At 40.7% G+C, this 72089-nt stretch overlaps 2 long non-coding RNA genes across 2 annotated transcripts; one reads left to right on the top strand and one right to left on the bottom strand.

Annotated features, from left to right (window-relative positions):
• Positions 1-19937: 19937 nt before the first annotated feature.
• On the bottom strand, positions 19938-40322 carry LOC137142035 (uncharacterized). The gene is made up of 3 exons (XR_010916832.1): positions 40291-40322; positions 20993-21062; positions 19938-20193 (listed from the first exon to the last, which is right to left on the bottom strand). It is a non-coding gene; the product is annotated as an uncharacterized lncRNA (long non-coding RNA).
• An 8924-nt stretch (positions 40323-49246) lies between these two features.
• On the top strand, positions 49247-56011 carry LOC137141985 (uncharacterized). The gene is made up of 3 exons (XR_010916808.1): positions 49247-49320; positions 51867-52043; positions 53617-56011. It is a non-coding gene; the product is annotated as an uncharacterized lncRNA (long non-coding RNA).
• The last annotated feature ends 16078 nt before the right edge of the window (positions 56012-72089 follow it).

Below are 72089 nucleotides of genomic sequence, written 5' to 3'. Positions count from 1 at the left end.
ACTACGGACCAAATCCGGACTGCAAGATGCTTTTGAATGGACCCCAAAAATCTTTTAATTTACTTATTATTATTATTATTATTGTTACTTTTTAAAAATGATTTTCTCTGGAGTCTGGGCCTTGACTATACCTTGACCAAGAAATTTGGACCTTGGCTAAAAATGATTGGCTACCCCTATGCTAAGAGCTTTACAAGAGACAAAGGTAGACACTGTTCCTTGAAGAACTTAATAGAGAGAAAATGGGCACAAAAATGCACTGCTATCTGCTCCTTGCTAATGTAAGTTCATATTCTGGCCAGCCCCAAGTGGGTACATAAATGGGCAGTAAGCAAGCTAACTCATTCCTTCTGTGGGGCTTACCACAATCCTGTCATTGAGTACTGTGAAAGTAGGGTCAAGGCCTGGATCTTCTTTGAAGTGGCTAGTGGAGCTGGCTGGGCGCAGAGAAGGAAGAACCATGGATGGTGGACCTGCAGCCCAGCAGCCCCTTGAGGAATCATAGTAGAATATCTTCTGTGGACATAGGTTACATGTACCTTCAGTGTTCAGTATGCACAAGGCAAAATTCTAGCATTGCATCTGTTTTTATCTTAAATAATGGGTTTTTCTTACACTTCCCTGAGTTCTGAGTTGATGTCCTCAAGGATGCCTGATCTTTAAGCTTCACTTTTTTATTGTAATTTTTCCAGGAAAATAGAACCATATGAGAAAATGTACATGGCACATAGAGCAGAAATAAGGCAACGCGGTATTTGCTATGTATCATTTCTCAGAGGACTATTTTAAACTTTCTGAGAAACCTGACCCCTTTATTAATATTAATAGGCTACATTAACAAGCAATCTAAGAAAATTTTCCAGTTACAAACATGAGGCAAGATAACTGTGTTAAAAGACTAGCTCTCCGGTGAAGTTTTTTCATTTCCTATAAGAATCCATTCATTTTTTTCTTGGCAAGGGATCATCTCTGCAGAGTTTGGAATATTAATTTTGCTATCATCAGGTTCAATCTTAACTCAGTTATTAATCCCCTGCAACGTATCCAGTAGATACGAGAATCACCTGGCAACCTCAAAGGCGGAGGTGAAATGTATCCCTTATTAATTAAAGCTTGAAAAGAGTGTTGAAGATGTAAAGATGTATAAATGCTAAGTATCATTGTGAGATAAAGCTAGGGCCAGATCCTCAGCTGTTGGAAATCACGATAGTGCATTGAAGCCAGTGTGCAGGTAGTCTTTCTATTGACTTCAATGGGCTTTGAATCAGGCCCTTTTTGCAGAATTTCCCCAAATGGATATTCCCAATCTCTTCATGATCCTCTACATGCTTCAGGCAATTTCTTATGTGGCCTAGTATCACTGGTATTATAGTTCACAATGAATTAACTAATGAATCAAATCTTGAGCTGCAGCTTATTGTAACAACTATTTTTCCAGAATTGTTCCCTCTCCCTGTTTCCCTCCCTCCCTCTCTTTCTTTCTTTTTTTTTTTTTGTTAGTAATGCTGGCTTTTTCCCTAATATAATAGCTGATTTGGTGTAAACTAATGACACCAAATGGCACTGATCATCATGGTATCGGAATAGAATAAATTGAGTAGTATAAAAATGATTAGTATGAAAGAAAGAAGGCATAGACACTCAAAATCTGGAATGCCTGACATCTTAATCTCCTTGAGAAGTTTTCTAAAAGTATAATTTGTTGACAGGGAAATAAGCATTGCAGAACATATTAGGCAGTGCCTAAGTGATAAATATTGCCTCAAGTAGTCTTCTTAAAGTGCCGCCCTCTCCTGTAAACCTGTAATGCTTTAGAATTGGCACTTGGGACTATACACTGCCCTTGATCTGTTTACAGTGTTCATTAATATCAATAGGAGTTCTACAGATTGATGCTATGGCCCTTAGTAAAACATCTGAAAATGTTAATATACCATCTTGCCTCCTATTTGTCCAATATACCAACTCCCTTCCTAATTTTTACCAGAGAACGCCCAACAAATGTGGTCTCTATGTTTTTGAAACTGTGTTTTAAGTACTTCATCAATGGTGAATAATTAGATTAAAAGATTAAATAGGCAATTATTTGTGCTTGTTGCCTTTGAAAGGTTCAGTGTACCAGTGTTTCTGATGGCACACATTAAAATACAGATCTGTGTGAAGCTAAAAGTTTTAAGTTAGGAGAAATAGTTTCATTTTTCTTGTTGACGCATATAATTAAGGGTCCCCCCCCGTTTTGGTCTCAGCTGTTTATTAAACCAGAGGAATATGGAAATTATCTTCTCCATATTACTGAAGTATAATTCTGGTGTGTCTAGAAGCAACATTTGAGTGACATAATTGAACTGTGGTGCTGAGACTGTTTTAATTACATTAATTTTAATTACACAGTTCATTTTAATTACATAGACGAAGAGGCTCCCATCTATTAAGATCCTTTGCGATGTATTTGCATAATGGGTCCCTATTTCTATGTGTAATGTTACACGTCTTGATGGCTTCATTATTTGTGAAAGGTGGAATTTTTTATTTCATTTTCATTTGTGTTTTTAGCTACTGAATTTGGAGATGAACTCATAAGTCCTTCCTTCCCCTTGCACAGAAAATTAATGTGCACATTAAAACCCAATCTTCAAATCAGAAAGAGACATTTTTCATGCAGTTCCTCTGTCAGGCAGGGGTGCGCAGGACTAATCCAGAAGATCAAAAACCTGAGCGCTAATGGAATACTTACATGTGTTGCAAACACTTGAAGAATTGACTCAACTGAATAGCATGCAAATAACCCTCAGCTCCAATGTACACTGCCAAAATAACTATATTAGACATGACTGTGGCCAAACCATATTATACATGAATATTTTTACCTCTGTGGACAGAAAGAAACACAACAATATTAGACAACTATGTCTGTAGTATGCTGAGGTATCTAGCAGGGTGAAAACATGGTTTTCTAAAATGTTTCTTTTGTCCACACAGATATATATGAACCATATAACAACATTATTTCGCCACAATAACATTACCCATTTATATTATGCTTGATTATTTTTACAATGTGGGTGGGATCTAGGTAGTATATTCATTTCTAAACATGGTAATGGAGGTTGGTGTCTTGTTCTTTTCTGTTCTGCGGTTAACTTTGCTCTATTTAAGCATTCCAGGAACACCACCTCCACTCACGTCAGATTAACTCACTGAGTCTGTCTATCCTCAAAATTCTCTCTCATAAACATGAGTGTTTCTTTTATTTAATTCTCTTTTCCTGTGGCAATTCATTTTTTTGTGCTCTTTTCTAGTAAGACAGTCACTGGTACATCTCAACACATATTAGTAAACAGAGCTGGGACTGAGTTATCTTTTGGGTGGGAACTTGAATCAAGTGTTTTGAGCTGGATTTTTGGTTTGGTCTTGTCTTTAATTATTAATCCAAAATTTTCAAAAGACCCAAATGATTTAGGAACCTAAGTTGCATTTTCAAAAGTGTCAAAGTATTTAGGAGCATAAATCTAATTGACTTTCAAGGAAACAGACTCTTGAGCCACTTTGGTGTTTTTGAGAATGTTACTCAGTTTCCTCCCTCCCCCTTTTTCACAAAAATTACTATCACTGTTCAGGAATCACTGTTTCAGGAAAATGCAGATTCTTCAAAAAATCAAAATGTTCCATGAGAAAATCTCAACTCCACTGAAAAATTTTGTTTCCTCTGTTGGCAAAATCTAAATGAAATATTTTGTTATGGATCAGTTTGACCTGAATCAGAATACATAATTTTTTTAACTGACCCAAAATGTTTAGTTTGGATCAGTTCAATGAAACATTCATTTCCTTATCTGTGCATTGCCTTATGGGATTTGTCATTTGGATCCCCACTATCTCCTATAATTTTGGCTCTCAGGAGGACTACATCTCCCATAATGTAACAAGGATTCCCCTCTGACCAAACTCTATGTGGTGCATCATGGGAGGTACCAGGGAACCTAACCCAGAGTTAGGAATAGGGCCATCAAGATGTTGAGCTACAATTTCCATGAGGCAACAGGCCACAATGGGAAAATACAGATTAAGGTTGAAATGACTCAAAAGAAGAATTTTAGGTCATTTTGATTTGTTGAAACAAAACATTTCAATTTTGATTTCATACAATACCAAAGCTAGGCTGATGAACTATTTTACACACATTGTTTTAAAGGGTGTCATATATAGATTAATTTATAAAGTGAGAGGTATGCCTGTTTCAAACCAGACTTCCATTGTAAAGCCTAAAGGGGTCCTTAAATAATGATTTATTGAATACAGATAAAAACTGAGATCAGATACTGTATTACATAGTAGAAGTTGAGTTTTATCATTATTTTGTTTTCTTAACGTTTTAATTGCTCCTATAAATAAACTTTTAACTGGAATGAAGATAAAAATCATTCATCAAATTTATTATCAACCTCAGGAAAGAAGGGGGCTTTCAAATGACTATTTTTACCAGCTCAAGGGCTAATGAAGTTTGATGCTTTATACTGCTTGCCTGCTGCTGAACAGACAGTTCCATAAAATTATACTAAAATTATACCTACATCATCCAGTGCAACTATCTGAAAATCAATTTTTATTCTTTTTCAGCAAGTCAATCATTAAATATTGCCACAGCATAACCAATCTGCTGTTTTCCTTTAGCTGAGTTAACATACTAGAAAAGAAACTGGGAAGTTTTTATTTTTTATCTTGATTGTTTGACTTTGTTTTCTTTTCCCAGATGGATTTTGCTCTCTCCTGCACTGCAGGTTGTGAATTGGAGTTTAGCTCAGAGAACTGCTCATTTTACAGTGTTATAGATTTTTTAATAGTTATTTTTTGCATTTACTCATAACATTTTCAAGATTGATAGTTCTGATCAGTGAGGTTATCCATCAGTGGTCTGAACCCTAAGTAGCCAATCAAATCTGATACATACTTAGTTTTATTTTACAGGCTCAATTAGAACTCTGTGTTACCAATCAATTAAAGAATAAATAGAGATGTGCTGACTAGTTTGGCAGATTAATGAGTCCTGGCAGTGAAGGACAATGGACAGAACAGGTGTTTGATGTCTGCCCTTGGCTAGCTAAACCACAAAAATTGGGATTAGATATTCACTGCTCATGTTGAGAGCAGGTATCACATTTGAAACAAAAACATTTTCTGGTACACTGGCTCACATCAGTTCTCTCTCACCATTTACTCAGTTTGAAGAAACTGCTCAACAAAATTTTTTCAGATAGGTGATGCCTGACCTGATTTTTTTTGAAAAGCAGATTTCACGTTGCTAGCATACGAACAGGACATATTTTTCCTACATGTATGTATATAGAAATATAATTTATGTTATATGTGGAAGAGATGGTGGCCCGGACAAATAGATATGCATACAAGAGAGGAAAGTTCTCTTCAGCAATCATTCCTTCAAATAAAAAATTTTGACCAGCCCTAGCTGCAAGTCATCACTCTTTGGCAGCACCTTTTACTAGGAATCTGATACTCTACATATCAGTACCAGGTTTGATTCTGAATAAGAGATAAACTTTTAACTTGAGTAGAAACTTCCAAGAAAAGAGAGAGAGTCCCAAGGGCAATGAATGAACAAACAAGCCATATGGGATCAAATTCTGCTCTAAATTACATTGGTGTAAATCCACAGCAACACTACTGCTTTTACATTGATGTAATTGGGAGCAGGATTGGCTCATAGTACTTCATAGTCACAGCTGCTTGCATAAAAGCCTCATTAAATTTGGCATGTTTAAAATGTCTTTTTTGTGTGTGTAAAAAAAAGCCAACATCTTAATGGGTTTCAGAGGGATGCTGAATTTATTGTATTTTTAGAAAAGGCTTTACAGAAATACAAATAAATTACAAGTATGACATCTGTAAGTTATGAGACTTTCCTACTCACAGGTTTATTTTATCTCATTTCCATATGTTTTGTTTTTTAAAACACCGAACATCAGTCTATAATGCCTTGAATCTAGCCTACAAATAGAAGGAAAACATTTCCCTTGATGCATATATTTAATAAACAAAACTGTATGAACAGAATTACTAATTGAGATCACTAGATCTGAAGAAATAACAGCAAGGGTATTGAAAATAAAACTGTTTGAAAATGTCATGTTTTTGGAAAATATATATGAAGAAAAACAACTTTATTCACCACTAGAGAGTAGTTTCAGAAATGTTTTGGAAGATAAACTTTTCTTACAAGCTTCCTTTGCCTTCAAGGTCTTTCAGCCTGCAGCCTACCCCTGCTGCTTTCACCTGCTCAGTTCTTACTGGTTTGTGGAACTCCTGCAATACAGCTTCACTTTATTTCACCAAATGCACTTTAGCCAGGTGTCAATTTTGTTGAAATAAGAAGGAGAGAGACATAGATATTGTGCACACAAAACCCCAGTGTGCACCATGCACTCTTGGGTGTAAGCCATCAATTACCTTTGAAAATTTCAATTGACATTTCTGTGAGACCCCTGCATTGAGGTTACTGGGTCCTGGTTGGCTTAGCTAGCTCTCCAACATCTAACTTTCCCTGCTGAAGACAGTCTTCCCCAGTCAGTTAGCCAGTAATTTGGCCTTTTGACCAATTCAAATGTCCCCGTTTTACACTAGTATCTGCTGCCAGTGGAGTGTAAAGCAGCTGCAGCAGACCCCAGGATCTGACCCATGCTATAAATAAGAACCCTTGTGCACTCAGGGGAATGCAAGTCTTTCTGCATACTACCAGCCAGGCTTATAACTGGACTTTGTGCACGTGTGTGGGGTTATAGAGACAGGAAGCATGTAAGTACCCGTCACAATGCAAGCCCCGTCCTGAAGGGAATCACAGGAACTGCTCCTTCTGTACTCCTGGAGGGACACTCATTGCCACAAAGGAGGTGGGGAGGCAGCAGCAGGTGTGATGCTGTATAAAAAGAACAATGTACACTGCTGTTACAATCACTAATATATCAGTATGGCGGTACAACTGCACTAGGTCTGATACAAAGCACATCATGTAAAGGTATCAATGGAAAAGTTGTAATCTGCTAAATATGATAATCCTGTTTATATGTATATATCCATCAGAAGTTAAGAATATTTGCTATGTATTTGTGTCTCAAACATATATTGTGTTCCTGGGCGACAGCTCCCAGACAAATTGTCATTCAGACTAGCCATCACTGGTGGTTGGGCCATTCATGTGGTGATGGGCTATTGAAGAGAATCAGTTCTTCAGTGAGTCCTTCCTGAAGATGCCTCAGACAGTGCAGAACCAAGGGGACCCCCCTATGTTTCAGCAAAGCATGTAAGAACATGTGATGAGGACGTGATCTAAGATTCCATCTTTTTGCCAGCAACTTTCCATGCACATGAGCTGAGCTATAAATTGCAGGCTGTGACATCACTGCTTTGTCTTCATTCCTGCTTCTCATCTCGGGACTGTGATTTTCTAAGGAAGCTTTGAACAAAGGACTGAATGACTCCCAACCTGCTTGGGAAAAGCAGAGAGACTTATTACAAGTTAGCAGATTTAACATCACTGCTACTATCCTAACCTGCAAACTCTGAAAATCAAGTGTAATGTATATGATTCCTTAACCATTTAATAACTGTCTTCTTTTCTTTTTAGATCATTAAACCTTTACATTTTAGTTACTAAAGGACTGGCTACAAGTGTGGTTTTGGGGTAAGATATGAGTTATATACTGAACTGTTTAGGTGGCCGATCCTTTGGGATTGGAAGAACTTTGTATATGATGAATCTGGTTTTCAGTAACCTCTCATCATAAAGACCAGATGTCGGGGTAGTACTAAGGATGGTGTTTGGGCTTCTTGTTAACCAATGTGATGCTAGCGAAGCTCATTTTGTTACTGGTTTGGTAAATCTAATTATAGAAAACCACCAGTTTTGGGGGGTGTTTCTGCCCTGTTTCTTACAGTCTGTCCTGAATGTGGCATACTCAGTGGTGATCCATCCCAGGCACCGGTCCACAGCAGGGTCATGACCCTTCCATTCCTTTCCTACTGCACAGAAAGCCCAGAACACCAAGGAGAGAATGCTGTAGCCCCTCTGGGTATCACTGTACTGCATTTAAACACCCATGGCTGGCCAAAGTCAGCTGACTTGAGTGTGTGGGACTCAGGCCATTGGGCTCTTTAACTGGGGTGAGGCATCCAGCCCGAGCCTGAAAGTTTACCCCACAATTAAACAGCCCAGTAGCCTGAACCAGGTGACAGGGGCCAGATGTGGGTGTTTAATTGCAATGTACACGTACCATGAAGGGTGTAAGCACTGCCATGCTCCCTTTGAGCACTGGAGAGTTGTATGGAATTCTGCTTTGGGAAGGTCACTGGGTTAGCAAAACTCCACAACATCCCAATGTAAAACTAGACATATAGGGTAAAATCATCTTTGCACACAAGGCCACCACTTAAGCCAAATCTTGAGGTTTTAGGAGTGGATTAAATGATGCATAGTCCTTGTGCTATCTGAATTTTATCCATAATGCACGACTGAGCCCTGTGCCAGTAGGATCTTAAATGCATACAACTAATGAGACAACTATTATTAGACTACTATAATACATTGACAGTGATTCCATCAGACACTAAAGAATGGCAGGCATTCACTGCTAGCACCCATGCTGTGAGCCAGATGCTTTCAAAACTGTAGATTTGTGTGAATAATGCAGAGATGTCCCACAGTAATTCTATAGGCAGAAAGAGATTGATTCAAGGACAATAGTAGGGTTCAAAAGCAATTAAAATTCTAAAGGGATTTGAGGAAGTACACCTCAAAGTCTTAACATGCCTATAATCATTGTGCCATTAACTTGTCTTTATGAATTCTTTTAAACTGGCACCAAATCCCTCTTCCTCAACAGATTCATCTGACTGCGACAGTCTCAGCTCACCAATGCTTCATCATTTTTCTCTAAAAAACCTTGTGGTTTCTGTTGCAGGTCAGTGGAAAAGGGATAGAAGGGCCCTGATCCTGCCTCTTTAACACAAGGTTTAACATAAGGAAACTCTGAAAATACTGATTTTTAAACTGAAAACTTAAAATTGACAAGACAGCGAATTAACCAGAAGCATTATAGATCCCTTTCAAACTTCTTTGGACACATTCGTTAGTTAACTCCTTCTAAATCTTAATAAGCCTGGAGTAGCCTGAGGATTGATGATGGAGACTGTCTTCTCAGAGTGGATGAATGAATTGTTAGCACTCTTGCACAGGTTGCTGTTGTTTTGAAACCACTGCACCATATCTATTTCCATTGATATCTTTTGGTCTGCGAGTCCTGCACCACCTGACTCACTGGGAACTGGACAGCATATGGTTATGAAGTTAGTAGAGTTCAGAGCTCCATAAAGTAACTAAAATAGCTACAAGGTATTCAAATATCTCTAAGCAGATTCCTCACTCTTTGGCTTTGCATTTTATGTGGCTTTGCACTGTATGCATCATTCGCCTTCATAATGTACCTTAAACATATGAGATGGTAGCAGATCTTATATCTGTTTTTCTGTAGAAGAATGTTAAACAAAGAATGAGCTGGTCACTGATCTGCTGCAGGTTTATTCTTTTATTTAAATGAAAGACTATTTAAAGTTGCATTCTTCTTATGATATCTAGCAAAACTACTTTGAAGACTATTCTACTCTTAAAACTAAGCCCTGGATTTAACCAACAATGTCAGTTAAGCAAAGCAACCACTAAAAAAATTCAATTAAGAAAAGTAAACATTTGGTCATCTTCACTTATTCACAAGCATGTATTTTATGGAGTTCACTGGTTGGTTTATTATCTAGTTCTTGTAAGAAGGAAATGTCTCATTCTTGCATTTATTTGAAATATTTCATCCTCAAATCCATTTTTTCCATTCATTTATATTAACCACATGATCAGTCTAGAAGACTAGTGGTTGTGTTGTATACTGGTAAAAACTCTTTCACTGGAACTCTAGGGACAAGGGCTGTAGATGATTTTTCTCACTGACTATGAAGTTTAAAGATCATATGGCATAATACACAGCTATCATGTATATTAAAAGGGTTGCCTATTCTATTGTTTAATTGTGCTGTCATCTGTTATATGCTCGCTAGCCAATTTATCTTTTCCTTCTAACTCTGGGCAATTCTTAAGGAGTTCTAATACCAAAGACACTTTTCAGCAATGTCTGTTGTGTTTGTTACACACTGTTGTATGTGTTATGTGCTCTAGTAGTCTTTTCAATTCAATACCAGGCAGGATACAAATCTGTTTTTATCTTTTCAAACACTGTATAAAGCTGAGCTGAAACTGTGCAGTAATAGCCAGCTTTTCTGTTCTTAAAATTAGAATATGCCACTGTTCCTTTCATTCTTAGACATCTATCATAATTATCCAAATGATAATATGCTCAGAGAAGCTGACATCCTGCTTTACATTAATCACACCCACTCGTCCGAATTCAGAAGAGGGGGAAAAAAATCTCAGCACAAGCTTCATCTAACAATCATGTTAAGGTGAGAAAAAAATGAAGTGGGCCATATTTCATAACTCTCTATGAAAGCGATTATCATACCCTAAAAGTAACTCACATGAGAGAAAGTCTGGCACTGGGATGATTAGGTACAATGGAGCCCATTTTTCTATTCTAATTGTTCATCATGGCACATTTTGCATAAAGCTATGGAAACTCATAAATTCTGAATTAATTTAATATAAATGAATAATCCATTGAAGGGAATGATCTGTCTGGGAGGAGAAAATGGAATAGGGCTAGACACAAGGATCCAAATTTCGGAGGGAGGAATCTAACTTGAGGTAATGGGAATACCAGTTTACAGGCATGCTACCAATTTGGAATTTGCAAATACCAGTCAGCATGCACAAAAGCAGTTTTTGCACGATTAGTTACACTGTATGCACATTTATCACATGCAGCTTAAGAATCCAGACTTGGAAGCTTGGCACAGAGCATCAGTAAGAATCTCCATGTTACTTATAAGAGGATGACATTTGTTTTGTTTTAGGCTGTGTTTGGCAGAATCCTTATAAAGTATTACAGTATTCTACTGTAAGATTCTGACACACTGCAGTTTACACGAGCAATACTGCACTGTTCAGCTTAGTATTTAGAAAGGAAATACTATGTTACAAAGAGCAAAGGCCAGAATCATTAAGCCTGTTTGATAGGATGGTGGTTTTCCTGCAGCCAAGATTTCTATAAACCACAGAAGGGGAAAGCAGAGTCAGCAGTCACTACTTAACCACCCACATTTTATTTTAATGTTAACTGACATTGAGTCATTGACCTATTTTTCAGTTCTTTGATTTTTGGTTGGAAAGCTCATGGCCCTTGAACTTTTCCTTTTTTTTTTTTTTGGCCATTTGGGTGTTTAATGTATATTTTTGCATAGCCCAAGATTCTAGCTCTACCCTTTGGGAAAGAAAATGTCCAGTATGAACACTCGTGTCCAATACGTTCTCTTTCTGACACTAAAGGCAGACACTTGTTTCTGCATCATCATCATAACTTTGTTCCCATCTAACAAAGTTGTGTGTGTTCATGAATGTGTTTTGCTTTTGTATTTCTTTGCAATTTGAGCTGAGAGCCACACACATTTGCAAACTGGTGACTTTTACTACATTCATGACCCTGCATCACTTGTGCTGGATACCTTTTTGTGTGGTGTTGTGAATACCTGTCCACGTTCATTGCAAATCTGGTCTCTGTTTGCTTATCCCGGTATTCTGTCTCTCTGCCTTGGTATACATTTTAATCAGATGCATTTCAGTTTTTTCACTGCTTGCTACCATTTTAAATAGGGAAACACTATTTTCACTAGCCCTGTAAATACCCACTGTGTTTTGATAAGTCAAATGGAAAAAACTGAACATATCTTGCTTTAACCTGACTACAGGTTTTACCACAAATAATTTGTTCTCTAATGAGTCCATCTATTAACTGATCAAATTCAAATGACAACTTGGCTTTTTGACCTAGGTCTGTAACACAAAGGCTAATGCTGGCAACTGTTAGCTGCTTTCTTATAAAGAAAATGGGATTTTCTTGTGTATGAATCAAAGTATTCTTGATTTTTTACTGGATTTTGTCTAGTTGCAACCCGCTTCTTACTCTCTCTGGAATCTACTGTAACTCTTCGGTGTCTCAGGGCCTGCAATGAGTAGCTAAGTGGGGGATTTCACTATCTGATTTTTCTGTAATGCAACTTTCTTGCAGAAAAATTTAGAAGAGCTGCACTCATTTCCTTTAGTTCTTTGTAAATTCCCTGTAAGACCAAAGGATTTCAATAGGCTCTGTTGTTTCAGTTTGATAAAGACGTAGTTTACAATTGACACCATGTAATAAAGGTGTGAGATGCAGGAGTGCTGGTAAGAGACTGCTTTTATTTCCTGCCTCAGTCACCTGGCCGGCGGGGTCAAGATAACAAATATCTATCCTTGCCAGTAAACTAGCAGAAAGCAGTATCCTCCATCTCCAATCTGGGCCAACTTGTATCTCTTCTGCAAATCCTTAGGGTTTCTCCAGCCAGCATAGAAACAGAGATGCTTTGGGATTTGTAATTATCAAATAAGTCTCTATGGCATTGTCTACCGTAGGAAAATTAGTATTTGTTTTTCATCAAGAATTCTTTTTTAGAAAAAAAATCTTCATTATCTTAAGTGTAGAAGTGACTAAAGAGGGAAAATATTTTTGTTAAAAATATTTATTTCACATACTTCCTGTGGGGAAAGAGGAAGGTGGAAAAGGCTTATATGGGTTGATAAACCAAGATATCTCCTTTACTAGTCACATCAGCATGCTGATCCAATTTTCAAACAATTATGTCAAGCCATTTCCCCCAGCTCTTACCTCCACACTCCTATCACAAAGTTCTACATCTGCCATAGTGTACAAATTTATTTAGTGTTCTCCTTATGTCACTTTTCCTCATTTTAGTGATCTATGAAATAACTAGATAACAACGAACTAAAAACCTTTGGCAAACCTCACAGTAAACTCTTCTTGAGGTTCAAATAGCTCTCAACATTTTGTTTGTTTATAAGTTAGCTGGAACCAAAGTAGCAAAGTACCCCAAGAAACTTCTTTTCAAGGTATTTCTAGCTTCACAAAAAAAAATAAAAAAATCTGAGAGTTAAAGAAAAAAAATTATGCTGGGCATCCAAATTTTGTGGTGATTACTAAACAGAACCAGAGTATGAACCATTTTAAAACTTACTTCACACTGCGTATATGGCACTCACTCTAGACAAATGAGAGGAGACTCACTTTTTGTATAATTGAGCACTCTATTTTCAAAGAAGACAGGGGCACGTGCTAAATTTGTATTCTTGAATTATGTTTACAATCTCCATATACAGGGCCCATAATCAGATGCAGGGTGTTATTTACTGCTGAACAAAGCCCTAAATGAGGAAATTAAACCACATGAATATCTATGCATTTCACTAATGATTGATCATTTAACCTCCATGATACAATGCCCTGGTAAATTGTCTAATGTTTTGACCTTTTGCTGAAATATAATACAATTTGCAATTGCTTAGAGAGAACAATTAATAAATTATGCTGTTTTAATAATGTTTTGGTGTGACACAAAGAAAGAAGCATTAAAAAAAGAGCAGAAAGTTTGCAAACTGTCTGCATATCATCTGATGTATGCTGAGGTCTAAACAAGTGGGTTTACAAGGACAATTTAGCTGTTCAAATACAGCATATTAAATTATATTCATTCTTTTCAGCTGACAGTATATTAACATTTGACAAAGAATCTCAGATCCACATCCCTGATCTATAACTCCCCATATCACCATATCTCTGAGAAGAATATCTTCGGCTAAATGGACAGGGCAGACTAGGTTTTCTTCAGACAATTAGTGAAAGTTTCCACATCATAGGACCTCGTTCTCATGGGGGACTTCAATCACCCTGACATCTGCTGGGAGAGCAATACAGCAGAGCACAGACAATCCAGGAAGTTTTTGGAGAGCCTTGTGGACAACTTCCTGGTGCAAGTGCTGGAGGAACCTACTAAGGGCTGTGCTCCTCTTGACCTGCTGATCACAAACAGGGAAGAATTGGTAGGGGAAGTAGAAGTGGGTGGTAACCTAGGCAGCAGTGACCATGAGATGGTAGAGTTCAAGATCCTGACAAAAGGAAGAAAGGAGAAGAGCATAATACATGGACTTCAGAAAAGCAGACTTTGACTCTCTCAGATATCTGATGGGCAGGATCCCCTGGGAGGCTAATATGAGGGAGAAAGGTGTCCAAAAGAGCTGGCTGTGTTTTAAAGAAACCTTATTGAGGGTGCAGGAACAAACCATCCTGATGTGCAGAAAGAATAGCAAATATGGCAGGTGATAAGCTTGGCTTAACGAAGAAATCTTTGGTGAGCTTAAACACAAAAAGGAAGTTTACAAGAAGTGGAAGCTTGGTCAGATGACCAGAAAGGAGTATAAAAATACTGCTTGAGCATTCAGGAATGAAATCAGGAAGGCCAAAGCTCAATTGGAGTTGGAGCTAGCAAGGAACGTGAAGGGTAAGAAGAAGGGTTTCTACTGGTATGTTAGCAACAAGAAGGTCAGGGAAAGTGTGGGCCCCTTACAGAATGGGAGGGCAAACTGTCACAGATGATGTGGAAAAAGCTGAAGTACTCAATGCTTTTTTTGCCTCTGTCTTAACAGAAAAGGTCAGGTCCCAGACTATTGCACTAGGCAGCACAGAATAGGGAGGTGAGCAGCTCTCAGTGCTGAAAGAACAGGTTCAGGACTATTTAGAAAGGATGGACATACACAAGACCATGGGGCTGGATGCAATGCATCCGAGGGTGCTGAGGGAGTTGGCTAATGTGATTTCAGAGCAATTGGCCATTATCTTTGAAAACACGTGGCAATTGGGGGATGTCCTGGATAATTGGAAAAAGGCAAATATTCTGCCCATCTTCAAAAAAGGGAAGAAGGAGGATCTGGGGAATTACAGACCGGTGAACTTCACTTCAGTCCCTGGAAAAATCATGGTCAGAAAGCTGGCTATATCATCGGGCTCAACAGGTAGTGATCAATGGCTCGATGTCTAGCTGGCAGCCTGTAACAAGCAAAGTGCCCCAGGGTCAGTGATGAGGCTGATTTTGTTCAACATCTTCATTAATGATCTGGAGGATGGGGTGGATTGCACCCTCAGCAAGTGTGCAGATGACACTAAACTGGGGGAAGTGGTAGATACACTGGAGGTAGGGATAGAATCATAGAATCATAGAATATTAGAGTTGGAAGGGACCTCAGGAGGTCATCTAGTCCAACCCCCTACTCAAAGCAGGACTAACCTCAGCTATATCATCCCAACCAGGGCTTTGTCAAGCCTCAGCTTAAAAACCTCTAAGGATGGAGATTCCACCACCTCCCTAAGTAACCCATTCCAGTGCTTCATCACCCTCCTAGTAACAAACTTTTTCCTAATGTCCAACCTAGACCTCCCGCCCTGCAACTTGAGACCGTTGCTCCTTGTTCTGTCATCTGCCACCACCGATAACAGCCTAGCCCCATCCTCCGTGGAACCCCCATTCAGGTAGTTAAAGGCCGCTATCAAATCCCCCCTCACTCTTCTCTTTTGCAGACTAAACAAGCCCAGTTCCCTCAGCCTCTTCTCATAAGTCCTGTGCTCCAGCCCCCTAATCATTTTTGTTGCCCTCCGCTGGACTCTCTCCAACTTGTCCACATCCTTTTTGTAGTGGGGGGCCCAAAACTGGACACAATATTCTAAATGCGGCCTCACCAATGCCGAATAAAGGGGAATAATCACTTCCCGTGACCTGCTGGCAATGCCCCTCCTAATGCAGCCCAATATGCTATTAGCCTTCTTGACAACCAGGGTACACTGCTGACTCATAGCCAGCTTTTTATCCACTGTTACCCCCAGGTCCTTTTCTGCAGAGCTGCTGCCCAGCTCGTCGGTCCCCAGTCTATAGCTGTGCATGGGATTATTCCTTCCTAAGTGGAGGACTCTGCACTTATCTTTGTTGAACCTCATTAGATTTCTTTTGGCCCAATCCTCCAGTTTGTTTAAGTCACTCTGTATCCTATCCCTACCTTCTAGGGTATCTACCACTCCCCCCAGCTTAGTGTCGTCCGCAAACTTGCTGAGGGTGCAATCTACCCCATCCTCCAGATCATTAATAAAGATGTTGAACAAAACCGGCCCCAGGACCGACCCCTGGGGAACTCCGCTTGTGACCGGTTGCCAGCTAGACATGGAGCCATTGATCACTATTCGTTGAGCCCTATGCTCTAGCCAGTTCTCTATCCATTTTATAGTCCATTCATCCAACCCATACGTCTTTAACTTGCTGATAAGAATACTGTGAGAGACAGTATCAAAAGCTTTACTAAAGTCAAGGTATATCACATCCACCGCCTTCCCTACATCCACAGAGCCAGTCACCTCATCATAGAAAGCAATCAGGTTGGTCAGGCATGACTTTCCCTTGGTGAATCCGTGTTGACTGTTCCTGATCACCTTCCTCTCTTCCAAGTGCCTTAAAATGGATTCCTTAAGGACCTGCTCCATGATTTTTCCAGGATACAGAGTGACCTAGAAAATTGGAGGATTGGGCCAAAAAACCCAATTCTGATGAGATTCAGCAAGAACAAGCGCAGAGTCCTGCACTTAGGATGGAAGAATCCCATGCAATGCCACAGACTGGGGACCGACTAGCTAGGCAGCAGTTCAGCAGAAAAGGACCTAGGGGTTACAGTGGACAAGAAGCTGGATATGAGTCAACGATGTGCCCTTATTGCCAAGAAGGCTAATGGCATATAGGGCTGCATTAGTAGGAACATTGCCAGCAGATCGAGGGAAGAGATTATTCCCTCTATTCGGCATTGGTGAGGCCACATTTGGAGTATTGTGTCAAGTTTTGGGCTCCCCACTACAGAAAGGATGTGGACATATTGGAGATAGTCCAGCGGAGGACAACCAGAATGATTAGGTGGCTGGAGCAGGTGCCTTATGAGGAGAGACTGAGAGAACTAGGCTTGTTTAGTCTGCAGAAGAGAAGAATGAGGGGGGATCTGAGAGCATCCTTTACCTGAAAAGGAGGTTCTAGGGAGGATGGAGCTAGGCTGTTCTCAGTGGTAGTAGATGAAAGAACTAAGAGCAATGGTCTCAAGTTGCAGTGGGGGAGGTCTAGGTTGGATATTTGGAAAAACGTTTTCACTAGGCGGGTGGTGGAGCACTGGAATGGGTTACCTAGGAAGTGGTGGAATTTCCATCCTTAGCGATTTTTAAGGTGTGGCTTGACAAAGCCCTGCCTGGGATGATTTAGTTGGGGTTGGTCTTGCTTTGAGCAGGGGATTGGACTAGATGACCTCCTGAGGTCCCTTCCAATCCTAATCTTCTATGATTCTATGAATCTATATATAAACTAAAAAAAAACCCAAGACAAAACACCATGCACATAGGACAGGAAAAATATATATATATATATATATATATATATATATATATATATATATGGATACAAAAATGTTGTTTTTAAATATAAACACATTTTCTATTAAAGTGACTGTGGACGTGCCCCTGGAATCGGGAAGCAGCGTCCAGGTCTGGCTCCCTCTCTGGGTCTTCCTCATAGGGGACCACCCCTCCCAGCTACCTGTCACCAAGAGCAGTCTTGCGCCTTTCGCAAGGCAGGCAGTCTATGGCCAGGCCCTCAGGCAGGGCTGGCAAGGCAAGCAGTCTATGGCCAGGCCCTCAGGCAGGGCTGGCAAGGCAAGCAGTCTATGGCCAGGCCCTCAGGCAGGGCTGGCAAGGCAAGCAGTCTATGGCCAGGCCCTCAGGCAGGGCTGGCAAGGCAAGCAGTCTATGGCCAGGCCCTCAGGCAGGGCTGGCAAGGCAAGCAGTCTATGGCCAGGCCCTCAGGCAGGGCTGGCAAGGCAAGCAGTCTATGGCCAGGCCCTCAGGCAGGGCTGGCAAGGCAAGCAGTCTATGGCCAGGCCCTCAAGCAGGGCTGGCAAGGCAGCTAGCCGCTCTCTGGATCGGCGTGGCAGGGAAGGCTTCCTCACGGAGGATAGGGAAGGGGGGAAGGGGGATGCAGGCCCGCCCGTCTCCACTGCGTCCCAGTCCAGGGCCCTGGTAGTGGCAACGGCGTTTGCCACCGGGTCGGCAGGGATCCGGCCGCAACACGCCGCCCAGGTTGCCCCTGACTCAGCCACCAACGTGCGGCTATCCCTGGGCTTCTTCCTCCCCGAAACCCCCGGTACCTGCCTCCTCTGGGTCGCTGAGGTGGGGTAGACCGGCCAGGCCCTCGTTGTCCATGGGCGGCAGGTCGGGTAGCTCCATGGGCTCGTCTTCGGGGGGTAGCTCTTCCAGGTCCTGCGGCCCCCAGGCCTCGGGCAGAGCCGGTAGATCCTTGGGGTCCCAGGCTCGGCACTGCTCTGGCAGATCTGGCTCTGTCTCCCAAGCCCCGGGTGTCTCCGGGGGGTTCTCCTCCGGCTCGTAGTCCGCTGGGAGCCCCGACGGGCCTTCTTCCCGCTCCCAGGCCGAGGGGGTCTCTGGCGGTCCCTCCAACTCCCAGGCTGTAGGGTACCTGGGGGAGGCCTCAGTCGATCCCCAGGTTGGGTTTAAGGCCGGCCACTCCCTCTCAGCCAGGTTTCCCGGCCCGGCCTTGGCTAGGAGCTCCGGAGGAGATGCGTCCTTCCCTTTCGGCCGCCTCCCGCCAACTGAGCTCGCCGGCCTGGTTCTTAAAGGCCTAGACCCGCACCCTTGCTTCCGGTCAGGTGTTTCCCTGGGGCAGGCTTCTGTCAGCCAGGGTGGGTCTGGCTCCCTCTCTGGGTCCTCCTCAGAGGGGGACCACCCCTCCCGGCTACAGTGACTTACTTTGTATTTATACAAGAAAAAAAATAGGCTAGCTTGTTTACTTTGAAATAAACATTAAGACCTGTTGTCCAGCTTTTAGTATTTACTGTGTATGCACCTTCCCTGCTCACCCTTCCTAATCTTTGTGCAAAATTGGAATCAAAATATTCTTTCCAAAGCTAAAAATATACCATTGGTGAACCATCAACCTAACAATCACATTTCTGTCTGAATTTTTTTTAAATCCACTGGTGTGCCAAACAACTCCCAAAATTGCTAGTCTATTTTTTCCAGTTAGCTCTCTTTATACAATTGACAGCCCCAGACTACCTCGTCTATTTCACTCCTACCTCTGTAGTCTGTCAGTCAATATCTCCTTTTGTTTGTGAGGTTATTTCACAAAGCTAAAGGATGTAAGGAAAACATTTTAAAACTAGAAAAATGTGATTTTAAAAGAACAAAAAATTGTTAGTCGAACTCAGGTATAGCACTTCAAAATACCTTTAACTCATTTTCTTCCATTGACTAGATTTCAAGTTGTCAGCATCTCTTTAATATGCAGCGTATCAAAATGAAATATACCGTATTCTCCACATAGTATTAAATCGTGAAGAGATAATGTCCATCAATGTAGTTAGACATCTATATACTGACTCTTCTTTGTTAAAGTTATGCATATGTCTTAGAGAAATGAGGCTTGTCAGAATTAGAGCCCAGAATGTTTGTAACCTTTAGTTATTCGGCTTATGTCAGATAAGCAGAAAGCTGTGACCGAATGTGTTTATGCACAAACTGGGGAAAACCAGAACAAATATTTTTTTGTATGGAGAGCTTGCAACGATTGCTGATGCCACTTGACAGAATTGGGTAAGATTCCCCATGTAAATAATGTGTCTCTAGTTAAATTATATTTTACTGCAGAAAAATCACCAAGAAAATAAGCTTCTGTTTCTGTTAAATACACTGTTTAACATTGACTGATTAGCAAAATTTAAGGGTTTAAGATAGCTCATTTTGCAATAAAAACAAACTAACCTGTTAATTTGCACAGTATAGTTTATTTATCTCAGCCTCCTTTTAAAGGTAGGAATGATCTCTTCTAAGAACAGACTGTCAGTCATTTAATCTCATTTGTTAGAGCCATTGATGCTAAACAAACTCCTTAAATCTCCCTCCTGAAGACACAAAAAACAAGGTTCAAGACAAAGGACTTGCAATATCACACAGTGATGGTAATTGGTTCATGAGACCTATCCTAGATTTTTCTTGTGGTACAAGTCAGACAGGAATCATCCCAAGATAGGCTTGATGCTTCTTCTTGACACTGAAAATGATGAGGCCAAAAGAACAAGTGGTCAACACACATTATAACTGCGATTAATGAGACACACCTTATTACAGTATGTTTTCTGTTTGGTTTAAGCTAATTAAATGTGACATTCCCAGCACCTTTTACATGATTTTATATGTGCTGCAGCAAAAATATGTATCAGGTAATCTCAGCTAAATGCGCGTGAGCTGCAGCATGGAATTTTATGGATGTGTAGTAGTTTTGGGGAAGTAGAGAGTCCCAGGTTCCAGTGAAATACAGACAACATGATGGATGAAACTAGCTTTAGTTTCTTACTTAGCGAAGCCCCAAATATTGTCTGCCTCCACGTTGCACTCTAACCCACCTTTTGTGAGATCCTGTGTAGTGTTTCTAAAATGGCACCTTGACACAAGATGTGTGTGTGGGGGAAGATTTGGCAGACAGGTGTGGAGTTATCTCCTCTTCCTACTTAAAAAAAATGATAAAGATCTTATGGTATCTCTATGATTTAATATTATGTGGAGAATTTGGTATGTTTCATCTTGATAGGCTACATATTAAAGGGATGCTGACAATTTGTCCCCTGGAGAAAAACAAGACAACTGTTTTCATTCCATCTGGGCTTTGACTTGCTCCTTATTTAGGGGGAGATCTTCACACACATTTCCCCCTACAAACATGTAAATGTTAAATAAGGTGCTATTTAATTACAGCTCATTGCAATATCTCCTTCTTTCCTTGTGCTCCCCCAGTCTGTCTGCCTGTAGCCACCTGTTATCTCTTGTCTTATACCCTGCCACAAAGAGCTTACCATCTATCTTTTGTTCTGTTTATACAGCACCTAGTATAGAAGGACCTGGTCCGTGACTGGCTCCCAGGCACTATCACAAAACAAATAAATAATAGTGTTAATAGTAATAATGATTAATAATAAGCTGCTTCAAATGCCTCTTCCTTAAGTAGGGTTTTATATGCTGTGAAAGCAGTTGCAGGTTTTTTCCCTTCTATCATCCTCCAACCCCTCACCCCAAAGAAAATCAAGTCAATTCCTTTAGCTACTTGAGTGGAGCAGCCTCTTGCATTCTACCTCTCTCAGATAAGGGATCTGGTGTTCCAGTTAGTATTCTTTGAACAGGTATCCCTACTTGAAATCATGGTGTGTAGTTTTTTTTTTTTTCCAGGATGCACAAAAGGCTTAGTACACAAATGCATAAAAAGTTGTCACAGTTTAATCCAAAAAAATAAGAACATGATGAAGGAAAAAACTGATCAGACTGGAACAATATAGTTAGAAGAGGCGGTGGTCCAGCAAAAGTGAAAAACAATTTTACGCCTCTCACGAATACAGAATAAGCATTGGGACTTCTTTATGAGGCTTTTCCTTATGTTAACTAAAAGGGGAAGAAAGAGGGATACAGGGCTTCCTCCATCAGAGAGTCCTTCTGATGTGGACCGTGCCTGACTAGCTGGTGTGTGAGTATGCACCAGGATCAATTCCGTGGTGCCCATACTTCCTATCTCCATTCCTCCTACCACTCCCAACCTCACTGCTACTGATACTTCATTTCTTGAGGCACTGCTTCTTTAATCTCAGAACTGACTGACAGTTGGGTACTATTACAGCAGAGAGGTAGCTGGCAGAATACGGAACATCTGTATCAATGTGGGACCTGGAAGACATCCATGTGTCCCTTCATTGTGCAAGGTAGCACAATACTGCTGGCTAGGATAGACTGATGTTTTGCTTCAGCACTTGTAACATCTTCCTGGATGTTTTATTACCTCAACCTTTCTTTTACAAGTACTTTTCTCTTGCAGCATCAGACACTGAGACATCGCTTTGTAAATCTCAGCATGCAAAAAAAGAAATCAGATCATTTCATGGTACAGATCTGCTAAATGGTTTCCAGAAAATTCAAGCAGCGCAGTAATACAAAGGAGTCCATAAGAAAGTTTTGGAGCACTGTGGCCTGTTCTACAAACAGGGGCCCCTGGATAGTGTTTCATTTTCATCCCTACTTTTCAAAACCTGAGAATCCCAGCTCTGTTTCTCAAAAATACACATACAACTTCATGCCTAATTTACACATGCAGTGTCCACGGTTGCATACACTTATTGGGTATCTACACATTTAACTGACATGTTTTTGCAAAGCACACCTGAGTTGTGCATTAAAATACACTAATAGTATTCACAACTTAGGTTCACAATTCCATTTGTATTTTGGTGCACAGATATAGGATTCTCAGGTTTTCTAATTCAGACCCCACATCTGAACCTTTCCAACTTTAATTATTTTTTCTACCTATGAACGCCATGATAAAAGTTATGAAAATGTGAGTTTAGACTTCATGCTTTAATGTGCAGGATAATATACTAGATCTCTTCTATTGCCATTGCTGCTGTTACTACAAGCATCTTTTATTAACACCCCCACCCCCACCTGCCCGATAGTTCATTTTTTATGCTTGTCTACAGAAGGGAAAAACACAATCAAGTGGGAAGTAATCAATAATGACATACTCACAAACTCCAAGTAAGCAAACAAAAATATCAAGATTCCTCTCCCAATTCTAAAACAATAAAAATATCAGTCCATAACATTTTATACTAACTACTTAGTGCTCTCACCTTTGCTCTCTTCTAGCCTCTTGTTTAACAGGGGCTCATGTTATTTCAACGATGCAGAAGGAGATAGGAGGTACAAAGGTATCCCAGAGACTTTAAAATGCCACTTTGCATCTAGGCACTCAAGTGTTCATTAAAAAATTATTAACTCTAAAGGATCAAAGTGCATATTGCAAAGAGAAATATATACAAAGTGACAGCTCACAGGATACTAATTATATTACAAACATAAACCTACTTTTGTAAAAAAACATATTGCTTTGGATTTCATTTGAGTTATAAGTATGCACTTTTACTGAAATAAATCTGTAGAAATAATACTAAAGTATTCGTTTGCAGCAACTCCTACGCAATGCACAGTGATCTTAATCCATTAGTCTGAATCATCTGCCCTGTGCTACACACACTGTGAAATTAACAGAATGGCATGAAGTTGATTGCTGGAAATGGCCTGAGGTTGATTGCTGGAGATCAATCCATGGTGGAAAACCATTTTTTTTGAGGTGGTGGAGGTTAACTTTAAATCTATCTAATGGTGCACCCCCATGCCTTAGTAACCTTCTAATTGTTCCCTTCTCTTTGTGCACTCCTTGGCTTTTGCCTCAGCACCTGGCAGAACTGATTAGGATTGGGACTCCCAACCACCTGCCTGACCTGCTATTCATGTCAGTATCTACTTCTAATTCTACCTTCCATGAGCTCAGAGCTCATCTTCCAGGTGGAGCCCATCACTGTTTGAGAACGTAAAATCTAGTAAAACACTCTGGAAATATTGGTTAGGCAGATTCTCATCTCAGGTTATAAAGTATTGTTTTAGCTAGCTGAAAACTGTAACTAGGAAAAAATTCCTTAATGATGGATGTTTTTCTCTCTGTGCTGGCCTAGCATTTAGGTCACATCTTCAGAAAGAAGAATCCATTCACCAAACATACATGAACACTGAAAAAACTAAGTTCTTATTAAAACAAAGAGCAGGATGATGATATTCTTCTGTTGACTGACCCTGTTAGCTGGATTTTGAACCTTGCAGGAAGATGCTGATAGATTATTATTGACACATTGTGACCTATGTAGCTCCTTAACTCTAACCTGGATATAGGTGCGGAAATAGAGGTTCACTCTGAAACTTCTCATGGTATTTTTCCTAGGAGACCCCCATTCAGTTCAAAATATGAAGCCTTATGACCTCAATGGCAGCATCCTTATTCAGGATCTGATGCATTTCTTATGCTTCTCTACTCAAAAAAGAGACCAAAGGAATAACTCAGGACTCCTCTTCCTTGTCATACCCACCTGATTCAAAGTGATCACATGAGTTTTTAGGTCACGTTCTGATCCCAGCTTGGGCATGAAAGACCAACGTACTGGCATCCTGCACAGCGCAACTGGGTTACAGTAGTTGTTTTTGCTAATATTGCTGTTGTTCCAGTTGGGTTGCACTCTGGGTTCCTGTCATTCCTAAAGCTATTGTTGACGGGCTGTAGTCGTGGCCTGCTATGCCTTGTATCAAGGTTCACTGTTTCCACTCTTCCTTCCTTCATTTTAGGACTTCTTCTATTTCCTTTCTTTGAGCAGATGGTTCTTGGAAATTCTATTTCTGCCACCACCTTCCTTATAGCTATGATGGAGTTAACATGCTGCACTTGCCACAATGAGGAAGCAGAAATCAGTCAGGCGCTCTCTCAATAACGGGTTGGGTCCGGAGAAGCACACCGCTACCCTGTTACAGGGAAAGTTTGTTTTTAAAAATCTACTTTCTGTAATACAAGGATGTATGGACAAGTTCCTGACCAGTCTGGCACAGAGCGTTCACAGCATTAAAAAACTGTAGTCAGATAAAAGGTAACTGTGATATTTTAAAATCCCACTGGCTAGCAATTTATACCTCCAGATACAGCTGATCTGCCACAACTGGTATGTCTATAGCTTCATTTTAGCTGAAAAACATTTAGAAAACTGTTTTGCTGTATTGCATAAAATGTGTTTCTCATCACATAAATGCTTTGTTGAATAATCGAGCTATTGGCCTGGGCAAGTCACAAAAAATACCCAATATGTTGCCCTGAAAAACATCTTCTTGCTCATTCCACACAAGTCAAACAAGAAAAACTCTACATGATGCCAATAAACCCATCTTTTTGCAAAGCCCATCATCCAAGAGTCCCACTTATGTTCTTCGATAACAGCCTTAACTCAAAGTGTCTGAAAAAACACAACAGAAAGAACCCCAAGCTTCTCTATGAGACCTTACACTCCTTGGTGATAACTTCCTGAGCACCTATTTTCGTTGTGCCAATCACGTTAGCCGTTAGCCAGTGGCAGACTGGATTGGCTTAATGTCAATCATTGCCAGATGTGGCATGATATTCCTCTATGGGAGCAGTTTTGATGGACCTTGGGCATGTTGGAAAGTATTTGTCTCTGGCTATACCTAGTCCTTGTGGCTGTGGCAAGGAGATTTACATATACTGAATATTCATTCACTTCTGAACTCTGGCCCCCAAATCTAGAAGAAATCTAACAGTCTGTTTCTATTCAAAGCTCCATTGCAGCTGTATGTTTTTATGAACTTTAAAGCACCCCAGTAGCATAGCTCATTTGCTTTTAAATGCATAAAGTTGTGAAATCTTGTGTTAAAGTTACACGTTAGTAAAACTATCAAACATATAGAATGAAAGTAAATTCCATGGAAATGTAAAATAAAAACTCCTGGGAAAGAGAGGGAGAGGTTAGCTGGGACACAGTATGGCCAGTAAAAGACAGCCCAACCCCAATTGCATTTTCACCTATCTTGGCTTTCTATGATATATCATTGCCTTTGTTTCTTCCCTGGGAAATTACTCAAAGGGACACCATCATCTTGAAAACCACATTTATGTCTAAAAATCTACTTTTACTATAGATGAGATGTAAGATTACTACAATTTAAAAAATGTTAGGAAAAAAACACTCTTTTGTCAGTTGTTTTGGTTTATGGGCCATATCTGCAGCTGGCATAAGATGTCTCAGCTTCATGACAATTCACACAGGGGGAGCACCTGCCCCTATGTATTTGACTTCATTTTGTGTATAGGTAGTTTCCCTGTACAGTCAGTTACTAAGGGGAAACTGACTGACCCTTAGACACTTAAATAGGGAGCAGAAAAAGCCTTATACCCATTATTTTTTAAGGATTTTAGAAATTCAGGGTATGTTGCTAAACCACCATTCTGTAAGATAAAAGGTTTTTAACAAATTATTCAATTTAAAAACAATGAGATTAACAGTGTCCCTTTCACTTTTCATCAGACCAAAGCCAAAGTCCCATACAAGATAGAAAGGATGCTTCCTCCCTCCCATTAAATCATTTATTTAGAATTGAATAACCTACTCTGTATGCTTCTGCTCTGCAAGATTTTATTTAGAACAGTGCAACTACTCCTGCTGCTTCAGTGGAAGAGTGCTTTCAATAAACAGCCTCTCCTAAAAAAAAAACTTTTTTCTGTACAGATTACAGAGTTTGGAATGGAAAATGTCTGTGACAGTGATGATATGTTGAAACAATCTTTAAAAGGTTAGTGCAGAGCACTATATAGGTACCGAGCTTCTCCTAAAAAATTAGCGTGACTGAATTCAGGTGCCAAAGATGCAGCAGTAGTTCATGCTTTAATTTTCTTCTTATATACACTATCTGTTTATGTTGGTTGGTTTGTTTTTTGTTTTTTTGTTTTTTTGGGTTTTTTTTGCTAAAGAACTGGTCCCATTCAATTAAGAGAATATATTTAGTGGTAAATTAGGGGCAGCTAATGGTATGAGTCTGATAAAAAGCCAGACCAGTGGAAGCTGGCAATGCTAGTGGAATTGGTTTTTCAGCTCTAACATTCAAATATAGATCTGTGTAAATTAGTTAAAAACTCTAACTTTAATTCCATACTGCAGCTAGGTCAGTAAATCAGAGGTATACACATGATTCAGTGTCCAGTCCTGCACCCTTTGCCAATGGAGAACTTTCTTAGGTTTCAGTGAGAGTTTTTACCTGAGTAAGAGAAATATGAGCTGGTCCATAAATTGCATGATATTACTGTAACTCCTCCTATGATTATTCCTATTTACTCTGTTTTATTTCTGTCTTTTATATGGTGCCTAAAAGTACCTGACAGCTGTCCAGGATTTCTTCTTCTTGAAGTTAATGCCAGCATTATCAATCATTCTCTCAGAGTGAGCAACATTAAACAATGGGGTGGATAGGGAAATCGAATCTTTTTAAATGAGATAGAACACCTTTTTGTTCCCTAAAAAGTTATTCAAAAGAAGTGCAGAAAGAAAAAAAAATTTTTTTTTTTTTTATACAACAAAAGCAAATATTATGCCAATCCAGTATCCATTTGCTGTTCATCTGGGGCCTGATCCAAAAACCACTGAAGTCAATGTAAAGACTTTTTTGCTAAGAATTTTTTTTTTTTTTTTTTTAAAGAATGGTGGCACTGGATGGTCATTTTTATATACCTAAATGTAGAAAATCTAAATTTTATTCTTTTCTGCTGGAGAAGTCATTATACATTATGGTCACTCAAAAGGATAGTTATCTACAGTGATAGACACAGCTTTATCCAGCTGAAACCTGATGGCTTTTAAACCCTACAATATCAGGGTTTTAATAAGCGATGAAAGAAGAGAGGAAGATAAAACATTGTGGGTGTGAAATGACTGCAGTTCCTTTAAAAGTAATTGCTTTTGATCCTTCTTCAGTTCCGTAGCAATATGAAGCGTAAAAATAAGAATTCCTGGGATTTGCTGCTATATAATAAAGTGTTAAGATTGTGATCGATTAGGTTTCTTATGATTTAAAGAGACTGGCCCAAAGGCGAAGAATTGTTATATGTTGGTATTCCCAGGGGTCCTGTATTCTCACCTGCTCTAGTATGATGCAATTCCCTGAAGTTCTGTACCACTTTTAGAAGGCAGTATTTTTAGGCATTGTATCTCCAAATAGTTTGTGGCTTATTAGCATACGCAAAGCTCAAAATATTTGGGGAAACTGACTAATGATATTTCACTCTTTCCTTCCAGCCCCATGCAAGAGCAGGAGTTTCAGTGGATTCATTAAAAATATTCCAAAACTTTTTTTAACCAAAAGCTAAGAATGTCATATCTTCTTGGATAAATATTAGTGAAATACAGATTAAATTTCTGATGTAAACTCTGTCCCGTAAGGATATGATATCCCTTCATCCTCTCCCCAAATTTCTTTCTAAAGTTATCTCAAACTTCAATCTCAATCAAGACATTAACATACCTGTATTTTTACCCAAGACTCATTCACATCCACAGAGGTCAGGATTCATACCTAAGACATCCAGTGGGCATTAAGTTATTGGGAGAGATTCATGAGACATACAGTTTTGAATAAAAACACAGGTGAGGAGGAAGAATGAATACACAGGAGAGACCAAATCAAGTGACTCAGCAGCAACCCCTAGAAACGTCCAGGATATTACTCTGCAGGGCCTGCACACACACTGTCCTCAGCCACTGGCTCAGCAATCTGCCAGGCTGTGAGGGATGTTTCTTTCACAAACCATCTGGGATCCCCTGTGCAAGGCTTGTTTATACTGAATTTATGTGGGATTCAGGTAGACCAGCAAATGACCCACACAAGAGACCCAATAAGTCTTATTCCTTGAATGAGGACACATGGCTATGTAATCCATTCTAAACCCTGAAATACTGATTAGAATAAAGTATAAGTCAGTCAGTTAGGAGCAATAATGTAGGGCCGTGCAGAGGTAAACAATAAATTGCAGGGTTTCCTAAAATACTTGTACATTTTGATTATGTTACTATTTCAGTGTTTGTTCTATATGCTCTGCTAAGTCACTACTTTTAGAGATTCTTCATTGAGTTCCGGGAATAGCATGACAGATCAATGGGGTACTTAAGAAAAGAAAACTGTTAGTTATCTTAAAGTAGTCTGACAATGATGCATTTTTGACATCTTTAAAACTAAACAATATTGAACTGCTTGAGTGATATATACTGAACTTAGACCTAGCAGGAAATTATGTGCCTCTTCCTAAATGCATCCATATAAATGTGCAGTACCTGCCATTCTCATAAATATTTCACCAAATTATCAGAGCTTTTCAACTGTAAGACCAGAATAAGTTCCAAAACACCTGTCTGTAGCACTCCAGGTACCTTGGGCCAAATTCTGCTGTCAGTTAATAATAATCATTTATATAATAAAATTCCAGGATTGTCATTCTATCTGTATGTCACCTTAAAGCTTAGAATATCTGTTAAGTGAGTGCAAAGTGATGGAAACAGCTACAGGCATGATGGAGAACTATTTTTGTTCAGAATAGCACCAGGTTCAGTCATGGGGATTTGCAGTTTGTTACAGATTTAATTAATTACATCCATACAGCTACAGTAAGGGATGCCTCTATGCCATTCCAAGAGTCAGAGGTAGTTCAACCAATCATCAACCTTACTCTATGGCTAATTTGCATGCAACAATACTATTGGTTATATGAGGAGATTAATTAATACTTGACACAATTATAATGCTTTTTCTCTGAAGATCTTAACATACTTGATAAAATATGGCTCAGAAAATAGAGGCACAATATTTAAAGGCTGGATAGCAATCTGTCCTGAATAAGGAGCAGTGCCAATCCGCATTGCTGTAGGAGCAGACCAAGGACCACATTGCAACTCAAGAAGACACAACTCTTTCCCTACACCCCCACGGCTCTGAGGAGTACATGTTCTTTGAGAACTCATGGAGGACAGGTGAGGTCCCAGAGGACTGGAGAAGGGCAAACATAGTACTTAATTTTAAAAAGGGGAAAATGTATCCTGGGAATTTAGACCTCATCAGTCTAACTAACTGTTTTTAAGAACAGGACAGACACCTGTCAAAAATGGTCTACAAGTATTTATTCCTACCTCATCACAGAGGAATACACTAGATGATCTTCAGGTCCCTTCCAGCCCTACATTTCTATGCAGTGATGTTATTGATAGAACTGCAGCATTCTTGATACTTATGATGAAGTAAAAACATTGCAACTCACCAATGGTGGAAGAATAGCCTGTTTTGAATGCATTCATAACAATACCAGATATGAAGGTCATGCAGAACTCTCACCAACTATCCTCACAGACACAGTTAAGTGAGAGCTGGCCTCACATTATATATTCGTTGGTAGGGGATTTTAAATATGGTAACAAAAGCCATTATGCAGGAAATTCTGCTCTTTAATGAAACTCTCATAGAAAAGTTAGAAGGACCAAGTCTACCTATATCTGGTCCTCATTTTGTTTTTTCTAAATAAATAGCTTGGTTTGCATGTTTTAGCATGATAATAAAGCTTAGCCTGAAAGCTTCCTTAGCTTTATCCTATCTTTGGAAATATTGACATCTGTTTGGTTTTTCCTTTCTTTGAATTCTCTTTCCTCTTTCTAGCTTGCAACAGAGAGCATAGTAATTGGAAATTTAGTTTAAAAAAGTTTCATTCCTAAGCAAGACCCCCAAAATGCATTCCTACCTAAAACATCCCTAAGGTTTGTTTAGTTATAACTGTTTTGAGCAACTGGATGTTGTGGATTGTCCAGAATAATCACAGATCTAGGAAGAAGCATTTGATTTTATTGCTACTTCTGGTGAATATGAACACAGAGCTGTTCCTTGTGGAAGAGGCACTGCAGTTATAGCAGGATGTAATTACCAAACACAACTTTCCCTCTGAGCTATTTTCCATGCTTCTCATTTAACATTTTTCCCTATGTAGTTTTATTGCTGTTTCCATATTAAAGACATCATGACAAGTTCTCCAGCACTGACCTCCACTGTTTGAAAATTGAGATTTCAAGTGTTAATACAAGGAATAATTGACTCTGTTCTCTGGCCTTTCAAAACCCTTGGAGAGTCCCTCTGCAAAAATCACCATGGTAACTGAGATAAAGCTAAAAAATTTCATCCAAAATGGAATGGCATTAGAATTTTGCATCCAGAGCTTTCATTTCCCATCAACTTCTTATCTGAGTTCTTATATTAGTGAATTACATAAGCAAATATTAGTTAGCTAGCATCTATAATTCTCTGTGCTGCTGCTAGATTTGAATTTGCTTTTAAAGTACATTTGTTTATTGTTAAAAAGGAAAGAAGTGTAGCTGAGGCTCTGAATTGCTGTTCTGTTGTTGTGAGAGAGGTTTATTTGACATAAACAGGAAATACAGAGAAAGCTCCCTATTGCTTTGTTGCTGCTTTGGTGGGCAGTAGCAGGTTTGATGCTCTGAAGTGGGTCAGTTCATCACTAGAAGAAAAAATAGTGAAAAAGGGACTCAGTGGATTTCCTCTGAGTCTATTTAATTGACTGTGTGTACATAGGTACTGTTTATTTTCCAGAAAGGGAGCAAAAACAGCAACAAAACTACATAAAGGTAATCCCAGTTGCAGAAACTTCAACTAAGACAGATAAATAGCGAGACAGGAGCTGCTTTTCTGGATAAGGAGCTAGGCTCCGTGATGCCCTGTCCCCTGAACTGTGAAACCCCTCAGCCCAAAGCCACATGAGCCAAGAGTTCTCAATGTTAAGCATGGACTAGTTCACATTCTTCTGAACTTCCACCTTTTTTTTTTCTCCAGGTGCTCTGCACAACAAAGGAATTCCTCAGACAGGTTCAGCTATAACCAGTGTCCACTGGAGCTGGTGCCTCTGCAAGTCCCTCTTCGAGACAAAAAGGAATGCTTAACCCACTGCTAACCCCTCATGACTTTGGCTGTTACAGCAGCCAGCTTTTATGTGGTTATTTAGGCAAGGCTCTCCAAGTTCAACTCTGTCTGCGGAGAGTTTCATATCAATAACTTGCATTTCATTACTTCCTTTGCTATAATGCTACCACTATTTCTTTGTTCACAGTTAAGCAGCAGACAGTGAAAAGACACATTTTATGAAGATGAGTGAAAGTCTTTCAAAGTACTTAAACAAGATTCTCTCCATGCATAAAATACCTGTCTCAAAAACATTAGTTATAGGAACATATGCATTGGATCCATCATCTAAATTCTGATGCCTGCCACTGGATTTCTCATATCTCCTTAAATTGGTCTTTTTCTTTGCCTTACAATATACTGTATTAACTACATATGTACTGGTAAAATAAGTAGGAGTAAATAATACCTTCTTAAACAAATATCTTCCAAGCCGTTAAAGTGTAGAATAGCAATCACAGTGTAAGTAACAGTGACAAACCCCTTTTGATGCACCATGGTAACAATGATAGGTGAGCAGACGGAAACAATTAAGGATTGTATAAAAGTGCCATTTGGGATTTGGAGGATGGATTGAAGGAGACTTGGTAGAAATAAGAACATTTAGCACTTGTAGAGAACAAGATCTTTTCAAAACACTGGGCAAACTTTGTCCACAGAGTTAGTACTGGGGTTTTGATCACACCTGTTGACACTGGAATGTGCAATGTCCCCAAAAGCGGCTGCACACTTCCAAGTAATTACCTATGGGCAGACAGATTGTGTGTACCCACCTGCTGTCTCTAGGGGACACGGCTTTGCCCTGCTGTTGGGGTTCCACAGTTGATGGAGGCTGCCCAGGAGGTGCAAGGTCTCAATGAATTCCCTGAACTACCTCCCACCAGTCAGTGCCACCCACTTTTGGGGCGCTGCAGGATACATTTTTCTTTGTCAGAAGAGGAATTACAGCAGCCTTACTGTGCTGCTGCAGCAGCCTCCTGTGTGTATGGAACCGATAAAGGGGAAAATAAAATACATTCCCCATATATTAGAAGAGAGGTTTTCTGTAAATAGAGGAAAACAATTTAGCCACACCCATGGCTAGGTTTAGCTATTATAGAGGTGGATGGTTGCAAATATGCAAGTGAGTTTGGGGCCTTGTGATTTGGGTACAAGGAATTTGACTTTTTTTTTAGTATAGAATTCAATTAAAATACTACCAGGTAGACTTTTTTGTTTTGGTTTTATTTTCAAAAAAATTTTAAAGTGTTTTAAACCTTTTACAAATCCAAAAGGTTGCAGCTCATAATTCATTTTTTTTTTCCTGTGGAAGGAGGACATCTGGGCCCCTTATCTTTTAATTTTTGTTTCCTTTCTCCTTTGTTTGGCTAGCTATGGGCTCAGTGAACATGGGGCAGTGGAGGAGGCAGTCATACATTTTTATTGTTTTATTGGCTCAGTTTTATTGGTTTCAGGGCATTCTGTCCCTCCCACAAACTACCTGCAAAAAGACTGTGCTTCTCTAGATCCTACAGCCTTGGTTCTATTTAACATTCCTGATAGCATGAAGGCCAGGCTGGGATAGTGCAAGAAATACAACCATATATTAAGCCAAGGCCTGTAATTGGATATAGTAGAAAACTGGAGATTCATTTTCTCTTAATTAAAATAACTTCAATCATGTTTGAAAGTGCTCTTTTTTCAGAGAAAAGGTGCCAGAACCCAGTCTTTTAATTGTTTACATGTCAGAGTCTTATAATGATTAATTTAAGAGAGAAAGTCATTTTATTCATACTTAGTTACTGCCAATAATAATCAGAGCTATCATCTGTGTGTGAGTCATCATATATGCAGCATGTATAGTTACTAAAAGAAATCATGAAAATGCTAAAAAAAATTCTATATTGTTACAAAATCTTTTTTCTAATATAGGGAGATTGTATTTTATTAGCTCAGAGGTGACAATGTCTAAAGATTGGGCTGGGCTGAATTAGTAGGAGCATTGCTAGCAGATCGAGGTAAGTGATTATTCCCCTCTATTTGGCACTGGTGAAGCCTCATATGGAGTACTGTGTCCAGTTTTGGGCCACTACAGAAAGGATGTGGACAGGTTGGAATGAGTCCAGTGGAAGGCAACAAAAATGATTAGGGGGCTAAAGAACATGACTTATGAAGAGAGGCTGAGGGAAATAGGCTGTTTAGTCTGCAGAAGAGAAAAATGAGGGCGGATTTGATAGCAGCCTTTACCTACCTGAAGGGGGTTCCAGGGAGAATGAAACTAGGCTGTTTTCAGTGGTGGTAGATGACAGAACTAGGAGCAATGGTCTCAAGTTGCTATGAGGGAGGTCTATGTTGGATATTAGGGAAAACTTTCTCACTAGGAGGGTGATGAAGCACTGGAATGGGTTACCTAGGGAATTGGTGGAATCAAGGTGTGGCTTGACAAAGCCCTGCCTGGGATGATTTAGTTGGGGTTGGTCAACCAGCTCTAATGCCACTGGAAAGATTACAGAAATCCTTACGGCTCTGATCCCACAACTAGATCCCTGTGGGTGAACACTTCTGCTCATGTGGAGCCATGTGAAGTAATCAGGTCTTGCAATCAACTCAATGCTCTACTCAGACAGATCCACTTACTGGACTGGAACCTATGTACTGCTGCAAGTAGAATTTCTAGCTGGCATCAAATTTATTGGCAGAAACAATAGATAGCAATATATTTTTGGGAAGAAATATTACTTCTCTCATATATTTCAAAATGTTATGAAAAAATATTAAGTGCTTTATAGAAATATGTAAATTGTTATAAATTCCTTGATTTTAAAATTTTTGCAAAGCATCAGTATCTAGCTGTATTATTTTGATGAAAGGGGAGAAAGGCTAGAATACAGCATAACTTAATTTACTTAGCAACTTAAAATTCATAGTAAGAAATATGACAACTAATTTGTATCTCAGTGAATTGATTTCATACAGTTATGCTTAAAATTCAAAAGCATAGTGTGTGTGTGTGTGTGTCTCTCTCTCTCACACACACACATTGACTTTACTTTGCTTCCAATTACTTTAGATAATGTTACCTCAGCATTACTCAAATTGTGTAGTTCCTCACTCAGGTAGTAGTCCCCTGAAATAAATGGGTCTGTTGAAATAAATGGGACAGGTTTGTGCAGTAAAGTAATACTTCAGGATAGTAAGGATGACAGAATAGGGCCCTATATTGGCCATTCCCAAATGAAAATATTCAAGGTGAAACAAAGGTCATAGACACATATGAGAGTTTAGAGTGCATCTCTCAAGAATGTTGGAGTTAAAATGACATTTGAAATCCAGGTAATTTAGAGATAAAGTTGGTTTTCCATAACTTGTAATAGTCATATTCTGCAGAAAAGAGCATCTCCTGATAGTAGGGGACTTTGGTATGAGAAAAGTAGAGCAAGGAGGCAATACTCCTGTGAAAACAGATAAATCAACAAACTTAAGAATTGAGAGTGGGAGATATGTAAAATAGAGCTAAGATCTAGCAAAAATAAGTGTGTTGGAGTAATTCTGTAACTACAGCAAATGCCATTATTATTCATTTGTCTTAATTTAATAGCAATTCATCTGTTTATCTTCAATTTTGCCGAAATAATTCTCTTTCCATTGACAAATTTTGCAAAGTTTGAGAATTGCTTTATATTTTTAAAAGAAAGCTTGGATCTTCAGCAGTTCTTTGACACCTCAGTTTAGTTTTAAGTTTGCTGGAGCCAGTGAGGTATTCTGACGTTACTGTTTAAAAGTTTAATTTTAAAATTAGAGTTGAATCAGCTTATGCTCAGCCTGTGCACTACCCATCTTGACTTAAGTAAATACAGTAGTAAGACTAAGTTTGTTTCTTTCTTTTATTCTGTCTTCTGTCCCACACTTGTTTTTTCTCTGTAACAAGTGACCCATTCAAACCTTTAGAATTCTGGTAAACAACTCTATTTTTAGATAGTCATAATTCAACAACTCTTTGTCCAATTCATTTCAGTTTTCCTAGAAAATTTCTCTCAACCCTCAACCTAATTGAATAATTTAATATTCCTTTGTATGCAGATTTAATGGGAGAGATAATGTCAAAACAGGCTCAGAAGAAAAACTCAGCTGTCAACGCTAACTATGGCCTGGGTATTGGACTATTGAAAATACTAAGGTAACATTATTTAGCAATCTAAGATCATTGGACCATTTTAAGGGTAACCAATGTATTCCATTCACCCCTGTTATGGGGCGAATGCCCTGTCCTCAAAACTGCTCAGGCCCTCTTTCCTTTAGTGTTCAGTCTATTTTATTCCAAAGCCTTCCACTAACATCATTGCATTGCAACACCATAGTTTTTTAATGCCTAGGAGGAAAAGAGGTGTCCCCCTCTCAGGTACTCTTTCAGTCTGAATTGGTCTACCCTTTGTAATATTTCCTTCTTGGCTTTTATCAGGTCAACCAACTGAGAGCTAATTAGTTCCTTACCTCTCCAGTAAATAAAGAGTGGTGGGGTGTGTGTGAGACAGTGTGCTGAGGCCTGACAGGTGAGTCAGCTCTCTGATCATGGTTGCCTTTAGTTTCCCAGTGATGGCTAATTGAGCAGGTAGTTAATCAGGATGAGACATTTAATTTTTAAAGGATCAAATTCTGCTCTGATTGCATCTTTGGCGACCCAATTAAAGATCACTACCTTTCTCTTTCAGAAAAATAAGTCCAAGATTTCAAAACAGCAGCTGAAGATGGAGGTATAACTGGGATGCCCCAGCCCTACCTCCTTTTCCCTTCTATGTTCGCAGCAGAAAGGGTCATGTCGCATAAATGCTCCTACATCCACTCTACACCCCTGGAAGAGCATTTTTATTATGGTGATCCTACATGCTCCAGGTAAACTGTCTATTGGATCTAATTTTGCCAGCACAAAGCAGCTCCACCACAAAAGAGAATCTGGCCTAATCTCTCCATTAAGAAATGGTTCACATTATGAAAAGGTTTGCAAACTCTGGTTCTACATGAATCAATGCAGACTAACATTACAGATGTCACTGCACATTGTCAGGCACTAGCTCTTTTTGCCATTGAAAATAAACAAACGCTGACAAGCTTTATAGTTAATACATTTAATAAAGGTCAAATACTTTTTCTCCCTTCTTGTGCTTTGAAAAGGTCAACTGTAACTTTTATGATACAGCGTCCTTGGAAAAACTATTACATATCTCTGGCTGATGTTCTTCAAGCTGATAATAAGGCCTAAGTAATAAAGTATTGGGCTCATGCTTAGACTCATCATCAGAAGCTGTAGCAAAAAAGTTATACAGGTGTTTCTGGTTTTTCAATATTTGCTGAGAACAGATTGAAGGAGGCCCTTAGAAAACATAAGTTTCAGCCTAGGAAGAGAAATCATCTTCCTTTCTTATCCAAGGGGAAGAATTTATCTCTTCCCTCCCAGCTAAAATGCATATTTCTTTGTACAGCGCTCAGCAAATGCTGTCCATGTCAAAATGAGCCATTTGCTTTAACTTCAAGCAGTGCAGTAAGAAGAAAAGGATCAATCTTCCTCAGATACTGAACGTCAAAGATAGTTAATTTTCAGTCATTTGTCACAAGGTGTGCACAAGATTTGTCTGCATTTGTATAAAAAAAAGTGCTCAGAACCCTGATCATATTTTTCAGTAAAGGTATAAATAGGCCAGCATAGAGGACAGTATGGGGGCCTTGACTCTGCATGGATCTGGTGTCCTAGACACATTGCAAGAGGTGGAGAAAGTCAGTGCTCGGTAGGGCAAGGATGAGTTGAGTTGAGTTGCAGCCCTGCACCTTGGTTCAGATTGACTGTGGACTGATGTCACTTGCCTACCCTCCCACGACTGGGCCACATTAAGGAGGCTTTATGCAGAAAGTGAGAACATTTTGCCTATTCATTTTTGTTCCTGTTTTAGATAGGCAAGCTCTATAATTGTCTTTCTCATGCAAACTTCCACCCCAATTCTGTCAGACTATCTAAATATCTTCTTACATTTATTAGAATAAATGTATCAAGCATATCATCAGCAATACATACAGTTCAATAAGATTATACAAAGCTGGGCAATCACAAGATGATATATAAACTATTCAGAGATCACTTCACACACCACCGTACCTAGGTTCTAGTTTCTGAATTCACACAAATTTGTGTGTTTACATGGATATCATTGACAGCATCTGAGCAAAGTCTTATTAGAAATGCCATCCACCTGCATCAAGGGTGGGGGAACCTGAGGGGGGAAGGACAATCCCAGTAGCAAGGAAAGGAAACATTCACCAAGGAACAATAAGTAGCTCTTCCTCCTGATGGTCTCTGGCACCCATTGGTCAGCTGGGGTAAGGGGTGCTGATTGGCCAGCATTCCCTACCTCCCAGAATTTAGCCCAGGATAGAGGCTATAGGCAGCCTTTAATGGTTCTATTGCAGTAGCCTTACCTAGCCACCTGAAGTAGGACTGGGAACCTAGTCTAGTCAATTGCCTGTTTAGGGGGTCAGGAAGTAATTTTTTTCTCCCAAGGTTAAACTGGCATATGATCATGCTGGTTTTTTTTGCCTTCCTTGATGGACCTTTAAGACAGATTGGGTTAAGTAGGAAGGTGCGTAGTACCTATCTGAGGTACTGCAGTGGAGTAATTTAGTCATCGCAACTTGCAGCCAGTTGTCAGTGTGGTTAAGAGAATGAAAGGAACAGTTCCTGGAGGTAAATGCCTTGGGATTTTGGTGCTGGACCTTGGCTTCATGAGCCTTTGTGAGCTGAAGACCCCACTCAGCTGCACCCCTGCCTTCCTCATGGGGGGAGGGTGCTAGGACTAAGAGAGCTGAGTCCTGTGGGGTAGGCTGAGGAGAGACTACCCCACATTATAGGTTAAGGAGCCCTGCAACCCCTACATTAGAACCAACTAAATGGCTAGTATAGGAGACTATAGGTGATGGCAGGGGTGCTACCTGCCTTTTGCTAAAGTTGAGAGAGAGCTTACCCTTTCTCTATAAAACTCCTGATTGCAACTGAGATGCAGCTGTCTTATGAGATTCAAAGCTCAGTAGGATGCAGTTTTTTGTTTTTGTTTTTTTTAAATCCTTTCTGAGCTGAGGGATGAACTCCTTTGGGTCAAAAATTATCCTGGAGTTCTCCTGTACCATTGTTTGGTTTGATGATATTTTCCCCTTATTAGGGGAACTAGATTGGGCAATATCATAATCATGAAAGTCCTATTCTGATGCCCTGAGGGACCTGTACTGCCTGTCAGATCCTTTCGGGTGAAACATGACCGCTATCTGACTGTGCACAGCAACATTACTTCACAGATAAGGTCAGGAAACAAAGAATACCCAATATGAAATTTATCATTAACAATTGATCCAGCCTGATGCTGTGTAGCTTCTGATATTTGATGAGATCACAGTAGAAGTTGAGTTTGCCTACAAATATTTGGGCAATTATGTATTCACAGTCACAAAATGGATTAAAACCACTGAAACATACTGAAATCAGATTTATGGTAAGTAGAACAGGTAGCAGATTTTGTCTAGGTGATTAGAGTGATTATATTGATCTTCCATAGACTTCTTGTGTTCAAAATTCAAATACAGTGTAATGGGACAATAAGGAAAAAAGGGATTAAATATTTTTACCATGAGAACAAATCCAAATCTGATTTTGTTTTAAAAACCTGGGAGATTAAAGTACATTTCATGTTTAGGGATGAACCTAACAAACTGTTTTTATTATTCCATATTTTAAAAAAGCATGTTAATGTTGTAGAGCATTGAATAGCAAAATTAAGACTGCCCATACAACCTTAATTTAGCCTGCTTGTGCTTATGCCTTACAATATAACCTTTACTTATATAATCACATAATATTATTTCTTCAGGTTCCATGGTATGAGGAAGAATACCCTTCTAAACTTTCTAGGAACTTCAGGATTTTCCTCAAGAGTCAGATAATTATAAACTGTATTTATAGTGGGATCATAAGAAAAATATATCTGATCACCTCATTAGAAACTGTACTGTAATGTGAACAAACAGTCATAGTTAAGGGTGTTTGTTCAACCTTAACTTTGGCATTTAGTATGCTTCATTTTGCAATCTTAATGATGAATTTTTAAAATTTAACTTTCAAAAGTTTTGTTCCTTTATTCTATATTAGAAAATAAAGGATACTATAGTGTCGAGAGAGAGAGCGAGAGAGAGATTCTAGAATTGATGCAGTCTGAGTGGCTTCCACAGTTAATCTGAGATAAACCTGTTGGCAGTAGTCAAATTGAGAAGTGATTAAGACATGGGATGAAGGCTGGATCCACATCTGAGAGGAAGGTGCATAATCTGTTTACCAGCTGTTGAAAGAAAGTGGTCTGGTGTTTGATACTCTGAAAGTCCAGAAGCAATGCTGAATCTAGTAGACATTGTGATTGTGGACCACTTTGATTGTGACAAAGCCAATACCCTTGCTGATGGGGCAATTATAGATTAGTCTGGGTCTTCAAAATACTTCTCCCTCACACTCAGCATTAGTCCTAGCTTATTCAGTTTATCCAAGTATATTCAATTTCTGTTTGTTGTGGTACTGAATATAGATTGAAACTGGCTCTATTCAGGAGAGCAGAATTCAGAATTTCTGTATGCATATTAACAGTCAAGGTAAGTAAGATTATAATAGATGTCATGCTTAGATTTGACTTTCAAAGTAGTTTAGTTTGTAATTTAATACCTTATCAAGTTTTGCTGTGCAATCTGTTCTTGAAGGGGCTGGCTCAATAAGCACAAATCTATGCAAAAAAGCCTTAAAAATGAGAGAGAGAAAAAAGGTTAGCCTTTCTGATCCCAGATATGTAATTGTAAGTGATCGGTACACTGAATGCTGCAATCAATAATTTCTTCAGAATAAAAATCTATTTCCAGTCATTTAGCTGAAGTAGAATCATTTTGTGCTGCTTGAGATTTTAATATAACATGTTATAGGAGAACACCAGCTCTGCTGTAGTTAAAGTTAAGTGCAGCCTTCTATTCAAAGCTCGACAATTTGTAAGTATTTTGATTGCCTTGAAATTTGGTGGGAGCATAGGTTGGGTTAGTGATCCAAACGGGAAGCCATTTGACCAAAGTGTTCCTGAGATTCAGCTCCCCTGTAAAATCAGCTTTTCCAAAGGCTGACCTATTTTTGCAACTTTTTTTTGTGCACAGATAGGGATCAGCATTTTAGGGTCTCAAATGCTCCGGAGTCACACCAACAGAGTGCACGCTACCAAGTTGCCCTTTAGGGGAAGTCAAATTCTAACATTATTAGAAAGAGTTTGGTTCTCTTTCTAGGTGCATGCCAAAGGCTGATGCATTAAATAGATTTGACTATGCCTGGGTTGGGGCCAGGAGGCGTTAATGGGGCTGAAAGCTTGGTGTGGGATGAGCACAAGAGAGGTGTGGCTCACAGGGGGGGAAAGCAATAGTTATTAAATGTAAGTACTGCCCATGCCTCAAGAATTCAAATCCAACCCCTGGACAGAAATATGAAAAAAAAGGAATGCTACTTCAATCTGATTCTGGCAAAATTGTTTTGTAATCTTGAAGAAATATAGTTTGGGTACATCAGAATATTCAGGAGGTGCTGAAACTATTGTTGAAAAGAAAGTAAATTCAACATGCAAATGTTGACTTGAAGAGGAGGGGAATAGGTGAGAATTGTGAATGTGAGTGCAGTAAAATGATGGGCAATTATTGGGAAGCGGGATAAAAGGGAATGTGTGCTTAAGAGAAGGGTTGGGGGCTGTGCTATACAATATGTTCTCCAGGAAGTGTAGAGATGCCACGCTTTCTGTTTTCTCTCATAATGGCTTTGGTTTCCTGTGACCCATTTCCTGCTGGGGCAGAAACAATCTGAGGGCTGGGCAGTCACAGGTTGCAACTACCCAGTGCAGTAAGGAGTTTTGTTACCTTATTTCTGTACATAGTTCCTGATAAAGGGTTTATCTTGACACTGGTCTGCTCATCACAAAGATACAACATACCAGAAGTGGAAGGCACAGTGTGCTGCAAGATCCAGTGAAAGGTGACATTGAAATGGATGCTACAGAGCTTATGAAGGGCTCCCCCACCAGCCCTGAGAATCATGGGAAATGCTGCATATACCCAGAAAAGGTTCAAATGGAAATTTGAACTTGATATGAAAGCCACAGAAGCAAATAAACTGGGAAATGAGCAAAAGATAAGCCCTAGATCTATACAATGCATTCCATGAAGATGGGGCTGGAGGAGGGAAGAGAAGAAAGCTTTGCAGAAATAATAAATAATAATGTTGGAGAATCATTGTGACTCGAGAAAAAAGATGTTACTTATGAGAAGTAGATGTTCAGAATGAGAACACAGAATGATAGGGAAACAAGAGGAGTTTGCCACAGGTGTAAAACTAACAATTCAGTCCTGTGAACATGGCAAATTAAAAGACTCTTTCATTAAAGAGCAGATTGTCCTGGCATGTAACAATACAAAAAAAGTCTGTAAATAGTTATTAAGGGAGATGGATCTGATAGTAGAAAGGACAACATGTATATGCGAAGCAGTGCAGATAGAGAGACAAATAAAAAGTCTACTAAAAGGCACAGAGTATATGACTGTGAGTACCATAGCTATACCAACAAGGGAAAATGTCACAGCAGTTAAATTTGGCCATGGCCAGAAATATGAGAAGAAGGAAACAATGTCAGCAATGGGACAACTAACGTCTTTTTTTTCATGGATTCCAAGAGCAGTAGGGACCATTGTGATCATCTAATGGGACATCCTTTCTAAGACAGGACATAGAACTTCCCCAGAATAATTCCTAAAACATTTGTTTTAGAAAAATATCCCACCCTTCTGATCCTGCCCCTGCTGATGAAAGTGTGGGGGGCAGGGTGGTTCATGGGCAACAGGGCAGGATTGGGAACAGGACTGGGGGAGGAGGGAGAGTCCATGGGTGGCAGGGGCAGGGGGTGGCAGACTGTGCTGGGACATGAGCACCCCCTAGCAGTCCCAATCCTACCCCTGATGCCAGGACTGAGGGTTTGGGGGGGGGTCATGGGTGGCAGGCCAGAATCAGGACCGCAGGGTGGTGGAAGGTCCTGGGCAGCAGGATCAGGGCTGGCTGCCACTGGCAGTAGGCTAAGCCAGCCACCCTCCATGCTCTCTGGTTCTGGTCCCAGTCCCTGGTAGGGTGGTGGGGAGCCCCATCCCCCCAGGCCTAGCCCCACCAAGCACGGTGGTGCTCCCTGGCTGCTTGTGCTTGCCCCACTTCATGGCTTCCCCTGCCCAGCTTCTGCCAGGGAGCCGGTCTGGGGCTTCCCCCACACGTCCCTTTGGCTGGGACTTATGGGATGTCTGCTGCTGGGGCTTGGGGTGTCCAATTTTCCAGCCAGGGGCCCCAAACCACCTCCCGAGCCATGGCTTAGCTGGGCTCCCTCCAGGACTTACCTACTGCTTGGCAGCCTAGGGTCAGAGGGAACCTAGATGGGAGCTGCAGACACACACACATGCCGTCGCTGAAGGAGGCACAAATTAACGCAGGTAGGAGGAGGAGAGGCACTGTAGGTGGGGTGGCCCCAGCCCCAAGGTGAGCAGCAGGGGCTGGTGGTGCTGTGTGCTAATGCCCAGTGCAGCAACCACTCCAACCCTAACCCCTTAAGCTACTTGTTTGTTTGTTACAGTGCGGGGGCATGGCTTGTGTGTTGGGCCCCTCCCTGGCTGGGTGCCACCCTGAAGCTGCCAGAGGCTGGATCAGAGGCTCCAGTCCCCAGGGGGCTCGGGTCAGAATGACTCAGCCCTGCCATGCTGGAGCAAGGAGAAACACTGCCTGGGGGAAACAATTCACAGCTAATTGATTTAACCTGATTAAATCAAACAGCTAATTCCTGCAGCCAGGCAGGTGGGGCAAGACAAACTGCAGTCAGAGTCCATAGATGAAATAGCTGATGGGAAGACTTTGCTAATAAATAATCACCCTGACCATCCCACTGGGTGCTGAGCACCCACTATTTTTTTCCGTGGGTGCTGGTGCTCCTGGGTACCGCCAAAGTTGATGCCTATGGTTCCAATGTTTAATTATTCCAATGGTTAATTATTGTTAAAGTATGCCTTATTTCCAGTCTGAATTTGTCTACCTTCAACTTCCCACGAGCTAGAGTGAAAAGCCACCATTAAATATTTGTTCCCCCTGTAAGTATTTATAGACTGTAATCAAGTCACCATTTAACTTTTTTGTTAAACTGAACAGATTGAGCTCCTTGAGTGTATCGCTACAAGACATATTTTCTAATCCTTTAATAATCCTTGTGGCTCTTCTCTGAACCCTCTCCAATTTACCAACATCCTTCTTGAATGGTGAGCACCAGAACCAAATGCAGTATTCCAGCAGTGGTGTAGGTCTTTGGGCAAATATGTACAAAGTGTAATAAACCCAACCATTATGCTAACATGTGCAGAGAAAGCAGGAAATGCATGAACTAAATGCAGTAATGGATTCTTTTCACCTTCTGGTTAAGTAAAAAAAACCCTAGGAAAGTAAATGGCAAAAAATGTCATTGTCGCAGAGTTATGCCTCCATCCCTCCACATCTCCATTCTACTACTGTGAGTAGTAAGGAATTCTACAATGGATAAAAGTAAAATCTCCTTCTGGGATTCAAGTGACCTAAATCTGATCCAAAGCCCACTGAATTCAACAAAAATAATCACATTGGCCTCAGTTAACTTTGGATCAGGATCATAGACATCTCTACTGAACATGATTGTAGAATTTAACAAAAATATAAATGCAGATTCTCATTACTCCGTGCTTCACTAATCTATACATTTTATGATACCCATTAAATATTTCTCTTTACCCACTCCTCAGTTGTATGGTTTGGCCTGGCATGAACACAACACTTGTGCTTAGCAGCTTGTCTATGTGGCAAGTTAATGTGTGTCAAGCTAGGGTGTGAGTCGACAATGAATCAGCTTGCCACACTGTAACTTGCTATGTGGACCCTGCTACAGTGCAATAAAAATCCTGGAGTGTAGTTTAGCCTGCTATATTTTCAAGCAACAGTATGTTAAGCCATACTCTGGGACTTTCATCATGGTAGCATGGTCTCCACAAAAAGCTGGTGCGCTGCAAGCTGATGTGCTGCAGATTCATGCCCTTTCATCCAAGGATCTCATAGCCCTTTACAAATATCAATAAGTTTTATTACCACCATTTTACAGAAAGGGAAACTTAGGCACCGAGCGGTTAAATGAATTGTTTGATTACACACTGTCAGTAGCATAGATGAGACCAGAACCCAGATTCCTGCCTATTGGTTCTTGCTCCAGCTGGTGGAAGTATTGACTTTAGTAACTACAGAAAAGATAAATGTATATAGCAGGTTTCCCTATCTTACCTCCTTCTTTGAGGGAGAGAGGGTTAAAAAAAACCCTCTACTCTTCAGTAATGAAAATGGGGGAAAAAATCTGCAGTTTTTCTGTTAAAGTGCCAGGCTCTAAAATCTGTCAGTTACCTTTTTGCAGGATTTAATAGGAGAAAAAAGAACCTATAAGATTTCTAATCTGCTGCAGTAGAAAAGCAAGAAAAAGATGGTTGAATGCAGTTGAATAGTGACAGCAAGTTAATCCTGAAAGGCACATGTTCAGCTCTTACAGGAAAATACTTGAGTGGCTTGAATAGAAAAGTCACATTTATAAAAATAGCAAGAGTCCTGTGGACGAAGTGGGTTTCTGCCCATGAAATAAATTTGTTAGTTTTTAAGGTGCCACACGACTCTCACTGTTTTGCTAAAAACAGACTAACACGGCCACCCCTCTGGAACACATTTATAAAGTATTTGATTTTTGTATAAAAGCATCTGTGCCATGTCTCTATGCACACCTGAAGCCTCTCAAGCACTTCTAATCAAATAGAAGGCCTTGCAATTTGGACTGAATTTTCAGAAGTATGTGCCCACACGGTCCATACAAAATATACATGTGCGCATCCATGTGCAAACTACTACTTGACGGTGTGTGTGCAAAATCTTTAGTAGCATCTTTCATATGCAATTATTTTCAAAAATAGTTTCAGGCCAGAAAGTACTCGGCATTCTCAGTTGTTCTTGTCGACTGGAGAACACTTCCGGGATCGATTGAGTGGGTCTCCACAGCCCACTCAATTGATCCCGCTGCATTGATCTTAGACATACCCTAAGACTTTACTTAGCAAAACTCCCATTACAATGAGTAAATCTTTAGTAAATATCTTAGAAATTGGCCTTATTTTTCAGAACGTATCTACTCTCAATCATTTGAGTAAATTGCTTCATAAGCCTCAGTGACGCTTACATGTGATGGTATTATTTGCCAGTATTTGAATAGACTCTGAATTTTTCTATATTGCCTCAACTTGAATTCCAACTGACAGTTCTAAACTAGCTCTAAACTAGACCTCAGATGGGTTGCTGAGTGTAATTTCCTGACCTGTCTTGTTGGTGTGAATCAGTCTTTTCATAGTTTCACAGTATAAACAAATCGGTGTGGAAAAGAAAAGTCACAATGGAGGTACTAGAATTTAAAAAAAAAAATCAAAATCTATCAAACCCAATGTTGTTAAAAACAGCACATTTTAATATGTGAGTGTCAACAAAATGTGACTTTGAATTGCTTTTGTGCTAAATTGGATTTTTAAGGAAATTAAGTTACAGATACTGCCAGTTCTCCTACATTTTTGGCTCTATTTCTTTCCGGATTTCCTATCTACACTACACTGCACAGCTGATTATCATGCATACTTCACAAGGTGTCAATAAGTATCTGGCAGCACCACTAGAAGAAGAGCCAAACCTGCATCTAAGGACACAGTTGAAGCAATAACCAGCATTAGCTGAATAAATGAAACTCATTAATTTATTATTTCATGTGCAGACAATTCATCGTGGGTTCCATCAAGGTTAATTAATTTATCACTCTAAACGGACCATAGGGGAATGAAGAATACCAGCTGTTGAATTTGAATTCTGTTTATTACTGGTGAGTCAACAGAAGTCAAGGGACTTGTAAACAATTTAGATCTCATTTTTATGATAAAGTGACAGAATTATCAACATTTGCTGGTACCCACTCTACATGTAATTTTAGTGACCTACAAAACTGGAAAGAGGTGGTGATGTCTGTTTTATGGTTTACAAAATGAATAATAGCTTTTCATAAACATCTTGAAAACACATTATTCTTCATCCCCCTTAAAACTCTTTGCCATGAAGCCTACAAAAAACTTGACAAGGGCTAGGCTGCTGATGTGCTGAGACCACAGCCTATCCTGCCAACCAATATTGTTTCATTGTTTCCTCGTATTCCCCTTCCTCTGTCTGTATCCATCTCTTGTCTTATACTTAAAATTGTAATTTCCATGGCAAAGGGACTGTGTTTTGTTCTTGTTTTTATTGAACTTATCACAATGGGGTCCTCTTCCAGGACCGGGGCTCCTAGTTGCTGTGGTAATACAAATAATAAATATATAGTGAAATACAGTGAATAATAATATGATGAATGAAACCAACCCCCAGTAACAGTTTATTACACATGGATCAATAGGTGGAATCTCTGGTTTGTATGAGAATCATAATATTTTGGTTACTAATTATTCAAAAATCAATTATATTCCTCTTATAGAGGAAGAATCACTGTTGAGTGTTTAAAGGAACCTTGCATTTTTTTCTTTATTTTTAGAAATAGAATGATTTTTTAAAAAGCCTAAAATCCATGAAAGTAATAAAGATAGTAATAAAATAGTGTAATGAGAGTCTTTAATGAACAATTAACTAACCTGATGTGGGAGAAGGCAAGTCTATTGGCCACATCATAGTTTAGATGAGTGACTCTCAACCTCTCTAGACTACTGTACCCCTTACAGAAGTCTGATTTGTCTTGTGTACCCCAAGTTTCACCTCACTTAAAAACTACTTGCTTACAAAATTAGACATAAAATACAAAAGTGTCACAGCACACTATTACTGAAAAAATTGCTTACTTTCTCATTTTTATCATATAATTATAAAATAAATTGGAATATAAATACTGTACTTACATTTCAATCTATTAAACAGAGCAGTATAAAACAAGTCATTGTCTGTGTGAAATTTTAGTTTGTACAGACTTCACTAGTGCTTTTTATGTAGCCTGTTATAAAACTAGACAAATATCTAGATCAGTTGATGTATCCCGTGGAAGTCCTCTGTGTACCGCCAGGGGCACATGTACCCCTGGTTGAGAACCACTGGTTTAGAGACATACATAAGTGAATAGAATTTTAAATCCTAGTTCTCTCTCTGACCTTCTATTTTTTTAAATGTTATAAGTATGTTCCTTTTTTCAGCCTCTTACATGGAACAAGAACTCATTCAGCAGCATTTGAGCTCAAGCTGAATTTTCAAATCCATCCTGTTTGCGTGTGTTTGAAATTAAGCTAAATGTATTTCCTCATTCTAAATGTATACTGTCTTTTTTATAGATGGAGTGGTGCAAAACCCAATTCTGTATGCTACATTTGTTTTTTGTTTTTTAATTGCTGCATGACTGATTGCAATTTGGGAAGAATGGTGTGTGTAAAAAATTCTTCTATTTCTGCGCTGAACAAAGCAATTGAAAAAGTACACAGGGCAAAATTAATCCCTTGTGTAACTTCACTCATGTCAGTCTTGGATGAATTTAGCCCTAGTAAGTCTTGATCCAAAAGCCCACGGAGATCAGTGGAAAAAATCCTATTGACTTCTGTGGGTTGTGGCTCAGGCTTAAATGTTGAAAGATTAAAAAATTTAAGCTCCTATTCTCCTTTGTTAAGCAATGACATATGTACAGGAGCTTGACTATTAACAGTCCCGTCCTCCTTCTTCCCCTTCATAAAAGAAGGTAGAAGTAGGAGTTGAAAGGACCAACTACACATTCTGGTAATTCACTAGATCTACTGCTCTGTTGCACATTAGCATATCAATTCAGTTCAGTCAATGGAACTATTTTCTGTTCCTTGAATTGAAACTGGTAGAAATACACAGGAGTTACCATTTGCAAAGCAGAGTAGTTATTTGAGTGAATTCAATATTAGAATTTGAAATGTATTTATTTAGATTTATACAGTGCATAAACAAAAAGTACCCCAACCTTAGCTCTAGTCTAGCAAAGAAATGAAACTGAGAACTGTCAACATTCTAATTCTGGACCCAGAGGTTACCTTAGAGCATATCTACTACATTGGGCCCCACACAAAGCACAACTGAAAGAAGGCACTGCTTCCTTGTTATACCCTATAACTTAGTGGTTACAACAGTCACCCAGAATGTGGGAGAGACAGGTTCCAGTCATCTGCTCCTCTTCCTGATGTGGACTTTAACCCAAGTCTTTCATCTCCCAGGTGAGTGCCCTAATCACTGAGCTATGGAGTATTATGGGGTGGGTTCTAATCACTCCTGTTGAAGCTGTTCCACTTTGTATAACTATATATTGTAACAGGGCCAGACCTGATGGCTACAGGACAGTATATATATTAGTCCCAGGATTAACAAATCCTTGTTCCCTGGGTGATTCAGCTGGGGCTACTCCAGGGCAATTAGGCCAATTAGGCAGGCTGAGGCCAATCAGGGAGCTGGTCCCAGCAGTTAAAAGCCTCCCAGACAGACAGATGGGGGTAGTTGAAAGAGAGTTAGAAGAAGGAGTAGCAGGGTTATTACAGGGCTTGGCGCAATCCCTGTTGCTACCACAACACAAAGGTATCGGAGGCAAGGAGGGAGCCTGTCTGGGCATGGCTAGGGAGCCTAGTGACAGAGGCCTGAGGGAGGATCACCCCCCACCTTCCTGGGTTCCAGGAAGCAGACCACAAGCAGTAGGGCCAAGGACAGGCAACCCAGGGATGGCAGTAGCTCATGGACTAAGTAGTTGAGGTTATTCCTCACAGGGTCCCTAGTGCGGGGCCTGGGGCAGAGAGTGGGACCCCTCTCAGCCACATTGCTGCATAGCCAGAAAGGGTGCAGGACCCAGAGAAGGGCCAAACAGGCTGTCCTCGCCCCTGTGTGTGTGTAACTATATTTTATAGCTAATATAACTATATATTATACACAGACACACACATTGGGCCACAGAGAGTGAGAATGAGTATAGCCCAGTAGTTAGGGCACTCCCTAGATGTGGGTGAGTCAGGTTCCAATCCCTGCTGCAATGCAAATTTAAAACTCTGATGCAGACAATACTTAATATATTGTTTGATGGTTTACTTCCAGGACTTCACTGTATGGTTTGTTGGAATTCATAAAATGTTCTCTATATGGGTTTGATCCAGCAAGTGCAAAGCACTCTGGTCCAGATCTAGCAAAGCATTTAAGTGCTTGCTTAACCATAAACATTTGAATAGTGTTGTAAATGTCAGTGTCAATTCATGCACTTAGATTCATAGATTCCAAACCAGAAAGGACCATTGTCATTATCTAGTCTGACCTCCTGTATAACATAGGCCATAGAATTTGCCCAAAATAATTCCTAGAGCATATATTTTAGAAAAATATCCAATCTTGATTTTAAAATTGCCAGTGAGAGTTAATCCACAAAGACCCTGGTAAATTGTTCCACTTGTTAATTATCTCACTGTTAAAAATGTACAACTTATTTTCACTCTGAATTTGCCTACCTTCAACTTCTAGCGATTGGTTTGTATTATACCTTTCTCTGCTTAAAGTTAAGCACATGCTTGATGAATGGTGCTAGGACTATTAGCACTTCGCACATTTGAGCATAATAAGAAACAAGTTAGAACCAAAATGTTCAGTGCTTCATATTAGGCACTGTATGGATTTTGGTATGTCTGTAGAAACCAATATTTGCATTAGATGTATTTTGCTTACTTTCATTTTAGGAATGTTATGTGATGTTTTCCCTTACAATAGTCCACCTGCTGTTGACATACAAAAATTTAGTATGAGTAAAGGAACATTTCAAGGAAAAGATTGAAAATGCTGGAAGCTGATAGTAGAAAGTCATTTCCTGCTAGATATAGTGGATGCTTTATGACTTGCTTGGTTTTAAATATTTTCTTCACCTCAGAATGGAGGACTGCATTAACAATTTCATGTTCAACACTTCCAGTGCATCGAGGATTATTCTCATGTCTAAGCATTAACATATATTATCTTGTTTAGTCCCCAAGCAGGGTTATATTGTTATGTAGAACCTTTGGATTTTCTGAAATGCAAAGCTATAAATTATCTTACTTTTTCTATCTGTGGAAACTAAAAAGGTGGCGAGAACTAAAGTATTTCAACCATTTTTAAGATGCTCGATGTATTACAAAACCAAAAGCCCTTACCCAAATACAAATCACCCCTTGGTGAAGTTACAGCTGTAAAGAGAGATACAGCACATCAACCAAGAGATAAAATGTATATGGATGTTGAAAAAAGAAATTCAGGGATTGTTGTAAAATGGATACCCACTGGGGCAATTTAAGGAGTGATCTATAAGCAGATATAGTGTGAGTTAAATGTTAGTGAGTAGGTATCAAGCTCAGGGTACATGTATACTAGCAACTGTACATGTCCATGTACAGGCATGTCATAACCCCCCTGTTAGCCACATAGAAACTCTTGAAACCTGGGGAGTTCAGGGTGAGTAAAGGGTGAACAAGGTAGCATGTCTGAGGGGTCCAGGTAAGTACCTGTGTTAGCTGTGGCACACCCCATACGATCCCAGTTTGCAGTGTGGATGGGGGAAAGGGGCAGGTACCAGTTCTCGAGTTTCAAATAGCTTTCCACCCTCATTCCTACAATGCCCTGCATCCTTTTCTTCCTGACCCTTACCCAACCAATAAATGTCCCTGTGCCCCTGTTTTCATTAGTGGTAGCAAGCTGCGCTGACTGCATGAGAACAGTTTTCCACTGCACTCCAAAAACAGAACAATACAGGTGAACATGGATACAACTCCAAGAGCAGCTGCTCAGCATACCTGGGCGCTGATCAATATCTAGGCAGAGTATGCTGTCCTCCATGATTTTGGTTAGAGCAGCAGGAACATTCACCTGTATTAGGACATTTCATGGAGGCTGGAGGGGACGGGCATTGAGTGGACCCCATCCCCGAGGTTTGAACGGATTAAGCACTTGAGCCTCTGGTAGAGGAGGGTAAAAGACTCAACAGTTGGTCAGGGAAGGCTTGTTATACATGCCTCTTCTATGAGGAGCTTGACCAACTGCTGTGAAGGACCCCCAGTACTGAATCCGAGGTGGCTCACAATCTCCTTGTAAACCTGGCCATCCTCATTGTCTGACAGGACCCAGAGGAGCGTGAGAGCGAGGAGGCAGCAGGGACTGCGGATGATCTCCCAGGAGATCCGCAGGGCAAGGAGGTGGTTACTCTGCACCTTCCCCTCAGATCCAAGTTGCAGAAGCCCCTCATGATGAACCTGAGGCGAACCCTGCATCGCTGCAGGTACCCAGACCCTCAGCTGGTAAGTTATAATGGCCCATCACCGTCCCCTCTTGTTGTGGTGCTAAATTCCCAGGTTTAACATCCCGGGTATTTGAAGCAATGTGCATTTATTTTTGGTCCCTGGATAATGTGCCAGGCATGGGTCTGTCTGTATATGTGAAGTGCAGTGCTGATGCCATGTTATTGTCACACCTTTTCTCCTTAGCAACCTCCTCCAACCTTCCCCCCTCCATCCAGCCCCTGCTCTGTTCCATTCCAAAACAGTCCTCAAGTGAGAGTTATAAAGAGAGGATTTTACTGATTTCTGATGAACCACAATAACAGGCTCTGTGTCTTGGCTTCCATTTTTTTAAAACACTTTGAAAGTAAAAATCAGTGTGTGCCTGTGTCTAGGCAGTTTTCAGTCCCTGTCAAGCAGTTAGGGACCCATGGCTGTGTGGCGCAGGGAGACGATGGTGGGAAATGTCACGTGGGGGGAAGGGAACAAAATCATAGAAAACCTACAGTTGGTTGTCTAAGGAAGAATTACTGTTTTCTCCCTGGTAAGTTTACAGATTTATACTTCTCCCAGCATCTTGATCTTCCCTTCCCATAAAAAGCGTGGCTTAGCAGACCGGGGGCAGGCAGGGAAGAAAGGTTCTGCTTGGGGAAGAGAACAAGGTTTTAGATACTTTACAGTTTGTTTAAGAACAAGTTAGGTCTTTTCTCCCTTGGAAATTTAGAAATTTACAGCATTTGTCCCTGGTCTCTGCCCTCTCCCTGCATAGAGCCAGGCTGCGTACGCTGTGGGGAAAAGATTCTGATTTTAAGCCCATAGAAAAAGCAGTGCAGTGTCCCTTTCCAGTTGTCTGAAGTGAAGGTTGTGGTGCTGACCTTGACTTTCAGGAAACCTAATGAAGTTGCTGTGTCTCTTGCTCCCTGCCCTGCGTAGGGGAGGCACAAGGGCAGAGTTTCTAGTACAGCCAGGAAGAGGTGTGGTCACGCTTCAGCTCTCCCTTTGCATGAAGCCCTCACATCCTAGCCCAGAATGTAGTCTATTTCCATTTGAATTTTCTCCCAATCCCACAAACCTATTTCAGCAAGTTTCTGTTGCAGCAGGAATTTCAGCTGGTTCTTGAGGTTCACTGGCATGCAAATCTGCTTGCCAAAACTCTCCATTCAGCACTATGGAGGGGTGACCATCAGCACTTCCCGTCAGCAGCAACTCTTCTTTCCCACTATGGTATATTGAAAACTGGTATGTTCTCCAAAGGTTGGCCAGCCTTAATGAAAGAAATTGTCAACTTGTAACACTGCCCCAGGTAGGAATTTCCCCATCTCCCCACAACCCCTTGAGACAGTTTAAACATTTTCAATTGTTAAAAACACGACTAAGCTTTTCTCACTGTTCTATGCCTATATGCCTTCCTTACAGGCTGCAAAAGGTTTTTGAGAACCAAGAACATTGAGACAGTTACATTCCTGGAATGCACAAAAAAAAAAAAAAATCAAAATTGTGGCCTTCTACAGCACACTTACGTTATGTGGTGGTGGGATTTCTCAGCTTGTTCCAAGCGCCCAAAACCTAATTCTCTTTCTTTTTGAATTGGCAGGACCTTGGACTCCCAAGAGGAAAACCATGCCATCAAGAAGTAGGGGTAGACAGACAAGATCATGGAGGACCTGTTTATAGGCGTGGACAGGAGAAATCAGGAGCAATTTGAGTTCCTCAGGGCAAAGGAGAAGTGGTCTCTTCAGCACAAGGAGAGACTTCTGGACTGGCTCTTGGAGGTGGAGACATGGAATAGAGAACGTGAACTTTCCCTAATGGAGATCCTAATTGAACTGGTGGCTGACGGAGTGCAGCATCTGCCTGCTGTGGAGGCCCCAGAAACATCCCCATCAGTCTCCTCTGCTCTTTCTCCTTCTCCAGCTGGCACCCAGAGTGCTATTTTGCCTGGAGACCCTTATTCAAGTACCCCTCCAACCAGCCAGGAGGACAATGATGGGGAGCCTGCAGCAGGAATCCCTGATCACTAGAACACTGACCCACCCCAACCCCTGTTGCAGGAGACATCCCCATATTTCACTGAGCCATTTTCCCCATTGTTTACTCCTCATGAGGAGGGGAAGAAAACAGGTGAAAACATATTAAAAAGTGGGCCGCATTTTTGGTTTTGATTACTTAATTTTTAACATTTTTTCCCCAGAATATTTCCTTAAAACATATTCTAAGGACAATCTCACTCTGGAATTTTTTAAACAGTTTATTTTTGCATAGCTTGCATATCAGAGAGGACTTATACACCGTGCCTCTTTTCTCATAAATGAGTCTAACAGGTAGTAGAATCACTACATTGATCACCAGCACTACATGCTTCACACAGGCCTGGGCTATGACACAAACAAATTACTCATTTTTAAAATCAGTTGGTGCCATATCAATGTCTAGATGTTTTGGATTCGTTAACAGTTAACTAATCAAAATGCAGTCTTACAGACTCATGTAATTAAGCTTTTCTATATAAATAAATACAAAGTCAAAAAAGCACTATTGCCCCGGTATTTCTCATGATACCTTTTTACAACTTTTGTGATGGCAAGTAGTTTTACACACTTGTGTTCTGCATTGTGATTTTCCTGGGAGCAGTATGTAACTGAAATAAGGGTAGTACAGGTCTTAAATGTTGAGCACCGTTAACTTCAAATTAAGACATAATACATTGAGACTGCTAATACCTCATAAAATTTGGCTGTACTGGCAGGACACAGTAATATAGTGGTGAATAGTTTAGTGTACACTAATATTTTCCATTACAATTCCTTTTATTGGCAGATGTATCTTTAAATACTGATTTATCCAACTGCAAAACCCCTGTTCTTATCAAGGGACATTGGTGGTATAATCTGAAGACAAGTGTGAAGCTAAGAAATACAAAAGAGAAAACTACAACCAAAAATTTAAAAACAAATCTTGTATTTTATGATCATTCCAGGGGAAAAAAAAACGGAAAGATATACAAATAGTGGGGAATATGGTAATTATATTTTTCCTTTCAGGAATCGACTACAAAAAGAGATTTTGGTAGAGCAATACATACTGTTTACTAATTCTAGATCTTGTTAATTGGATGTGGATCAGTAAATATGCTTAAACTCAAAGAAAGGGCACCAAAATACAAGTTTGCCCAGGGATCCATTTTCCCCAAGGCCAGCCTTCCCCTCATAACAGTTGGCACAGATACACTGTTCAGAACAATAATGTTCCCAAGGAATAAAATCTTTTCTTCCACCTTCAAAGAAAATCCTGATCTCCTCAGCATGTTGGGGTCATGAACCTTTCCAGTGCTCTCCAAGTGAGTATTCATGAATCTGCTTCTATGGTCCACTAAGCCTTGAAGAATGATGGAATTGTAACCTTTTCAGTTCACATACTCACTTGCTCTTAGTGATGGGCAAACTCTAATGATGTGTGTGCAATCGATGGCCCCTGCACAGTTCAGAAACTCCAGCCTGTGAAAACCAGCTCTTATTTCACAAACTTTTTCCACCTGTGGGTAAACCTTAGTGTTAATTGCCACACAAGCCTACACAGCCACAACCTCAACCCCAAGGTGGTTTGGAATGGACCTATTGCAGTCTGAGGTTGCCAGCTTCCACAGGGCAATAGCACCCCATTTCTGAACCAGTATGGAATTCCTGAATTGCGTATTCTGGCACTGGAGCATTGATGCAAACTCCTTACACAGCTCTATGAAGGTCTGTTTGCTCATGTGGAAGTTCTAAAGCCCCTGCTAGTCATCCTAGGTTTCCAAGATGATGTGATCCCACCACATGCTGGTTTTCCTGCACCAGAAGCAACAGTCAACCAAAGGTCACAACGTGCAATAACAGCAGTCAACATACCTATCCAGTGAGACATGAATGGTCATTAATCCTGAAGGTCAGCCATTTTCAATGTATCATAAAACACTTCCAGATTCCATTCAGCATCTTGAGGCGCACCTATTCCCCTGCATAAATATTTGTCCCGCAATGAGGAGTGGGAGCAGGACATGGTTATCTCACTGATCCAGGTCTTCAACTGAGTTTTTCAGGGAAAAAAAGTAAGGGGCGATGTGACCAAAAAGTGCCACCTGCAACTGTCTGAAGGCAGGGAACCGTACCAACAACACACAACAAAGTGGATCTTTGAGTGTCTCTTTGTGATGTACAGAATCCTGGGATACCACTCCTGGAACGTTAATACTATTTTTGTGTACCTACAGTGGCAATGTATATGTGGGTATACATGTATACACTGCATTATACACATGTCCAGCACAGTACATGTGTACTCTTGGACATGGGCATCACACGTGAGCATGGACATGATATGGACTCAGATATGTGCACCACTGTAGACATAGCTTAACTGACTGACTGAGTTTAAGCCAGTCTGGGCCTTACATTTGTCTGTCTAAAAGTTTTATACTGTCACCCATTACTGTAATACTGCACACCTTCCATGTAAAAATCAATATGAACAGGGAAGTTCCTCATGGACTTCATAGAGTTGCTGGCACTTCTTTTTCAGAATCAAAATTCAGTTTGGGGTAGGGTATAGATAGATATAGTTTAATATATCACACCTGTGCAAAGAATGCTACAACTAATGCAAGTGAGTAGAAAATTTTGCTTTTGTAGTGAGTGACACCCTGTTTGCACAGCTATAAATGCAACAAGGGCAAGACACATAGAGGAGAGTCAGGCCCTTTGAATATAAGTTTGTATAATTTACAAAGAGATAAGGACAGAAGAAACCTTAAATTATACAAGTTTATACTCCCTGACACTCACTTAAACCCATATCTGAATTTGGCCTATTGATCTTATTGCAAAATCGGTTTTCTGAGTACTCAGTAAAATAGGTTCCAGGAAATTTTGGTCATATGCAAATATTATGAATTCAAAATTTTTCTTTGTAAGATAACTTTGAAGTTTAAGTTCAGTTGAATAATAAGTTTCCCTTTAAAAAAAGTAACATTTAAATAGCATTATCTTTGTAGACTGATTCTAATGAAATTCAATGTCAGAACGTAGTATTCCAGGAAGAATTCTCCCATTGGCACTCAGGAACACAATGGTGGAGAGCAATAATCTCCTCTCAATCTGAAAAGGGTCTGCTTCCCAAACTGCAGTGCAATATTGAGAGGTACTAAATATAAGTCACTACTCCAATTACATTAATGAAGCTGTTCATAGAGCTGTGTGGAAAAAAATCATCACTGTATAGAAAAATCCAGTTTTAATCAGGTTTGCAAAAAAGGAACATGTTTCAATTTTCTTGTAGAAATCCCTCATTGCTAGGCAAAACGGAAAGAGTTTTTGCATGTGAAACATTGTCATTTTGGTATATGACTACTCATGATGTGAACACATAATTTTGCATAGCTCTGACTCACTGTAAAGGAACTGTAAACAAAAAAGTTTATCAAATATCTAGTGTTAATAGAGCACCACACAAGTCTGTATGTAGCAGCTCCTTGAAAATCTTTTCATTTTCAAATAAAAAGATTTTCTGAACCAAATTTGCAATAGATTTATGACATATAAAGCAATTAAAAAAAACTATTTCAATTTCTCAGGCACCTATTCCTGCACGGTTTGAACTGTGAATGCCTGGATTTCACCAAAGATTGCATAAGCTAGAGAAGTATCTCGGAGACCTGATAGCAGTATTAACTCTGCTTCTTTGAAGGCCTCTAACCACAAGAGAATAATTTTAATTATTTGCTGCTACATTAAGTAACTTAAATCTAAGCAATAGAGTTTCAGTTGACTAGTAGACAGAGATATCCCAATGCAGCACTACTCTGAATTAGCTCACAGCAATACTCCAGCAGTCCTAGGATCGGTGATATAGCAGTTTAGTAGTGTTTGCCATCCTCACCGGTCTGCAAACATATGCATAGCGCTCCCATGGAAGCATGCTTCAGGATTGCTTTTGCAGCACTTGAGCAGTACCAGCGAAGAAATGTATATTTGATTCCTTGGCAGTCTTTCAATAGAATGGACCTTCTTTGCCAGTACTAACATCTCTTGAGTAAGTATGTGAATATATCTGGGATAATAAGACTTAAGCACAGACAGAATGATATGTGGAATAAAAATAACTATGACTGACTACATGTATTTAACTCCCCTAGACTGCTTTGAAAATCCCTACCCATGATTATGGGTAAGGACCATGTCAGCAACTGTTAGTGCTTGCATCACAATGCTCCATGCATGATTTTCAAAGTGCTATGATACCAGTCTCGAATTGTGATAACACCAGATAACACTTACTCCTCTCTGATTAATATATGACAGTTACGGACTTTCTAGTCTTCTCTTTGGGCTCTGATGAAGGAAAAGTTACCCAGAGAGTGTCAATATTTCCAGGAATTAGTGACTAAGGCACTGTGGACGCGCCCCTGGAATCGGGGAGCAGCGTCCGGGTCTGGCTCCCTCTCTGGGTCCTCCTCAGAGGGGGACCAGCCTTCCCGGCTACCTCCCACTGGGAGCCATCTTGCGCCTTTCCCCAGGCAAGCAGTCTATAGCCAGGCCCTCAGGCAGGGCTGGCGAGGCAAACAGTCTATAGCCAGGCCCTCAGGCAGGGCTGGCGAGGCAAACAGTCTATAGCCAGGCCCTCAGGCTGGGCTGGCGAGGCAAACAGTCTATAGCCAGGCCCTCAGGCTGGGCTGGCGAGGCAAACAGTCTATAGCCAGGCCCTCAGGCTGGGCTGGCGAGGCAAACAGTCTATAGCCAGGCCCTCAGGCTGGGCTGGCGAGGCAAACAGTCTATAGCCAGGCCCTCAAGCAGGGCTGGCGAGGCAGCAGTTTATAGCCAGGCCCTCAAGCAGGGCTGGCGAGGCAGCAGTTTATAGCCAGGCCCTCAAGCAGGGCTGGCGAGGCAGCAGTTTATAGCCAGGCCCTCAAGCAGGGCTGGCGAGGCAGCAGTTCATAGCCAGGCCCTCAAGCAGGGCTGGCGAGGCAGCAGTTCATAGCCAGGCCCTCAAGCAGGGCTGGCGAGGCAGCAGTTCATAGCCAGGCCCTCAAGCAGGGCTGGCGAGGCAGCAGTTCATAGCCAGGCCCTCAAGCAGGGCTGGCGAGGCAGCAGTTCATAGCCAGGCCCTCAAGCAGGGCTGGCGAGGCAGCAGTTCATAGCCAGGCCCTCAAGCAGGGCTGGCGAGGCAGCAGTTCATAGCCAGGCCCTCAAGCAGGGCTGGCGAGGCAGCAGTTCATAGCCAGGCCCTCAAGCAGGGCTGGCGAGGCAGCAGTTCATAGCCAGGCCCTCAAGCAGGGCTGGCGAGGCAGCAGTTCATAGCCAGGCCCTCAAGCAGGGCTGGCGAGGCAGCAGTTCATAGCCAGGCCCTCAAGCAGGGCTGGCGAGGCAGCAGTTCATAGCCAGGCCCTCAAGCAGGGCTGGCGAGGCAGCAGTTCATAGCCAGGCCCTCAAGCAGGGCTGGCTGGTGCAAGCCGCTCTCTGGAGCGGCACAGCGGGGAAGGCTTCCTCACGGACGGTAGGGAAGGGGGAGGGGGACGCAGGCCCGCCCGTCTCCACTGCGTCCCAGCCCAGGGCCCTGATAGCGGCAACAGCGTTTGCCGCTGGGTCGGTGGGGCTCCAGCCACAACACACCGCCCAGGTTGCCCCTGACTCAGCCACTATCGTGCGGCTATCCCTGGGCTTCTTCCTCCCCGAAACCCCCGGTACCTGTCTCCTCTGGGTCGCTGAGGTAGGGTAGACCGGCTAGGCCCTCATTGTCCACAGGTGGCAGATCGGGTAGCTCCATGGGCTCGTCTTCGGGGGGTAGCTCCTCCAGGTCCTGCGGCCCCCAGGCCCCGGGCAGAGCCGGTAGGTCCTCGGGGTCCCAGGCTCAGCACTGCTCTGGCAGGTCTGGTTCTGTCTCCCAAGCCCCGGGTGTCTCCGGGGGGTTCTCCTCCGGCTCGTAGTCCGCTGGGAGCCCCGACGGGCCTTCTTCCGGATCCCAGGCCGAGGGGGTCTCTGGCGGTCCCTCCAACTCCCAGGCCGTAGGGTACCTGGGAGAGGCCTCAGTCAATCCCCAGGCTGGGTTTAAGGCCGGCCACTCCCTCTCAGCCCGGCTCCCCGGCCCGGCCTTGGCTAGGAGCTCCGGAGGAGATGCGTCCTTCCCCTTCGGCCGCCTCCTCTCAACTGAGCTCGCCGGCCGGGCTCTTAAAGGCCTAGCTCCGCCCCCCTGCTTCCGGTCAGGTGGGGCCACTGGGGCCTTTAAAGGCCTAGACCCGCCCCCTTGCTTCCGGTCAGGTGTTTCCCTGGGGCAGGCTTCTGTCAGCCAGGGTGGGTCTGTGTCCCTCTCTAGGTCCTCCTCAGAGGGGGACCAGCCCTCCCGGCTACAGGCACTTACAACAGCAAATGAGAGTTTGATCCTCACTTGCCTTAAAGTTGAATTAAAAATACATATATATATATATATGTATGTATGTAATTATTTTAAAGTTAGTCTCCTTCCTCGCTACTAGTTTCTGAGTGTGATAAGCAAACCTTGTTGGGGGTGGGGGAGTGTATGTTTATATGTGTTTGTGTGTGTGTTTTCCCCCTTATGTTTGGAGCCAGGTCAGAGGGGAAAGGGTGCTGGTTTGGGATGGGGTCTTCCATCATGTACTGAACTTTACTGGGGATAAGTGGAAGTGAATTCAGCTGTTAGTAAAAGTTAGTTCAGAATACAGAGAAGGTGACTGCCCCTCATGTATGGAACAAGCAGTGCTATTAGAAGAGAAAGACTGAACTTTCATAGTGAGAGTGCGAAGTAGGATTGCACTGTTAAGCTATCATGTTGTCAGTATACAGGGACATATTTTGGTGTGTAGGAACCAGGTATCATAGCATGATTATGCTAGCACTAATAAGGGGCCTGCAATTTTTATAGATGCAGCCAGTAGGGTAGCTCAGACCTCAAACAATCTAATGCTAGAAGAACTAAAAAAACAAAGAGATGTGGTTTTAATCTCTAAGACTGGGTCAAAACTTTCAAACTTGGGTTTCAAATCAAATAAATGAGCTTACTTTCAGAGGTGCTAAACATTGGCTTAGATGGTTGCTGAGAGTGCTCAGAACATTTGCAAAAACAGGACATTTTTACTTGATTAGCTGAATATAGGTGTAAAGGTTTAACTTTAGGTAGCCAAGTTTGAAAACGTTAGTTTAATCTCTTAGGTATGGTGACTTTACACATGTGACCTGTCCAGATAACGTTTCCTTCTTATATAAAATAGGTTTCTGGAAGGTGAATGATGGGATGAAAATGTAGCTCCAATTACCAAATTATTCCAAATGGGATTGTCATTTTTGGTACCTAGAAGTTAGATGACCTAAACTCCCTCACAGATTTCCACCACAACTTTAATAACCACCATCCATCCATCCAATTCTGTAGAGCACTCCAAATCAACGCAAGCCAGCATCAAATTCCTGGACACCACAATCAGCTTCAACAATGGAAACCTACAGATAACTATATACAAGAAACCCATGGATCACCACACTTACCTCCACCGACCCAGTAAACACCCAAGATGCTAGATTTCTTGGTGTATCTCCAGCTGAGCACAAAGATACTACAGAATATGCTGAGGAGAAAGTCTGGGATGCACACCTTAACATACTTAAAACTGCCTTCACCAAACAAGGACACTTCACCAGAGAAGTAGATTGCATCATAAAATGAGCCACCCAAAATACCCAAAGAGAACCTTGGGGGGAAACAACAATCTCTGACAGCAGACTGTTGTTGTCACCTACCACCTCACACTAGAACCCATACAGGGTATCATCAAGCAGTTACAACCAATACAAATTGGGACCACATCCTGAAATAAATCTTTCCTGAACCCCCTCTTCTGGCATTCAAACCATCCCCCAACCTTGCCAAGCTCATCATCAGAAGCAAGCTCCCCACAGACTAAGACACACCAAATCAAAGTAGCCTGAAACCCTGCCAGAACAACAGATGCAAAACCTGAACACATATTTCCACTGCTATGATGATCAATACCCCCCATAACATACCTTTTAAGATCCATGGGTTCTACACATGCCTATCATAACATGAGGTTTACCTCATTCAGTGCATTAAATGACCCCAAAACATCTATGTGAGTGAAACTAAATAATCACTATGCTCTCGAATGAACTCACACAGAAAAATTATAAAAGACAAAAAACACCCTAGCACCCATGGGCGAACACTTTTCACAAAGTGATCATTGCATATTGGATCTCTCAGCCCTCATCCTCAAAGGAAACCTGCACAAAACCTTCAAAATATGAGCATAGAAACTTAAATTCATAATTCTGCTAGACACTAAAAACCAAGATTTCAAAGAACATAGTTACCATATACAAGATGAAAAGACCGACTTGGACAGCTATCATAGTATCTTGTTACTTGCCATCTCTGGGAAGTTTCTGGCCAGAGTACTCTTTGATTGTCTGCTACACAACATTGCTAATTGCATGCTATTGGAGTTGCAGTGTGGTTTCAGGCCAACGCAAGGCACATCAGACATGATATTTGTAGTTCGTTAGATGAAGGAACAGTAACAAGACCTTTGCACTATCTTCATCAATTTGGCTAAATCATTTGACACCGTCAATAGACCTGGACTTTGGCAACTATTATGTAAGTTTGATTGTCCTGAAAAAAATCACCAACATTCTGAGGCTATTTCATTACGGAATGCTTGGATGAGTGTGTGTTGATAGTGTTCTGTCGGACCCATTTCCTATCACTAATGATATTAAGCAGGGTTGTGAAATTGGTCCAATCCTGTTCAATATCTTCTATACCGCAATGCTCAATGAGACTACAAGAGACCAGAATGCTGGTATCAGGATATGTTTCCGATCCTCTAGAAAATTATTCAACCTGAACAGGCTGCAATCTGCCATGAATGTCTTTGAGGCAACTATTCATGAGCTGCCATATGCTGATGACTATGCTTTAGTGGCACATACTCAAGAAGAGTTATAAATGATTACAGGCAGATTCACAGTGTGCGCAAAAAGGCATGGACTGAGAAGCATCTGAAAAAAAGATAGAAGTCATGTATCAACCTGTGCCAGGAAAACTATATGAAACCAAAAATCACCATCAGCAACACATAGTTGAATGCTGCTACAGACTTCTGTTCTATTGGCAGCACATTGTCGAATACTATCACTATAGACAAGGAGCTGACAATTTACATCAACAAAGTCAGTTCATCATTTGGCAGGCTATTAGGCAGGGTCTGGCAACAACAAGATTGTAAGCTTCAAACAAAGCTAAAAGTCTATTCAGAAGTTGTGCTGTCCAATTCGTTGTTTGGGTGCAGGACCTGCTACCGGCATCATATCAAGCTTCTAGATAAGTTCCATTTATGACATCGGTGTGCCATACTCTGCATCAAATGACAGGACAAAATTACCAATAAAGAAGTTCTGGAACTCAGTCACTCCATAGGGATTGAAGCTATGTTCACTGCACCACAATTACATGGGCCAGTCATGTGTTGAGGATGGATGACACCAGAATGCCAAAGCAGTTACTGTCCTGTAAACTGAAAGTAAGTAACCACACACAAAACAGCCAGAAGAAACACTTCAAGGACACACTGAATCATAACTTGAAGCAGTGCAATATTGATATCAACAGCTGGGAGTCATCAGCAACAGATTGAGCACGCTGGCAAGCAGCAGTCTACAATGCAGTTACTCATTTCAAGATTAATCACCATGTGGATTTTAAAGCACAGAGACTGAGTAGACACAGACTGTAATCCCTTCCTTGACATCATGCTACGTATGCATTCAATGTGGAAATAACTGCCATTCATGCATCGGCCTTTTTTAGCCACAATCATTATCACAAGATGTAATACCACAGCCAGTATCAACTTTGGTGATGAAAGACAACAACAATTTGTTACAGTGCTAAAAAGGTAAGCAGAATGCACATTATGGCATTGTGTAAAGCAGTGGTTCCCAAAATTTTCTCTGCTGTGGCACACCTTGATACTTTATTATTTTGAGGCACACCACCATATAGTTTCCAAATGACTTCATGAAAATTCATGAGCCAATTCAGAACCCTTCAAGTAGTTTTTCAAAAAAATCTGTGGCACACCTGCTCAGGCCTGATGGCAACACCAGTGTGCCATGGCACACGGATAGGAAACACTGGTGTAAAGAATATTAATATATTAAACGGAACAATCAATTTCTAAATTCAGATCAGATTACTCTTAAATAGTTCTTTACTTTCCTCTCAGTTTGATTCCAGAGGGAGAGGTTGGGTAATTGCTTATCATTATCTTGTAGACTTTCACATGGAATTCAACTAGGTTCTTGGTCCCCATGCATCTAAGTCTAAGATAATGACTGATGTTGCGATGGATGGATAGATGGATGAATGACTTGCTGCCTATTTATGTACTGGTGGTAGTCATAGCACAGCTATTTCCAGAAGCTTGCCCTGACTTTGTTTTTGAGTGCAAATGGAAGTGCTGACATTGATCTATAGAGCCCTATATATCATTATGCTTTATAACTGTACTTGCCTCTTCTCTACCAATGTGTTTATCTGACTAACTATGTCTCTCCCCAAGGACAACTAAAGTATTTAGTTCAGTTGAGATACTGTTATTAAGAATTCTTAAATTTGATGGTACCAGTATTGCCAACTCCAACTGCTCAAAAAGCCAAGAATCTGAGCCAAGAAATCATAGAAGTGTAGGACTGGAGAAGACTTTGAGAGGTTCTTCTAGTCCAGTCCCCTACACTCAAGGCAGGATTAAGTATTATCTAGACCATCCCTGATAGCTGTTTGTCTAACGTGCTCTTAGAAATTCCCAGTGACAGAGATTACACAATCTCCCTAGGTAATTTATTGCAGTGCTTAACTACCCTGACTGTTAGTAAGTTTTTCCTAATGTCCAACCTAAATCACCCTTGCTGCTATTTAAGTCCATTGTTTCTTGTCCTTTCCTCAGAAAAGAGAATAATTTTTCTCCTTCCTTCTTGGGAAAAGTGTTATGTGCCCCCTCAGTCTTCTCTTCTCCAGACTAAACAAACCCAATGTCTTCAATCTTCCTCATCATGTTTTCTAGACCTTTAATAATTTTTGTTGCTCTTCTCTGGTCTTTCTCCAAATTATCCACATCTTTCACTAAATGTGGTGCCCAGAATTGGGCACAATACTCCAGTTGGGACCTAATCAACACAGATTAGATCAGAAGGATTAATTCTCGTGTCTTGCTTACAACAGTCCTGGTAATTTACATCACAAAATAATGTTTGTTTTTTTTGCATCAGTGTCTAACTCTTGACTCATATTTAGCTTGTGATGTATTATGACCTCCAGATCCCTTACCATAGTACTCCTTCCTATTCAGTCATTTCCCATTTTGTATGTGTGCAACTGATTGTTCCTTCCTAAGTGGAGTACTTTGCATTTGTCCTTATTGAATTTCATCCTATTTACTTCATACCATTTCTCCAGTTTGTCTAGTTTAATTTTAATCCTATCCTCCAAAGCACTTGCAACCCCTCCCAGCTTGATATCATTCACAAACTTTATAAGTATATTCTTTATGCCATTATCTATTTTAAATCATTGATGAAGACATTGAACAGAACTGGACCCAGAACTAATCCCTGTGGGACTCCACTCAATATGACCTTCCAGTTTGACTGTGAACCACTGATAACTAGTCTCTGGGAATGATTTTCCAACCAGTTATGCACCCACCTTATAGTAACTTAATCTAGGCTGTATTTCCCTAATTTGTTTATGAGAAGATCATGTGAGACAGTATGAAAAACCTTACTAAAAGTCAAGATATACCACATCTACTACTTCTCCCCATTCACAAGGCTTGTTACTCGGTCAAAGAAAGCTATTAGGTTGGTTTGACGTGATTTGTTCTTGACAAATCCTTGCTGACTGTTACTTATCACCTTATTATCTTTTAGGTCTTTGAAAATTGGTTGCTTAATTATTTGCTCCATTATCTTTCTGGGTACTGAAGTAAACTGACTGAATAATTAAACTGGCTTAAAAATCATGAGATTTAAAAAAAATGTTGAGTTCTTTTTATTTGCTTTCTGGTTCCTGAGTGTTTAGGGTGCACCTTTTCACGCTTTTCTCTGCAATCAATAAGGCTAGACACTTATTTTAAACAAAATAAATAGAGATTAATTATGTAATTACATGATACTAGGACCTGAAGCTTAAAAAGAGTCATGATGCTCACAAGATAATCAGAATTGGCAGTACTGCTGTTTTGAGGCTGAGGGCAGTGTGCTTCAGCTTCAAGAAAGGCATGAAATATGCTTCACCTTTGGCCTGCCATTGTCTGATTCTGTTTTCAATTAGAGATCAGTATAAAATCCATCTTTTCCTCAAAAATGTTGACTATATGATAGGGTATGAGTTCTCTGTTTTGGAGTGAAGGAGACTTTCGTTTTGTGCCGATTAAGAGTCTAGAGCATTGCCGCTGGTATCACGTAACATATCATAATTAATAGTGGTAGTTTTGTGGTCTCTGTAGGATGGGCTAGCCCTCTCAAATGAGTACCTGGTTGACAAGTAGCTGTATCACAAAGTCATTAATTACTCGACTCACAATTGCTATCTTAGTTGGCAGTCTCAACAGAGATGCTAAAGGAGAAAAAAAAGACATGAAGCCTGATCTGTCCTCTAACTTCTGAAAGAGCTCTGAATCCTATATTAAGGCAAAACACATGTGAAAGATGTAGGGGAACTTGGCGCTGCTCTACTTAATACTTAGATACATGGAGAAATCTGCATTTCTCATCTGAAAATGGACAAACTTAAAATTAACTTTTGGTTCACACTAGCACATTTTTTATTTCAGGCAGGAGGCACTGAATATATATATATATATATATATACACACACACACACACACACACACACACACACACATTGTTTTTGTGTGGATGCAGACACGTATTCCACTCAAAGGTGTGTGTGTGCGTGCATGTGTCCAGCACGTTGGAACTGGAAAAGCTTTCCATTCCAGTAGCCTTTGGGGCAGCACACATGCCTTGTGCCTCCTTTTGGCCCCTTCCAAGGCTAAATAAGGGTAGGGCCACCCCAACCCCCCTCAGTTCCTTCTGACTCATGTGGTTCTCCTCACAGGTATTTTTTATTTTTTATTTTCGCAACGTCGTTAGCTCTTAGCTTCATTAATTTGGTTAATTTTGGTATTTATTCCTTACAGCACCCCCACACATGTTGCTTGCTTTGTCTCAGTGAGGGACATATAATAGGGGAATGTTTTTCACTTTTGACTTTGCTAAGGAAACTCAACCTGTGAGGGTGAGTATCCAGGACACAATGGAATACTTATTGTATCTGAAGTCTTCTGGCCTTTCCTAAAGCTCCCTGAAGGTTCACTTGGGCAGCCGTTTCTGCCATTCACCCTCGTTCAGGGGAGAACAGTGTTTTCCAATCCTATGGCTACAAGGTTTCACAAATGGATTATTTGCTTTTTTCCACCTGCAAAAGCATTAGTTCTGCTTTGGGACCTTAACACAGTGTTAGCCACTCTCATGGGTCCTACATTTGAAACTTTGCTTACTTGCTCCTGGACACATTTGTCCCAGAAGAAAGCCTTCCTTATTGTCATCACATCTGTGAGGAGCGTAGGTAAGATACAAACATTAGTGACAGGCACTCCATACATTCAGTTTTTTTAAGACCAAGATTGCCTTGAGGCCTCATCTCAAGTAGTGTTGGCTTTCCACCATAATCAGAGGATATGCCTATCTGTGTTCTTTCCAAAACCATATGCCGGTTTACATACTTTGTACACTTTTTTTTGGTGTACAAATCCTTGGATGTAAGAAGGACATTGGCCTTTTATGCAGGCAGAAATGAAGCCATTTAGACAGTGTCCAAAAAGCGTAGGCCCACACAGGTGCTAAATGAATCACATCCTGTATTACACTACAGCCTACAATGCAACCAATATACCTCCTCCAAAAAGCCTCTTTGCCCACTCAATGAGAGCTCAAGCAATGTCTATAGTTTTTCTGAATGATGTATCTAACCTGGCATTTGCAGAGCTGCTACCTTATCCTCCATACATACATTCACTCATCATTATGCCATCACAACAGCTTCAAGAGAGAATTAAAACTCTGGGACGGTGATACGTTAATACCTGTTTAAACAGACTCAAAGCCCCACTACCTATGATGCAGCTTGTGACTAAAAATACACATCTGGATCCACAACTCAAAGAACAACAGTTACAAATACAGGTAAGTAACCGTTTTGTAGTTTAATCTGGGAGGAGGGGGAGAATGAAGATCCACCTTAAAAGTTAACAATGCTTGAAGTCAGATGAAAATAAATCATTGTTTCCTCCTCTAAATTCTTTTGGCTTTAAGATGTGGACAGGGAAAAGGAAATGAAGTAGAAAGAACACCACTGGCATAGAATAATCAAATTCTTTCTGAGGAATGTAGCAGACCATCTGGTTTTAGATAACATGAAACTAAAGCACAGTATTTAGAGATGAGCAAGTATGAGATAATTTAGAAAAGTATCACTAGGAAAAGAAAACACATTACCAGAAGGCACAACCAAAATGGAAAAAAGCAACAGAATTGTCTTTCCCTTTTAATAGAAACTAACATTGTTAGACAGAATTGTCTTTCCCTTTGAATAGAAACTAACATTGTTACACTTTACAGAAACTGCTTAAGATTTGAAAGGTACTTTGTCCTCCTGTGAGTGAATATATATATTTCAGATTCAAGTTCACTTTAAAATTTATAGGGAAAAAAAGAGCTTTTTAAAAAAGATAATTTCTGTACAAGGAAATAATTTCCTCTCTTTTGTTACCATTCAATTTACAAACAAATGTCACCAGTGCAAACAGCTTGGGACAAATATTGTATAAATGGGAATTTATAACTAAAACAGGCAATATTCTTGTATAGGTGCCATTTAGAGCAGCAATTCCGTTCCATGCAAACATAAAATCACATCCAATGTGTTTTAAATTATATATCTTCAGTAGCAATGGAAGAATTGTTACTCCCCAAAATAAGTGCTTCTTTCAGCTGCCTCAAATTGGTCTGTAACCCAAGTAGTTTATAACTGCAGAATTCGGTTTATTCTGGAATTCTAGATTATATAAAGAGGATTTTGCAAGGCTAGTGGCTGTTGATAGGAAAATAGCACAAAAATTGACTAAAACCTTTGAGGTACCCTGCTTTAGCATTATAGATACAGAATGTAATTGCTGCAGATTTAGAAAATGGGAGCTGCTGAATTTCAACAGATAAAGAAAATGGAGATGTGTAAAATAGATTTTTTCCCATTTAATTTTTTTTAATTAAGAGCATTTGGCAGCCCCAATCCATTTTATGTAAAATAACTGGCAGCTAGTGATGATGGATCAGCATACAAGCAGGCTCACGTGCTTTCACACAGATGGCACAGTGGTGCTCTACATTTTATATGCAACACACTCAGGAAGATTTGGTGATCTTGTGAGTCCTAGAATTCCAGGATAAACAGGGTTAATGGATACTACCTGGTCTTCAGCAGAGAAGGGGGGAAAGGGTTAAACTCAGCTCAGCTTTCTGCTGGACAATTGTTCAGTAGAAGGACAATAAATAAGACGATTGGGAGACAGAGATTGGAATTCAGGGCTCCACAGCAAGGGTCAGAGGACTGGGTTGAATATAGGCTAGGGGAGTGTTTTTTTGGGTGGTGGCATGTTTCATTATTGTGATTTCTGGTTATTTATATTACCCGTTGAGGAAGACTTGGACTGATTACTGATAGAGGCCAACACAACCTTTTCATTGTTCAGATGCATATCTGTGGAGGTTTTCGTACCCATCTGAAAATGGCAGGCACTGAGGAAGGATTTAAAAGCTCAGGGTCCCAATACAGTGCATGTCTAGAATTTAGATATTAGATAGGTTAGATACATCAACCCATGCTGTGGTGATTGTGACAGATATGGCAGCCGCATATATAATCTTTAGGGTATCATATAATATTAAGTTTATGAATTGTTTATGTATCATCGTTGGCCAGATTATATGCATCTCTAGAGGGAAGAATTAGCACAGCTCCTTGAGGAACTAAGAAAAATGGGAGGTGAAATTAAGGCTAGTTGCTGAAACTGTAAACACCTCCAGAGAGGTATTAGCTCTTGGGGATGCTTGCCTATACTGGTTCAAACAGGTTTTGCGAGAGACTTGGTATAAAAGGATGAGCTTGAATTAACTCATGGCCTTCATTTGGATTCAACAACCTGACATGACCACAGGTCCTTGGGGGACCCCAACCCTTCCAGAAGGAGTGGAAGGACTGACACCTCCCAGAGTCCTATGCTAGAGTAGGAGGTGACTTCTGGTAGGATTTTAGTACGCACTAAGCACTTTTATTGTTTTTATGTTTTCACTGTAATGCTTTTACCTTAAGAATAAATGTGCTTGCTTAAAAAGGGTTGTGTGGTAACTTGTAACTGCTGGCAATACACTGTTCATAGCCCTCAGAGAGAAAGCAATGCGTAGACACTGATCTTTAGGCAGACTAGCTTTCTGGGGATATCACAATGTAAGGCAGAGGGCTCTGCAGTCTTAAATCCATCCAGCTTGGGTAGGGACCCATGTCCCACTCACTTCTGAGACAAGTGATGACAGGAGTCCTGAGCCCTGACTGGACACTCCTGGAGTGGACCATGGATGTGGGGTTCAGACACAGTTACTCTGAAAGTAAATTTTTCTGAGTAATGTTACATGTGATTAATTCAAACACATATATGTATGTGTAGATATTATGGTAATGAAAATGGTACAAATGTATAGACAGATAGCTTCCCTTGCCATGAGTTGACATTTAGGGAGAGATATCTCTGTGTCTCACAACAGTGGCTCCAATCTCTCTACATTTTCTTTGTCCTGTCTTTATCTGCCTTGGTTCTTCTTTATGTTTTCCATGTTATGGATTGTTATAATTTAAATGTACTTTTTGCTCTCTTGTTTTGTAGCTCCCTTTTCTTGTACCTGCTCATCAGAAAGATATCAATTCTTGGCTCCATGAGACTTCATCACATATGTTCTTAGTTTAGTGCTGTGGGAGAGGAGAAAAATTTGGACCAACTGCTGCCTGAGCTAGCATCTTGGTACATATCAGCTGCTCCAGCTTCACTGGGACTGCCGTGGACTCAGGGACAGAAGGCAAATGGCTTTCAAAGAGCCAGATGCTGCTTTACCCTCAGCTGCAGGAGCATATTTGCATTGGGAGAGCAAGTCTGGGGTCATGGATAAGAGTGCCCTCCCTGGCCTCAGTGTGATCCCACGCCCCCCCTCCCCCCCCCGACCCAAAAATGAATTATACTTCCCTTTGATTTCCTCTATCATGGAGGAAGCTATCTGGCTGAAAAATTGCCTGAAGCATGTCAAGTCATTATTGTTATTTGTATTAATGTAGTGCCTAAAGACTCCAGTCAGATCAGACCCCAGTGGAGGCTGACATCAATGGTGGAACAGAGGAGGCAGGATAACAGGGGTGGTGCTAAAGCATTGAGGTCCTTAAGAAGCAAAGACAAGAATTGTGTCTAATGTAATGGAAAAGGTACAGCTGGTAGAGGGATTATAGGGGAGGTGGATGGAACAGGGTTAGAGTTAGAATTATCTTGTTGGCCACATTTGAATGTAGCTGAAGGGAGGGAGGTGGACATTAGAAAGTGCAGTGAGAAAGAGGGTGCAGTTGCCAAGCCAGGAGAAGGTAAGGGCCTGGGGGAGAGATTTTACCTGTGTAGACAGAAACTAAAGGATGGATCTTGGAAATGATATAGAGGAAGAAGTGTTGGGGTTTCCACAGAGTCTGGATATGTGGGTCTAGTGACTGTGTAGAGCTGAAGACGACAACCAGGTTGGAGGTTTCCAAGTGACTGGGAGAATGGCGGTGCTGGTAGCAATAGCAGTAACATAACATGGGAACAGCAGAAGGCTTGGGCAGGAAAGTGAAATGTTCCATTTTCACTAT

Source organism: Emydura macquarii, unplaced genomic scaffold, assembly GCF_026122565.2.
Source record: "Emydura macquarii macquarii isolate MOO-44397 ecotype Brisbane River unplaced genomic scaffold, CSIRO-AGI_Emac_v2 contig_3128, whole genome shotgun sequence".
NCBI lineage: Eukaryota > Metazoa > Chordata > Testudines > Chelidae > Emydura > Emydura macquarii.
This window is presented reverse-complemented; position numbering and strand designations above follow the sequence as displayed.